Source organism: Camponotus floridanus, unplaced genomic scaffold (genome assembly GCF_003227725.1).
Source record: "Camponotus floridanus strain SB8 unplaced genomic scaffold, Cflo_v7.5 scaffold18, whole genome shotgun sequence".
NCBI lineage: Eukaryota > Metazoa > Arthropoda > Insecta > Hymenoptera > Formicidae > Camponotus > Camponotus floridanus.
Window position 1 is genome coordinate 1923332 of NW_020229303.1, and position 72089 is coordinate 1995420.

General features: G+C 30.9%; 8 protein-coding genes and 1 long non-coding RNA gene across 24 annotated transcripts; 4 read left to right on the top strand and 5 right to left on the bottom strand.

The window, feature by feature from the left end:
- Positions 1 to 6844: 6844 nt before the first annotated feature.
- On the bottom strand, positions 6845 to 12457 carry LOC112637561. Its single transcript, XR_003122611.1, has 5 exons — positions 12270 to 12457; positions 9925 to 10127; positions 9163 to 9361; positions 7804 to 7954; positions 6845 to 7033 (listed from the first exon to the last, which is right to left on the bottom strand). It is a non-coding gene; the product is annotated as an uncharacterized LOC112637561 (long non-coding RNA).
- Positions 12458 to 16346: 3889 nt separating this feature from the next.
- On the bottom strand, positions 16347 to 21683 carry LOC105253331 (protein cereblon). 7 transcript variants are annotated; one of them, XM_011261288.3, is made up of 8 exons: positions 21516 to 21677; positions 21146 to 21315; positions 20924 to 21021; positions 19433 to 19777; positions 17407 to 17659; positions 17186 to 17331; positions 16865 to 17061; positions 16347 to 16774 (listed from the first exon to the last, which is right to left on the bottom strand). In XM_011261288.3, the coding sequence occupies exons 2-8, from the start codon at positions 21279 to 21281 to the stop codon at positions 16636 to 16638; spliced, it is 1314 nt and encodes a 437-aa protein (XP_011259590.1). In that variant the 5' UTR covers positions 21282 to 21315; positions 21516 to 21677; the 3' UTR covers positions 16347 to 16635. The 7 variants fall into 7 exon arrangements, with proteins under 7 accessions (XP_011259590.1, XP_011259592.1, XP_011259591.1 ...); XM_011261290.3 differs by having other exon boundaries at positions 16586 to 16774; positions 21146 to 21214; positions 21516 to 21678; XM_011261289.3 differs by having other exon boundaries at positions 16586 to 16774; positions 21520 to 21677.
- Positions 21684 to 24776: 3093 nt separating this feature from the next.
- On the bottom strand, positions 24777 to 26125 carry LOC105253333 (28S ribosomal protein S18c, mitochondrial). The gene is made up of 3 exons (XM_011261294.3): positions 25845 to 26125; positions 25438 to 25645; positions 24777 to 25344 (listed from the first exon to the last, which is right to left on the bottom strand). The coding sequence occupies exons 1-3, from the start codon at positions 25983 to 25985 to the stop codon at positions 25253 to 25255; spliced, it is 441 nt and encodes a 146-aa protein (XP_011259596.1). The 5' UTR covers positions 25986 to 26125; the 3' UTR covers positions 24777 to 25252.
- Positions 26126 to 27984: 1859 nt separating this feature from the next.
- Positions 27985 to 31160, top strand: LOC105253334 (THAP domain-containing protein 6). Of its 2 annotated transcripts, XM_011261295.3 has the most exons (6): positions 27985 to 28240; positions 28429 to 28594; positions 28857 to 28961; positions 29042 to 29152; positions 29359 to 29662; positions 30775 to 31160. In XM_011261295.3, exons 1-6 carry the CDS (start codon positions 28143 to 28145, stop codon positions 31047 to 31049), a joined length of 1059 nt encoding a protein of 352 aa, XP_011259597.2. In that variant the 5' UTR covers positions 27985 to 28142; the 3' UTR covers positions 31050 to 31160. The 2 variants fall into 2 exon arrangements, with proteins under 2 accessions (XP_011259597.2, XP_011259598.2); XM_011261296.3 differs by lacking the exon at positions 29042 to 29152 and having other exon boundaries at positions 27986 to 28240.
- A 2651-nt stretch (positions 31161 to 33811) lies between these two features.
- Positions 33812 to 39443, top strand: LOC105253336 (phosphate carrier protein, mitochondrial). The gene is made up of 6 exons (XM_011261298.3): positions 33812 to 33933; positions 34027 to 34194; positions 37516 to 37676; positions 38119 to 38355; positions 38478 to 38774; positions 38854 to 39443. The coding sequence occupies exons 2-6, from the start codon at positions 34050 to 34052 to the stop codon at positions 39079 to 39081; spliced, it is 1068 nt and encodes a 355-aa protein (XP_011259600.1). The 5' UTR covers positions 33812 to 33933; positions 34027 to 34049; the 3' UTR covers positions 39082 to 39443.
- A 159-nt stretch (positions 39444 to 39602) lies between these two features.
- LOC105253338 (solute carrier family 26 member 10) lies at positions 39603 to 47475 on the bottom strand. 3 transcript variants are annotated; one of them, XM_025407501.1, is made up of 11 exons: positions 47382 to 47475; positions 46740 to 46963; positions 46377 to 46649; positions 45060 to 45241; positions 44786 to 44950; positions 43280 to 43384; positions 43068 to 43201; positions 41911 to 42073; positions 41636 to 41836; positions 41312 to 41560; positions 39603 to 40328 (listed from the first exon to the last, which is right to left on the bottom strand). In XM_025407501.1, exons 2-11 carry the CDS (start codon positions 46840 to 46842, stop codon positions 39897 to 39899), a joined length of 2007 nt encoding a protein of 668 aa, XP_025263286.1. In that variant the 5' UTR covers positions 46843 to 46963; positions 47382 to 47475; the 3' UTR covers positions 39603 to 39896. The 3 variants fall into 3 exon arrangements, with proteins under 3 accessions (XP_025263286.1, XP_025263288.1, XP_025263287.1); XM_025407503.1 differs by lacking the exons at positions 46740 to 46963; positions 47382 to 47475 and having other exon boundaries at positions 39604 to 40328; positions 45060 to 45251; positions 46377 to 46564; XM_025407502.1 differs by lacking the exons at positions 46740 to 46963; positions 47382 to 47475 and having other exon boundaries at positions 39604 to 40328; positions 45060 to 45312; positions 46377 to 46560.
- A 29-nt stretch (positions 47476 to 47504) lies between these two features.
- LOC105253337 (jmjC domain-containing protein 7) lies at positions 47505 to 51001 on the top strand. Its single transcript, XM_011261299.3, has 4 exons — positions 47505 to 47733; positions 49524 to 50006; positions 50394 to 50640; positions 50719 to 51001. Exons 1-4 carry the CDS (start codon positions 47673 to 47675, stop codon positions 50906 to 50908), a joined length of 981 nt encoding a protein of 326 aa, XP_011259601.1. The 5' UTR covers positions 47505 to 47672; the 3' UTR covers positions 50909 to 51001.
- Positions 51002 to 51267: 266 nt separating this feature from the next.
- LOC105253339 (zinc finger protein 652-like) lies at positions 51268 to 56148 on the bottom strand. Of its 7 annotated transcripts, none has more exons than XM_011261303.3 (7): positions 55855 to 56148; positions 53627 to 54426; positions 53077 to 53283; positions 52755 to 53003; positions 52392 to 52657; positions 51867 to 52266; positions 51268 to 51682 (listed from the first exon to the last, which is right to left on the bottom strand). In XM_011261303.3, the coding sequence occupies exons 2-7, from the start codon at positions 54401 to 54403 to the stop codon at positions 51419 to 51421; spliced, it is 2163 nt and encodes a 720-aa protein (XP_011259605.1). In that variant the 5' UTR covers positions 54404 to 54426; positions 55855 to 56148; the 3' UTR covers positions 51268 to 51418. The 7 variants fall into 7 exon arrangements, with proteins under 7 accessions (XP_011259605.1, XP_011259613.1, XP_025263343.1 ...); XM_011261311.3 differs by having other exon boundaries at positions 51873 to 52266; positions 55855 to 56146; XM_025407558.1 differs by lacking the exon at positions 55855 to 56148 and adding an exon at positions 55404 to 55796.
- A 9438-nt stretch (positions 56149 to 65586) lies between these two features.
- Positions 65587 to 68483, top strand: LOC105253340 (transcription factor AP-1). Its single transcript, XM_011261312.3, has one exon. It carries the CDS (start codon positions 66297 to 66299, stop codon positions 67110 to 67112), a length of 816 nt encoding a protein of 271 aa, XP_011259614.1. The 5' UTR covers positions 65587 to 66296; the 3' UTR covers positions 67113 to 68483.
- The last annotated feature ends 3606 nt before the right edge of the window (positions 68484 to 72089 follow it).

Consider the following 72089-nt stretch of genomic DNA (forward strand, 5'->3'; position numbering starts at 1 on the left):
TTCATATCAAATCTTATTGGATTTTTAATCTATTCTTATTGAATGTGCTTATTGAATGCACTTGAAACGTATTTTATATACATACTTTACATTTATTTTCGGGCGAACATTTTTCATAAATTTCAGGATCACGAAAATAATTTAACAATCTTAATTATCATCAGAATTTACTTTAAAAAATATTTGTCAAATGAAAGAATTCGAAATATCAACTTGAGAATGAATAACTAGAAGTATATGATCACGTTCGTGCATTATGCGACATAATGAACCGAAACATCTCTTTGATCTCCTTCGGAGAACTAAACCGATGAGAAAATCCTTGGCGCGCAATTTTAAGTCAGAAAAGACATGCCTCCTTCGAGGATGCATATCAAATATCTGGTATTTCTTCTTCAATGATTATTTATGAACAATACCTTAACGTAGAGCTTCCTCGTAGTTATCACGATCGATCTAAGCACCTGTCAATGTTGAGATAGAAGAAGTTTCTGCACAAGACGACGCAGCAAAGGTGACGACGATAATGAAAACGAAGTGTCTACAGTGGTCACATGCGTTCGAAAGTTAAAAGCGCTATGAATATTGTATCGACTTCATCAAATTACACATTATCACACCGAGGTCACAACATGTTTATTTTGCTTTCCTCTTTCTCTCCTTTTCTCGAATATCCTCTTCCGGTTTACTTCATTTCTCGGGGATCCGCGAGAAAATTAAAAACGTTTTCATATTATATGCAAATTATTACGAGAATTTTAATGATTTTTTATACATAATAAAAGATCAATTTTATCACTTTAACGTAAGAAGCATGAGAAATAATGGAGTAAGAACTGTTATCAATTGCTTTATTTTCACTTTAGCAACATATAAATATGTTACATCGATTCAAGATTTGTGTAATTGTGTAAAAATGTATTCTGTCCATTTTATTTTTCAAGAGGAAACATTTTTTCTCCTTGTTTTTCTTTTTTTCTGCAGATATTAATATGTTCGTAATGCATAAAACCAATGACAGTCCGGATGAAATAACAAATATTGTTACGAACTATTCGTAAACTGGCACAAAATACACAATCGCATGTACAGATATTTAAAATTAAAATATAATAATATATCTTTTCGGTTTCTTTCGGTCGCCTTCGTTTTTCTGTTTTTCTCATTCTTATATCCTTTCGACACTAGACTCGATAATTTATAACAGTTTTTTTTCTCCTTTTCTCTTATATCATATAAACAATCTATACCAACGTAATATTATATCTTTCCGTTCTTTTTTTATTTCTCGCACCCATACATTTCCTTTTTATACATTAATTGCATCTTCAACAAGTTTTCAACTTTAAGATATTTATAAAATTCATATAAGGATTCGCAATATACAAAATAATAAAATTATATATAAATATATAAATCTAAGATTTTCTATTCAATTGTATCGGTATGTATAAATCTAAGATTTTATATACAATTGTAATTATCGTTGTCATATATTTGTTAGATAATTTTCCTAGAATCATTGAAATTATTCCATATTCGATAGGAGAATAGCATCTCTGTAAATTTATTTATGTTTATCCTCTGGAAATAAAAAAGTAATTAATAATAAATATAAACAAATTAGAAAATTTATTTTAGAAATTTTAAGAAGGAACAAATAAGATAATAAATATAATACATATCATTTGTAAATATAGTACAACTGATAAAATTATTATTTCTTCAAAGTTCACTTTAATATTTATTGAAATTTATAATGAAATGTCCGAAACAAAATCCTTATAGGAATTTTATACTGCTAGTTTTCTTTTTTACTCTTCTATTTATGACACAGTATATTCACACTAATAATAACAAAAAATATCGATCTTTCTCATCAAGACCTGTTCATATTTATTTAAACAACGGAATTGCTTTAAACGCGAACGATATTTGGGATGATGACATGTCGCAAAATCTACGAATCAAAAAAGAAATATATATATATATATATATATATATATATATATATATATATGATGAACTTTTGTACAAATAAAGATTGGGCCAAGCGAGTTTTAATTATCCGCAGGAATAACAATTTTAACTAATGACTGTAGAAAGGGGAATCCTTATCATGGTTATGCTTGCTTTGTTGTATTATACCTTTTTGGGCAAATAAAGCACTTCGGATACTTTGATTTCTTCCAACTGCATGGATTAAATAAAAATTTTACATTATAGAAATACTTTAGATCCTTTAACAGCTGAAAATGAAAAATACAAATTTATTATAGTGAAAATATTTTCGCTATTTTAAGCTTTTATAATTTATTCATATTTCAGAGAGCGATTAATACATACTTTGGTTCTTTTAAATTTTTGACTAAAATTAATTTTTGTAAGAAAATTAATTATTTCTTTTGGCACAAAAAAGCTTACCTGTTCGTTGTTCTTCCCGTGTTCTTTTAGTTTATCTTGTACTTTTTTAATAAACGAAACAGGAACTCGACTTTTATAATAGTCGCCTGTGGTGTATGTAACTTCAGAATTCTTACTATTTGATTAGCCATCAGTTTGTTGTACATCTCGCAGATGAAATTAACATTCTCATCCGTTTTACGTGCCTGCAGAAGTTGTGATGCTTCTATGACGGGTTACAGCTCTTCGAACATTTTCTAGTCGTTCATCTCTACCCCATTGTTCTATTCGGTACCTCAATAAAAAACACATTATATTAATGTAACAAATATATATATATATATATATATATATATATATATATATATGCAATATATTCTATTGCAATATATGCAAATAACAAAACTAAGAAGGTAAGGTAACTAAGTAGAGGATTAAGATTATATAATTTTTATTCTTTTCAATTTAAATCTTAAACGAATTAGTATTGTTATCAGAATATAAAATAATTTTATTAAAAATAAAAACAATTTTTGAAAGTAAAAATTATTCATTAATATTTGATTTCATCTTCAATCATTATCATTTTTGAAAACGCATGAAAATATTGTAATAATAAAAGAATAGGCAAAAGAATAAATAATTTTTAATTTAAACGATAATTTAATTTTTAGACTACACAAACGAATGACTATAATATGATCAGAATATTTTAAAGTAATTAAATTGATTAATAAATTTCGAAATAAATAAGTGTTTGTAACAGTATTTACAGAATTCTACCTTTTTAAGATTTTTAAGCAAGTCTTTATTTTTCCACTGCTTTCTTTGTTGTATATGGAACATTTTATTCAATAATTATAAACTTCGTTTTTTCAATTTAAAATCCCAAAGTTTTTTGGATGAATTTTATGGCAACGAAAGGTTTGAACTTATAGAGTCTCTCTTTCATATATATATATATATATATATATATATATATATATATATATATATATATACGAGGGTAGTTCGAAAAGTTCTCGGCCTGGCAAAAAAAACACATGATTTCCAGCAAAAATCTTTTTTACTTTTCAACATAGTCCCCTTTCAACTCAATACATTTAGACCAACGATGTTCTAATTTTTTTATACCCTCAGTATAATACGATTTGCTTAAGCCTCCAAAATAAGCATCCGTCTCAGCGATGACCTCCGCATTTGACGTGAATTTTTTTCCAGCAAGCCATTTTTTCATATTCGGAAACAAAAAGAAGTCACTGGGAGTTAAATCTGGCGAGTACGGTGCGTGTGGTAACAATTCGAAACGCAATTCATGGAGCTTTGCAACTGCAATTGAAGACGTGTGAGCGGGTGCATTGTCGTGATGGAAAAGCACTTTTTTCTTTGCCAAATGAGGACGTTTGGTTTTAATAGCATCGTTCAATTGCTCCAGCAATGCTGCATAATATTCCCCATTGATGGTTTTGCCTTTTTCTAGATAATCTATGAACACCACACCTTGCGAATCCCAAAAAACAGTCGCCATGACTTTTCCGGCTGATGGAACTGTTTTTGCCTTCTTTGGAGCACTTCCACCCGCTTCCACCCATTGTTTTGATTGTTGTTTCGTCTCTGGCGTGTAATGGTGAATCCATGTTTCATCGACAGTGATAAATCGTCGCAGAAATTCGGTTGAATTGCGTTTAAACAAGTCCAAGCACTCTTGAGAAATGTTCGTTCGAATGCGTTTCTGATCGACCGTTAACAAACGCGGCACCCATCGCGCTGAGAGCTTTCTCATATGCAAATGTTCATGTAAGATATTGTGAACACGATCTATTGAGATGTTTGCAATGTTAGAAAGCTCACGCACTTTTACTCGTCGATCATTTAACACGCTATCGTGGATTTTTTGAATGATTTCCTCATTCGTGGCGGTTTTCGGGCGACCCGAACGTTCATCGTCAAAGATGGATGAACGGCCACGTTTAAATTCAGCAGCCCATTTCTTCACTGTTGAAAATGATGGAGAAGAGTCTCCCAAAGTGGAATCCAGCTCGTTTTTTATTTCTGTTGCCGTTAATCCTTTTAAAACGAAATATTTTATGACTGCGCGATATTCAATTTTATCCATTTTTGGAGAAGTATCAAATCTTGTCTGTTTTACTCGAGCACAGTAAACAAACTAGCGAACGAATCTGTCTGAAACTGTGCGGTATGCCCTCTGAGGGATTAAACTTGAGAAAAATCATAGCCATTTGATATTCTTAGCGACATTTCTATATTAGGCCGAGAACTTTTCGAACTACCCTCGTATATATATATAATATTTTTGATATTTGTATAAATAAAATATTTAAAAATTATACAAGACAGACGATTAAAATATAAACAAATATTAATTAATGCTTTTAAACCCAATCAAAAACAACGTCACAAATGTATCTATTTATATGATTAATTATCTTATATTTGGATATAAAATTATATATTTGTAATATATATACGACCTATAATATTGTTACGCACGCGCCCGAGTCGTTATGGCCTTGCCGTTGTCCGGATTCCGTTGGAAGAAGAATGTTTATCAACAACGAAAGTCAGCTGACTCTGGAGCTAGCTGTCAAGCTGTGCGGGCACGTTCTACATTCGAGCCGATCTGTGGTGTTATTATTCTGTATTATCGTTCAGTGTTACCGTTTGTGTTGTTAAGTTGCCTATTAAAGTTCTCGTTACCTTTGAAAATGCCTATTTATTTCCCGCGTCTCGCGAGCGGCCGATTTCTTAATGCGCATCTTCGATATATATCGAAGTTCTCGCCCCGGGCGTAATAATATTATAGATTATTTTATATTCTTTAATCCGTAAGAAAAGAAATGAGAATTTGTTTCTATCGATTAACACACAAGTTATCGAGACATGAATAATAAACTTCCCTTTTCTTAAGCAATAGCAATCTAATAGCAATACCTAACTTCAACATTATTTCAAAAAATATGTAAATATCATTGAACATATAGAATAAAATTATTTTTCGATATTACATAAATTCTACGTTACAACAGAAATAATATAATTTTTAAATTACAAATAATTAGTAATCGAATTATTAGACGAATTATTCTTTGCGGATAATCGATAATTAATTCTGCAATATTAAATTCGGTGACAGATATTTTTTGGTAAGAAACACATATATGTATTAATAATTTGTCAAGATTTTAAATTTATATATTTTTAAGTGGATTCTTACAATTTATTACAAAAGATATAATCATCAATAAACATATAAGTAACGATATAATGTAATACATACATAAATGTAAATTATCTGACACAAGAAATTAATAAAATAAAATTTTATTTATCAAATGTAAAAGTCTTGCTAAAAATCGGATAATGTGCGATAATTAATATTCATGTATATTAATTAATACAAAATGTATATTAATTAATGTATATTAATTAATACAAAATACGGAACATTTACAATACGACAATTACATACGTTTTTACGAATCATATATTTTTAAATATATTTTCAAAATTACTAAATATAGTGTTCGATAAAATCGTACATTTTAATTATATTAATATAAAATTTTATATTATATAATATTATTAGTAAAATAATATTATATTAATAAAAATATGTAATACTGTAAAAAATATTTTTGCAGAAATTTTTTTACAAAAATTACTTAATAACTAATTATTATTAAACAGCCCTTTAAATATTATGTCTATAAATTTATGTAATAATTAGTTAAATATATTGTATAAATTAAATTAATTGAGTTAATAATATATATATATATATATATATATATATATATATATATGTATGTATGTATGTATATATATGTGTATACATATATATATATATATATATATATATATGTATATGTATATATATATATAATATATATATATGTAATATATATTATATAGAATTATATTATATATAGAATTGTATTAATTATATATATATATATATATATATATACATATATATATATAAAATTATATTAAATTAATTATACATATATATTTTTTAATAATTAATTTATATTAATAATTAATTATTTATACAATTTTTATAATTTCCAAAATTGATGTTAAATTTAAATTTAAAAGAATAATGATGTTCTTTGTCAGATAAAAATTGAGAATTATTTTATTATTATTTTTTATATTTCGAGAAAAATAAAATTGTGTTATAATAATATTACAAAAATAAATGTGTATAATAAATCGGAAAAATAAATTACCACGTCGTTTGATGTAATTTATTATTCTATTGATTTATTAAAATTATTCGAAATATTTTTATTTATTAAAATCATACAATTTTGCAAATCTCAAAATTTACAAATGTGAAAAAAATGATCTAAACAAATTATATACTTACATTATTACACACGTATTATATATATTTATCGTACTTTATTTCATTTATAAAAATATATAAAAACTAATCATGTATAAGAACATATGTGTTGTCTAAATGATTTGGAGTTGAGAATAAGGATTTAACGTAAGAAACGTTAAAAAACTTTATCATTTATTACAGATATGTGACTCTTTGCACTAATGCGCAAAACATCAATGTTAACTTTCCGAATTAAAGTTTAGCCTCACGTGACAACTGCAAAATTAATAATATATATTATTAATATTGTTAAAATAATAAACTAATTGTTGATATATGTATATATATATATATATATATATATATATATGTATATAATAATAATAAAAAGGCGAGACAAGTTTAGAAACATATTCTGCTTATGATATGGTTCAAAATAAAATCACCTTAACATAGCTTTAGAAACGCTGTCTTTCCAAACTATAACAATTTGCATACAAAATAGATTACTAGAAATAATATTTTTCCGCTTATTCATTTACATCGATTTAAAGCTTATACATTTTTATTTATAAGGCTCAATCTCAAAGTTTTTGCTAATGTTCTTATTGTTATTCGGAAAGCTTTTATATTAATACTTTATGTCACAAAATTCGAAATATTTTACGAATTTTAATATCTTTGATGTAATTATGAAATGTTGATAATATATGAAGAAATGTTTGCCGAAAAAAATTTTCAGCATCATTTTTAACGAATTATTTATTAATGTTATTAACGCCAAATTCTATAACAAAACATGTTAAAAAAGAAAACGTTTCTAGATTTACGTTTCATAATTATATAAATTTCTTTAAATCTGTGTGCGCCATGTTAGAATATACTTTTATATTTCAATTATTTATTTCTAAAACATTATATGTTTTTAATGATATTCATATTTATTTGGTTACATTATTCTTATTTTTATGTCTCAAAAAATGGTGTACAGATTTAAGATTACTTTTCAGTTTATAATTTACTTATTATTAATTTATTTTATTTACGTATTATATTGAAGTATTTTTCCAATCCAAGTAATTCTATTGTCCCGATGTATAATTGACAGCTTGTTCATTATCTTGATTGCGGCGAAACAACCAGTTGTACAAATTTCGGAAAGATAGTGTACAACTTGCAAACTTACTACCGAACTTCCTACATTTGTAATCAAAATTCGTATATAGTTAAAAAAAATGTTTTTAATAATATGAAAATTTATAATAAATTAATCAATACTTGTAACATAACAATTAATAATTATTAGAATAAAATTGTTGGAATCATATACTGACTGCAATAAAATAATTATAAATTTAGTGATATTATATTTATCTGAATTTTATTCATAACCTTTATAATATAGAATTTTTCGAAAAATTAGCATAGCATTTTTCGAAAAATTAAAATATTTATTTTAATATTATACTTATTTTAATATAAAAAATATTTTAATATAAATAAATATTTATTTTAATATTATATTGATAATATCACACTTATATTGATTTTAATATCTACTAGACAACGCAAAGCGCGCGCTTCGCGCGCGCCCTTTATTTCCTTTTATTATATATACATTTCTCACTGTCACACAAGCTGTCAAAATTTGTAATAATCGCAAATGACAGCTGCTCACAACATGAATTGAGCGCAATAAAAAAACCAATCGGCATCGCGGAAAAACGGCAACAATTCAAGTGTCACATGCTTTTTTCATACAGGGTGTCCCAAAACTCATAATCAATCTTTCAAAGACAGATTCCTGGGATCATCTGAAGACGATTTTTCCTCAACGAAAATATCGAGGAACTAATAATTTTCGAATTATAAGTGATTGGAAATAAGGGGTTTTTCGTAAACTAAGCTTTGCAGAAATAAAATATTAACAAAACCACATTCTTCGATTAATTTTAAATAGAGTTTACTTTAGTTGAGTTTTAATTTAAGGCTTAATTGCAAAGATATATGATGACAAAAATCGGGAGCATGCAAAAAATGATGGCCTTCATCGACATTTTCGCTGAGGAAAAATCGTCTCCAAATGATCCCAGAAATCTGTTTTTGAAAGATTGATTATGAGTTTTGGGACACCCTGTATAGGACTATAGGATATAATTATTACATGACTATTGCACCTTAAATTCGTATTAATATTATGAATTTAAATCAAAATTTTCTTTTCTTATACTGCATTAATATATACATATGTATGTAAGACACCTACTTACGTCCTCCTCGCTTTCCACACACATACACATATATTACACAATCATCCATACATGTGTATACACAGAGATGCATACACATAATAACACATTTATTATAATTCCGTTAATTAAATCAAGTATAAAAATAAAATTTACCTCCAAATATAATATAAAAGTAAGAAGGATAGGAAAAAATTGTAAAAGTATATGATTCCTTTTAAAACCTCAGGCGATAAATTATTTGATACTTCTTTTTTCATGTTATCCTCATTATGAGTCGATATGTTATTGGTTTTGTTATTTGTTTCATTGAAATTAGTATATTTATTATTATGAGTTAGGTTATGTACGCAAACTAAAAAATAAATCATATTATTAATTTAATTTATAAATTGAGATGACTCTTGTTATCAACATTGTTTCCTTCATCTCACAAAAGAATACAAATTTAATAACATTATTCATAAAACGAAATTCATAATTGGTACATTAATCTTCTTACAAAAAATAATATATAGTTCTAATATATAGTCATTATTAATTTAGCTTATTAACAGTTAACGTATACTCATATATACGTATATATATATTAGTAAAAGTGTAACCATGTGTGCAATAAGTCTGTATTATGCGTGCTCGTGCACGTTACTTTTTCTCTATATAGATTTAGAATATATATTTTTCTATAGCTATTCTTTAATCAATTGTTTTATATTCTTTATACATATGTACTTTTGGAAAAATATTGAAAGAAAGAGAGAAAGAGAAAACTAAAAATCACAAAATCATCAAGTTCTATCATTTAAATAAGTGCTTTCGATTATAAGTATGAACTAAATAAATCTAATTCATTTTATACAAATATTATTATACCAATTATTATACAAGTTATAATTATTATACAAATGATTATTTTACTTGGTATGCATGAGATAAAGATCATAATAATCATTAGTGAGAATATTGAGCTTAAAAATTTCCTTATGATTTCCTTTATTCTAGCAACAGGCATGACGGATACTCGTTTAGCGCTTTTCTTCTTAAATTTCAATAATAATCGAGATTGCAATCTTATCGAACCTTTTTTATTCCGTTAGTAATATTACGATGCTATATCAATTCTAGAAAACAAAATTATTTAATATATATTTTTTGCCATGCTTATCGGAAAACACAGATTTGAAACGAAACAGAAAATAAATTTTTTAATCGAAATCACATTAAAAGAGACTTTTAGGATAAAATGGAAAAAAAATTAATATATAATATATTTTTTTATTAGTATATAAAAATAATAAAAAATAGTTGTGATTACAAATATTTAAAAAAATGCAATTTGGTATTATTACTTAAAATATGTTTCCCAATATTTCTATCATAAATATTTTGACTGATAATATAAATAAGTTTAAAATATTTGTAATCAGATAGTGTAATAATGGTGTTAAAATATATAAAAAAGAACGAGTCTGTATTGCCTGTATCTTTTGAGAATTTTGATTGACGTTACATAATGGTTCGAATAAATTTGTAATAGTTTGAACGGTACAACAAATTATAACGATCACATGGTAATTTTATTCTAATAATACTTAACAACAAAAATAGTGTAAAAAAATAATATATATATTTCTTGGTATTTCTTAAATCTTATAAATTTCATTTAATTTAAAAAAATTATATGAATCATTAACATTAAAAAGAATTCAATTTAAATGGTGTTATAACTTCATAATGTATCTTAATAATAATTGAATAAATTTCAAAAATTAACAATTGTATCAATTGTAAATTATTTCTTTTTTATAAGAAGTACAACTGAATCAATCGGATTGTATAATCATAATCATCAGTGTCCGAGAAACATTATCATGACAAATAAACTGCTGTTTCTATGCATGATCGTATCACCTAGCATAAACCAGAATTTAGGTTTCTCGGCAATTGCTTTCCCGTCCTGGTAGTTATTAATTTTAGTTTTGAAAAGAAATTACGTGCGCGAAAGCTCGAAAATTACATCCTCTTTATGTAATTCTTATGTTGATCTTAATAATTAAAAGAAAAAAATAAAATATAAAATCTTAGTGTTCAAATAACGGGTTCTGCAAATCGAGTTTATAAAAATATATATAAGCCGTCCACAAGCTAAAGATTAACTCCATTTGTTGATTTTTTTCAAATTTTAGTGCCGAAGCACTTAATTGATCATGCAATGCTAGATTAAGATAAATGATGATTCTCATAGTATGTAAAGCAAGTAATAGAGATATAAAAACTTGTTTGCTTCAATCAAAACGTTTAAAATCGCAGAAGAGCAAAATTCTATAACTGAAGGGCAAATACAATGTATACAAAAAATAAAATTACATTACAGTTTCGCACACGCGCACAACTATAAATTCATAATATTCAACATCGTTCCTGTAATTTCTATTGATTGTATAACCAAGACATTCTCATTGTCAGTTTCATGAATTTTCTGATGATTAATTAAATCTAATATATCATCTCACATGTATCCAGAGAATCTTTAAGTTTATATTATATTCTGTTGATTAGAATATAATTTATAATAATAGGATTTAAATAGCGATAAAAATTGTTAAATAGTTTGATATCAAATCTTATTAGATTTTTAATCAATTCTTTTGCTGACTGAATGCATTTGGAACATATTTTACATACATACTTTACATTTATTTTCACGCTAATATTTTTCATAAATTTCAGAATCACGAAAATAATTTAACAATCTTAATTATCTGAATTTACGTTAAGAAATATTTGTCAAATGAAAGAATTCGAACACTGAGAAAAATAATCGGTGGAAAGGTAACGAACGGATATTATCCGATTATTAATCGATCACTTTAATCGGATATCTGATCGGAAAGTTCCAAATTTTGAACTTTCTGATCAGATATCCGATCGATTGATATTTTCTGATTGGATATCTGATCGGTTTCTTTTTTTTTCCGATTAAAGTGATCGGTTAATAATCGGATAATATCCGTTCGTTACCTTTTCACCGGTTATTTTTCTCAGTGAAATATCGACTCAAGAATGAATAACTAGAAGTATATGATCACGTTCGTGCATTATGCGACATATTGAACCGAAACGTCTCTTTGATCTCCCTCGGGGAACTAAAACGATGAGGAAATCCTTGGCGCGCAATTTCACGTCAGAAAAGACATGCCTCCTTCGAGGATGCGTATGAAATATCTGGTATCTCCTCCTCAACGATTATTTATGAACAATACCTTAACTTAGAGCTCTCTCGTAATTATCACAATCGGTCGAAGCACCTGTGGTCAAAGCTGGGATAAAAGAAGCCTCTGCACAAGACGACGCAGCAAAGGTGACGACGAGGACGACGATGAAAACGAAGTGTCAACGGTTTTGGTCACATGCGTTCGAAAGTTAAAAGCGCTATGAATATTCTCGACTTCATCGGGTTGTACATATTATCACACCGAGGTCACAACATGTTTATTTTGCTTTCTTCTTCCTTTCCTTCTCTCGAATCTTCTCTTCCGGCTCGCTTCGTTTCTCGGGGATCCGCGGGAAAATTAAAAATGTTTTCATATTATATGCAAATTATTATGAGAACTTTAATGATTATTTATACATAAAAAACGATCAGTTTTACCACTTTAACGTAAGAAGCATGAGAAATAATGGGGTAAGAACTGTCAATGGCTTCCCATACAGCACAGAAGCTTGCTGCAACGTTGCTGCAATGTTACAATATTGCTCACTGCAATGCAATGTTGCAGCAATAATGCAGAGACATTATTTTGTTAATATTAGTTTGGCAATGTTGCAGTAACGTTTTAACATAGCGAAAATGTATAACACGTGTTTCTTTATTTGCCGCTACACGACGACACCCAATTTAACTAACTCGTATTCGAATTCATCTAACAAGGATATAAGGTCTACAAAGGATTAATGTAGTAATTATATTTCTTGTATTGTGTCAGTTTAATTTCTGGCGATAAACTGACTTGATTTACTTAATATTCTGAATCCTAATGAGAGATCTAGATTATTAAACAAATAATTTGTTGTCTTTCATTGGGTTTCAGAATATTAAACAGATTTTTCTTAATTTAATGGGTAAATAGGAAATAATTCATTTATTGCACGTATTAAAATATTCTGGGGTCGAATGTATGTAAAATAATTGTATGTAATATTATTGAGATAAATATTTAAGAAACATCTAGTAAAAACGCTAATAGATGTTTTTTAAAGGCATTTTTTCCTATCTTTCTTAAACATTTTTTTATATTTTCAAAGTTTATTTATTAAATTTAAAACGGTGTCTGCATTTGTTGCAAAACACATTTTAATATTACAAATACGTTGCATCGTAACATTGCTGCAATATTGCATTGCAATATTTCTACAAGCGGACATTTTACCGTTGCTGCAATATTGGAGCAACGTTGCAGCAACATTTTGCAACATTTCTGTAATGTTGCAATCTTGCAAAGAAAGATTTCTGCAATGTTGCTGCAATATTTCTGTGCCGTATGGGAATTTATTTTCACTTTAGCAACAAATAAATCGTGCCACATCGGTTCGAGGTATAATTGTGTAAGCGGTGATTGGGGAGAAAAGGAGCAATGTGTGTGTAGGCACGCGGCGAAGGCTCCTCCCCTCCTTTATCACCCCCAGGTAGATGACGTCTAAAGACGTCTTTAGACGTCATCTTGCTACCTGGGCCGTTTCACCGCGCGCCGCCATTATGTTACAGTGAGATCAACTTCGCGCGTTTCTATTCACGCAGATTGGCCGATTTTCTTTATTTTTCATTAATTATTGCGAATATTGCATAACTGTACAAGACTTTTCTTCTAACTTTGAGCCAATCTACCTTAATTTTTTAAAGTGATGCTCACTTTCATGACACCCTGTACACATATAATATATACACATAATTATATATATAAATATAATAACATAATTCCTTTAATTAATGGAGATATACAAAATAAAAAAGTTATCTTATTTAAATAGACATATATAATGAATAAAGTATAAATATTTTAAATTTATTTCTCGAGCAAATAATTGAGGAAACATTTTGATGCTATAATAATGCGAATAATTAATTTCTTTAATGTGATTTATTCTAAAGCGCCGCATTTTGTTCCTAGTATTTTTTTTTAAACTGGAGTAAAAAAATATTCATAGAAATATAAAGCAACAAAAAAATAACAAATAATTTTAGTATTGTTAATTTTTTGCTTTGATTTATATGTCATTTTTTGCAATGGCATGATATAATCTCATACTAGCCCTTTATAACTTTTTAATGAGTGCAGCAAAAACATTACTTTTGAAAGCAAAAAAGTGGCAAATTAATTTCATGTATAAACCCATACAGCACGGATTGTTGTTACACATTGCCGCAATATTGCAGCAATATCTCACATAGCATGCATATCCAAAAGATGTCCAGAAGGTATTCAGAAGATATCTTTGGGCGATTAGACATCTTCAGGATGTCCTGTTAATGTCTTTTGGACATAGGATGCTATATGGGATTACATTATGTCACAATATTACACAATATTACTGCAATATAACAATGGTCTGTGCTATATGGGAATTATATTCTGATAATTTGGCTTAGATAGCTTAATATACTTCATCAAATCGTCGAAAAGTGGTTCTTCTCCATGACAACATTCGGCTCCATGTTGTTATAGCCATGAAACAAACACTGATGGAGCTTGAATGGGAGATTCTCTCGCGCCCAGCGTATTCTTCGGACCTGGCCCCAACCGATTATCATCTGTTCTGATCGATGCAACACTAGCACTGATGCAACATGCTTTGGAAGATACCTTTTCATAATTACGAAGAAGTCGAAAATTGAGTTGCTGAATAAATTGGCTCAAAAGATAGACCGTCGTGGAATTCAACTTTCTACCAGAAAAGTATGAAAAAGTAATAGCTTCCGAAGACGAATACTTTGATTGACGTATTCACACATTTTGTTATTGAAAATAATGCTCAAAAAATACAGCAGCTTTCAAACCTCCTTAAGGTAAGATAATCGAAAAATGAATATTTTATAGTTTATGTAAAATAAAAAAATTATTTCATGCTTCATAACTTGAAAAGTACTCAATGAAAAAATATTTTATTATAGTGTTTTAAAAATCTTTCAAAATAAACTATAAAAATATACAATAAATAATATTCTATTTAAAAAATTGGAAATGACCCTCAAATGACTATCCAATATCAAATCAATGGCATCATTATGTCCCCCTTTGTATCAAACTTTGAAACATTTTTTTTTTAATATTTTCCTGAGCAGATATTCCAGAGTATTCTTTAAAATGGGGCACCCTGTACAAGGTGTATACACTTTGGAAAAATCACTAAAGGTCAAGTCCATATTTTCATCATATAGTCCTCTTGAAGTCATGCAACTTTTGTCTGAAACATTTTTAACTATCGAGTTCAGTTTTTAAGATATTCGGTTCGACTGTTTAAAATAAGATACTTCTTGTATACATAATGTATGCAATTTTCATGTATAATTCTTTATAATACACATACAAACATTAAATATAATTTGCATCTCTCTCTGTTATTGCAATTGCACAAAGAAAAATTTGAATACTTATATGTAGAATAACAAAATTTCAATAGATACAACAGATAACCAAAAAGAGTAAAACTACTATAAAGATGGAAAACATAACTTTTCTTATACAAAACACTAAAAATAAAATTATATAAAAGAATTAATGGCAATGAAAGATATTTCTTTTCTATTTAGAGGGTCTCTATAATATCTGCATATTAAAAAAACAATATTTTATAATAATGTTTTATATTATAATGTTTAATTAATATAAATAAAAAATAAACTAACCAACTCTCTTGCAACAGCCTAATCTCTTCAAAATGTACATAAAATTGTTTGTATAATAACTCATAATTGTTATTGATATAACAATTATCCTCTGCATATATAACTTTTATAAATCACTATTGTCCAAGCATATATAGTTAAATTAGAGACAGAACAAAACTTATACTGGGGATGTCAAAAATATTTTAATAATTTATTCATATATATATTTTTGGGAAGATATATGTTTTTAAATATATTTTGGAAAGAATGTGCATTATATCATGATTATTTATAAACAAAAATAATATAAGTTAATATTTAATACAATCATGCTTTATCTATCTTCATTTTTATAAAATATATCAAATTTGCTGGCTGTAATTTTTAAATTTCTTTTTTAATCACATATCAGTCATGATATATAAAATTAATTTTTTTATTTCAACATCTTCCATTTTAGATTTTTCTCTATTCTAAATAAGATTTTCTCAATTTTCACTTTTGCATTGCTCTTCTATTAATCGTATTTGTCACATGGTTACGATACATTAGAATAAAAAAAATGAAACAAAATAGTCATTCTCATTCTGTTTATGTGCTATTAAAATAAAATTATAAATTGAGAAGAAATCTTAAAATAACGGAAATTGATTGAGAATTATTGTACATTTTTCAAAAGTACACGTTCATCTAATAAATTATAAAAACATTTATGACACCCAACATACATTAAACATATATCTTTATTTCTTCTTTTTATTCTTCAAACTCCTGCGTGTCAGGCCCCAAAATGTTTTGGGTCTTAAACTATTATTCACTGCTGTAAATTTCCAACCGACGTGATGATGACAACCTTTACAAATAGCTATTGTCCAAGCGTATCTAAAATCATATGCGCAATTATCAGCAATGAAAAATAAACGTTACACATTTTGAATGTGTTTCCGATGAACGTAAACATTGCAACTTTACCCCGGAAACCAACTGTATTCCGTGGAAGGGGCTGCATCACTGAGCATAACTCCTTGAACATGATAAAAAGTTATAGTTTCGTGTATAACGCCACCGGGATTGACATAAGTACCCTGCGGACCTTCCTTATTCATCGGAAACATGTGCGATTGTCTTCCGATAAAGGATTCACAATTAACGCACACGTAGATTTTATCCTTTAAATAATAGTTCAAATTTTAAAAAAAGACAATATATCACAAAAACAACAACGCAAACGTTATCTCACATGTATTTATATATTTATATAAATATATAGCGTTTTGTTTCATACGTAAATACCTCCATAAGATACTTTAATTCTCTTTGTAATCGAGAAATCGCGCAATCGTAACTTAATAACATGAGTCTCTCTTCATGATCCATTAGAATATTTTGTGCAACCCAGAAGGATAAATCTATAGGGTCTTTAGGTATACTACCACCTCCTATAAAATACAATTTTTATACAATAAAAGGCTTGAATCTGTTTACATATTTTTATTTATATAATTGTAACCTACTAGTTTCAAGAAACTGTAAATGCTGACGTATTCTAAAGGAGAGTCTTATGGGATCGTACTGTCTATAAACCCAAGCTGGCCAAGCAGTCACCGCAGCATCCAAGTTCTCTACTCTCTCTTGTTTTTTCATATCTTCTTCAGAATTAGAAAAAATTCTCAAGCGATCTAATGAGGCCAAACGTTGGTTTAAAAATGGTGGCCCAAGTGTTATCTCTGGTAGCACTTTAACATTGGCCGAAATTTTATTGTGATCCTGATTACAATATCAAAATCTTGTAAACAAATTATAATGAACATAGTAAATTATAAATATATGATATAATATCTATATAACTATAATATACAGTGCCTACCAAAAGTTCCGAGACGGTCGAATATTTCATAAACTATGTACTTTAGAAAGAAATGTTTCAGACAAAAGTTGTATGGCTTGAAGGGGGCCATAAGATGGTGTCATTGGTTTGACTTTGAAAAGTCGTTTGAAGGTCACGTGAAGGTCACTTTCAATTTTTTAAATGAAACTACGTATTTTTTATTACATATCCGTATAGCTTATCCGAGAGCTTTCCAAAACATTATAATAAAGTATTTCTTCATTGAGTACTTTTCATTGAGTACTTGATTGAGTTATGAGGTTTGAAATAATTTCTTAATTTTACATAAACCATAAAATATCTAGTAAAATATTCATTTTTCGATTATCTTACCTTAATACTTTTATGTACAATATAATAAGAGGAATCAATTGGTGTAAAGAAAAAATATAGTTGTTTTTTTTTTAAAATATGTAATTTGCAATTAACAATTATATTTTTTTTTCAAACTATGCGTTTTCTTTACACCAATTGATTCCTCATTATTTTGTACATACAAGTATTAAAGTGAGGATCGAAAAATCGAAAAATGAATATTTTACAAGATATTTTACGGTTTATGTAAAATTAAGAAATAATTTCAAGCCTCATAACTCGGAAAATACTTAATAAAAACTAACTTAATTGTAGTGTTTTGGAAAGCACTCGATGTGAGCTACCAGAATATTCAATAAAAAGGTGGTTCCATTTAAAAAATTGAAGGTGACCTTCATGAGACCTTCAAACGACTTTTCAAGGTCAAACAAATGACACTATCTTATTGCCCTCTTCAAGCCATACAACTTTTGTCTGAAACATTTCTTTCTAAAGTGCTATAGTTTATGAAATATTCAACCATTCCGGAACTTTTAGTAGGCACTGTATATATCTAAAATTGAGAATTATAATATCTATATCCTGATCTCTCATTGCAATTGCATTAAATTATAGTGTTAGATAAAATAAATAATATAAATTCTTTAGTTGTGAAAATTATTTTATAATTCTGCATTACTCACAAATTTTAATAATAAAATTAATTATACAAATTCAGGATTCATGGAATTAATAAATCTTAAAATATGATTACAAGATCTAGTTTTACTATAAAAGTGAAACACATTCAGATTGAATTGTGTATACATTCATCCATGCAACATAATAAAAAAGAGAATTTTCAGGATGTTTCACAAATTCATATTATTGAACAAAGGTAATGTATATGAAAAATCTAAATATTTCGAAAATATAATTCAATATGACTACAGTGAAATAACGGGAATCTTAAAGCTAAACTATAGAATATTTTACCTCCTTATACAAGTACCAAAATTATTAAATTGTTATTTTAAGAAACATAAATACAATAAACAGCCTGATACGAGCTAAACTGTGGATGGTAGGTCAGTTAAAAAAACAAAAGATTAAAAAAGAATGTCAATAAGTCGCATTTATTAAGAGAGCGACAAAAAAGTGAATTAACTATTAGCGACAAAAAAGTGAATTAACATTATCTATTGTTATTTTAATTCTATATAACATATATCTCTAATTCTCTATAAAATATATCTCAAATTCTCTATAAAATATATCTTTAATTTCTTTACAGGATATAACTTATATTTTTCCACAATTACTGTTGCAAATTTGTATGTTTCTTATATAAAACTGACCTGTGTAATAATACGTAATATCTTAAAGCGCTGTCTGCCTTTAGCTTTCAAGCGAAATTCTCGTCGGCCGTGATCCATCCATATACCTCCATCTGTGTATTCATAGATCTCAGCAGTTGTTCCTATTTGCTCCATCTCAGGATGACCATAACACACAACACCAAAAGTACGATCGTTTTGTATACAATTTTGCAACATATCTATAGTCTGTGCGCCAAAAACTGTCATAGGTAATGTTTGACCAGGAAATAATACAGATTGTTTTATCAATAATGGTAGATTCATATAAATGCCATCATCCAATATTGTTCTTCCTCTTACTTCTTCTAAGTTTTGTCCTAAATACTAAATGAAAAATACATATACATATATAAATACATACACACATATACAGAGTATCCCAAAAATCCCAGACCGGTCGAATATTTCATAAACTATGCACTTTAGAAAAAAATGTTTCAGACAAAAGTTGTATGGCTTGAAGGGGGCCATCAGATAGTGACAATGATTTGACTTGGGAGAATCATTTGAAAGTCACGTGAAGATCACCGTCAATTTCTTAAATAGAACAAAACACTATAATAAAGTATTTCTTCATTGAGTACTTTTCGAGTTATGAGGCTTGAAATCATTTCTTAATTTTGCATAAACCATAAAATATAGTAAAATATTATATTAATATTATTATATAAATATAGTAATATATTATTTATCTAGTAAAATATTTATTTTTCGATTATCTTACCTTAATACTTTTATGTAGAAAATAATGAGAGGAATCAATTGGTGTAAAGAAAAAACATAGTTGTTTTTAAAAAAAATATGTAATTTGCAATTGACAATTACATATTTTTTTTTAAAACAACTATGTGTTTTCTTTACACCAATTGATTCCTCTCATTATTTTCTACATAAAAGTATTAAGGTAAGATAATCGAAAAATAAATATTTTATTAGATATTTTATGGTTTATGCAAAATTAAGAAATGATTTCAAGCCTTGTAACTCAATGAAAAGTACTCAATGAAGAAATACTTTATTATAGTGTTTTGGAAAGCTCTCGAGATAAGCTACACGAATATGTAATAAAAAATAGGGGGTTCCATTTAAGAAATTGACGGTGATCTTCACGTGACTTTAAAATGACTCTCGCATGTTAAATCATTGCCACTATCTGATGACCCCTTTCAAGCCATACAACTTTTGTCTGAAACATTTCTTTCTAAAGTGCATAGTTTATGAAATATTCGACCGGTCCGGGACTTTTGGGACACTCTGTGTATATATATATATATATATATATATATATATATATATATATATATATACAATTTTCTACAAGATAATTACACACGCGCGCGCGCGCGCGCGTGTGTGTGTGTGTGTGTAATTATCTTGTAGAAAATTGTATCAATTGTAAAATTAATTAAATATTTTTTAAAATATTTTTATTAATTCTTTCATATTTTTAATCAGAAGGCACACACTTACAGAATGTGTCGCTGGTAATGTTACATCGAATGTGTTTTCCGTAGGCACCGGTATATCCTCCATATTGGGCTCTACGTATCGTCTGTGACCTGGTAGATCTACAAATATATATCATATGCCATACTTTTAATAAAATATATATGTGTATTTGTTTATTTGTTTGTTTATGAGTCAGGGAAAGAAGTGAATCCATTAAGATACGAAAAATACTAGAGAATATACCTAGTTCGAGCGTGCTTACATCTGACGAACTTTCAAAATCCTCGTCTGGACTACTATGTGGATAAACTTCTGCAAAGCAGTTTAACTTCAATATTGGGCACTTGAACAGTCTTACGCACAGTTGCGTCAATGTCATTTTTGTATCTATATGTCATAGATTAAGCTATAATCTAAAAAGTGACAGCAAATTACTATAAACGAGGATTTTACTACAACCGACCCTTGTACTACTATTTCACGCGTTTATTTAAAATTGCAAATATAAATACGCGATATAAATACATATATATATATATATATGCATCTCTGTGTAACCTTACACGACATATTTTATGGTGTATCGCGATTCAAGTAATCTCGAAAAACATACCTACTGTAGAACGCTCGTCGAAATCACTCTCCTCACTGTCATAATCCTCGTCAATATCCATTATTACTTATTAAATTATCCGTTCGATTCGAATATAAGCAAATTGTACATGTATCCTTCTTTGACGTCAGGGAAGAGGCAGGTGTGTATTGGAGAAATATAAGGTCTGTTCTTTTCAGCTGCACTGCTGTACTAGTGCAATAAGTTAGAAAGAGACAAAGGGTGTTTACGACAATTAATCGGATCTCTGATCGGACTGAGCAGTGGTACTCAGCGATAGACTTCCTAAATTTCCCTAGACTAATCCGGATCAATGATGTGTCTCTGAAGTAATCGAATTAGATTAACAACTTATTCGTATTTTATAGAAAACATCTTATTCCAGTAAAATACGTTTGTTTATTAATATATATTTGATAAATAAAGATATATTAATTAAAAGAATAATAAAGTATCTTCTATAATTTGTTATGATGTTTTTCACAATTTTTTCGATCAGCTCGATCGCAATTTCTTTCGATGACTGTTAATCTAATTCGATTACTTCAGAGACACATCATTGATCCGGATTAGTCTAGGGAAATTTAAAAAGTCTATCGCTGAGTACCACTGTTCAGTCCGATTAAAGATCCGATTAATTGTCGTAAACACCCAAACATACTTTCTTTCACTCTAACTAATTGCACAAGTGCAGCAGTGCAGCTGAAGAGAACGGACCCATAGAATGACACAGAGTGACAAATTACATGACATAAAATGCTCCGTATAAATATCTTTATTTTATGAAGATTCGTTATTACTTATCTCTCATTATCATTTATCGTTCCTCTCATTACAAATCAAATAAAAATCGTTGCCATATGATTGATAATTAGTCGATAATAAGTACAGAATAATTGTGTTTGGATTTCCCACTCGAGTGCTCCCAATGTCCCAATTAGTGTCTCTAGAAGATAGAGCCATTAGTTCTAACAGCCGGATGGTTAAATGGATCAGGATCCGATAGCCCCAATTGGCCAATTCAAAATAGGCCTCTCTGATTGGTTAATCGTTGCTGGTTATCCTAGGCACAGGTCGATATGATTGGCAGTGGGCAATCGGGTTCGTGAGCAAACGGTACCAGAGAGAAGACTAAGGCCCGGTTTCACCAACGTGATTTAATCTAATCGGTCGATTAACTGTCAGAGTTGCCAACTGCTGAACATAATAAAACTGATCGTAACCTATTTTCTTTCTGTGAAGAAAAGGTCCGTTCGTTTTTAAAGTCTTGTTATTGGCAATTCTGGTGACCAATTTAATCGACCGATTAGATTAAATCACGTTGGTGAAACCGGGCCTAAAGGCCGCAGCACACACTTTTGCATAAGCGCATAACCATAAGCATAAGAAAATTGATTGGTTCATTTTCTTATGCATATACTTGGGGACCAATCAATTTCCTTATGCTTATGGTTATGCGCTTATGCAAAAGTGTGTGCTGCGGCCTTAAGAGGTGTCATAGCCCGCTTTTAGGTGATCCCTGAAAATTATATGCTCTTTATTAATCTAAAAAACGTGAATATGAACTACAAAACTAATGTCCACGAAAGTTCTCAGAGGGTAACATATAATGCACAATTTTTGGTTCTGTTCCGTGCTATGTGCACAAAATGGCGGTAGCACCAGTGCCGTATAGCAAGGTGCTTACGTATATCAAACAAATTTTAATATAAATAAGAAATGACGAATTTGAATATATATATATATATATATATATATATATATATATATAGAATGGATATATATATATATATAGAGAGAGAGAGAGAGAGAGAGAGGGAGAGAGAGAGAAAGAGAGAGAGAGATAATAAAATTTATTTATTATAGAAATATATTTAATATACATAAACACTTTACAGAATTCGTGTTACGGATATTTATTCTCTCTCTCTCTCTCTCTCTCTCTCCCTCCCCCCCTCTATATATATATCCATTCTATATTTATATATATATATATATATATATATTTAAATTCGACATTTCTCATTTATATTAAAATTTATTTGATATACGTAAGCACTTTGCTATACAGCACTGGTGCTACCGCCATTTTGTGCACATTGCACGGAACAGAACCAGAAATTGTGCACATAATATGTTACCCTCTGAGAACTTTCGTGGACATTGGCTTTGTAATTCACGTCCACGTTTTTTAGATTAACAGAGGGCGTATCGCTTTCAGGGATCACCTAAAAGCGGGCCTATGGCCTAGAGCCAATGCCTTGCTTTTGCTCAATAAAAGAAAAAATAAATAAATAAATAAATAAAAGCGGGCCATGACACCTCTCACTCTTCTTCTTCTTCTTCCTTTAATTTGAGTAGTCCCTAATTCCCAAGAGGAATATAAGATACTGGCCAAATACTGGTATACGGTGCTACTGTCGAAGCCCTCCGAGAGAGGGAGAAACTAAAAAATTAATTAAAACAAAAATCATGCGAAGGATGCACAGGAACACGTCCGCTCCCGTCCAAAGGCGATAACGGACTCCTTAGTCTTCTCTCTGTTCCAACTCTCGGTTGAAACTTATTAGGTCCATATTCTGAATCCTCTTTTATCGATAAAAGTGTCTCTAAAAGTGGCATATAAACCTTTTGATTGGCTACAGGTCACTTTTAAAAACCCTTTTATCAATAAAAGAACTCCAAATATGGACCTTAGTCATTTTTTAACGTCAAAAGATATCATGTGATCAAAAAATGACGAATTGGTATCTTTATTTTTAGTCACGTGATGTTTTTTGACGCTAGAAAATGAGCGTCAACCCATATTTGAAAGTGCTATCTACACCATTAATTTTAGCTGCTACATCAAAATTTAACTTTTAATAAAAAATTTATTTTAAATATAATTTTATTTTATTTACGGAGATGATAAAGCATAAAATTATATTTTGTTTAATATTAAACAATTTATGAAAATATTGAGACACGTTTATATGCTTGCAATATTATATCACAGTTGGAACACCATAAACTTTGTGAAAACAGTATATATTGTGTAGCTTGTTCGAAAATATTGTATTACGAATGTAATTACAGATCCACATAAATTATGTAAAATATTCTATAATTCTGTTTTGGCAATGATAAATATAATTTAAATTATAAATTATGATTATATGATAATTTATTATTAAATTATGATAATTAAATTATTAATTATAATTATAATTATAAATCTTTATTTAGATAGAGTCAAAGTTCATTGTAACAATTCATAACATTTTAGTTGTTACATTTATTCAAGTAGTTACAAAAGATTAAGGTTGATTTTTGAAGAAGGAATCGTATCTTGATGGAATTTCGATCATGAATGAACAAATATGACTTATATATCTATATGCAAGAGCAATCCAAGCAAAAATAATATCGAGGGATTAATGTATATTTGTTGACCTAAACTATTGTATGCAAAACAAAGAAAAGATTAAAAATTAAATTTATTACATTTGACACTTCCCATGATTCTTGATTGAATCTGATTTTTCCAACCCCTTTTACATCCTACATGCATACGAGGACAAGATTCATTGTCAAATGTATTTATAATAATTAATTTAAACTTAGATGGAGAATCTTTAGAATTTCTTGCAATGGTAATCAATTAATACATTCAACAAATGTACAATAGCCTTTTTAATTCCATAATAACGTTAATTTTTTTAATATATATATATAATGTATATGATTCTATTAATCTAATATTTATGCGGCCTAAATGATCTATTTGGATCAAATAGTTGTGGATCTCTAACATATTTTGGTTCTTTGGTCCAAAAACCCATCAAACCTATAATGTAACAAATATATACTTATAGTTTCTTATAAGTTTCTCTCTCTCTTTTAATTTTATTAAATACAAAGTACATGTATATTTGAGTACCTGCAGATCTAGCTTTATTAATTTCTTCTTCTAACTTCTTCTGTTTATATTTGCATAATCCAGTTATATGACTTTCGTATATTCTGCCTGTGTGTTGACTTTGAAATTGAGAAAGCAATCTTACATTTTTGTAATCTGGTTCAATATTCAATCTGCACAAGATACATTTACGTTTCTCCTTTACATAAGGATTTTGAATTTTTATAGGCTACAAATATAAGAAAAACAAGCATGTAGCAATGTAATAATTATATATATTCATGAATTAAAAATAAGCTAATATCAGATAATTAATATAAAAATCAAATGTGAAAACTGGAATAAATAATTTTACGTAATGTAGCTGTGTTGTATTTTTGTTTATAAGCAACACATACAAAATAGATTATATATTCACTTCGAGTTACCATCTCATTTTTCATCGTTTTTACGTCGGTTTGTACAGTGCTATCGGTGGAGCTTTTACTTATATTTCGAAGACACGATTTGTAAAACTTGCTAATGACCCTTGTCATCGTAATTCTTTGTAAAGCAGAAGTAGAAATCATTTTGCATAAGTGTCTATAAAACTACACACAACTTGTATATATAACCTGTAAAATATCACTAATCTACCTTATGACCAGAAACCAAGCATGGATCAAGCCTGGATCCAACCAAGCATGGATGGAGCCCAGGATCAAGGTTATAAGCGTCGTCTACAATGGCAGTAGGATTAATGGATTAAAGTAACTCAAGAAATTGACCAATCACAGTCGAGTATTCTTTTGATGCTTGACTGTGATTGGTCAATTTCTTAAGTTACTGCTTTAATTCATTAATCCTACTGCTATTAGAGAACCTCTAGGAGAGAGAATGGACAACTGATCAAGCTTTTTCATGATTGGCTGGCAGAAAATGTATCAATTTTAGCTATTGCGACGCCAATGCAAAATATGATGACACACAAATAGGACACACATGACACACATATATTAACCTATTTGTGTGTGTATCATATTTTGCATTGGCGTCGCAATAGCTAAAATTGATACATTTTCTGCCAGCCAATCATGAAAAAGCTTGATCACATGTCACATGATCAGTTGTCCATTCTCTCTCCTAGAGGTTCTCTAACTGCTATTGTAGACGACATGATACACGTAATCTGATTGGTGTATGCTCTTAGATTCAGTCAAAATTAAGAGCATACGCCAATTAGGCTCATGAATTTTACAACAGTTGCAAATAGTGCGTTCGAAAATATGTTTGGTTGGGAAAAAAGATAAAGTTGGCAGTATTGAAAACTCCCAGTGCTGCATTTCGTTTCTCCCACTAGGATCATTAGAATTGTATTGTACTGTATGTATGTATGTACAACATATGAAAGTGTTGCAATTACATTGGGTGCTTTCCAATTGTTTAACACATCTTAACACAAACATACACAGGAAGGCACAAAGTGTAGCGATGTGCACGACTCAATTGGAACAAAGTTAATGTGCGACTTTCGAGTGGAGGGTTAGGATAGGTTATTAACATACATAGATGTATATATATGCATAATATTATATAATATATAAATAATATATAAATAAAATATATAAATGCATATTATATTAATATATAAATATGAATGAAAATTTAATCAGTAATATATCTAACCTGCAAATATGCAAAAGAGACAATTTTATTTTATTTATTAAATATAATAAAAAAATTAATTGTACAAAAACTCATTAATTTGAATTACTTACTTCAATGATACTTTTAATATTTTTATTGTCCATTTTTGTATTTGTATGGTGTACTTTAATGGTTGTCTTTTAATTAAAAAGGATAAAACGAAAAGAAAATTGCCAACATAATCGCCGTCAGTCTGTAACCGCATATTTCATTTGTCCCTAGAAAACAGAAGGTTACACAAGTTGACTAGTAGCCCTCGAGCTGAGTACGGATGTGTAAAGTTGTGTCGGCAGTTACGGCAATTGGAACGCGACTTGTGTCGCCGTGTGCATAAAAGTGTCTAGGGATATCTCAATTGGAAAGCACCCATTAATTATTATTATGGAACAATATATTTTACTCGAAAACATCATTTTTGAATCTTCGAGTAGTTCTTCTTCAGATAGTGATGATAATAATGAAGAATTACAAAATATTTTATTCGAAAATAGAGGTAATAACAATAGAGGTGAAAGGAAAATAGTATCAAAAATAACAGATTATTTGGAAAATGTTGTTATCAGATATACAAATATTGAATTTAAATCACATTTTAGGTAAATCATGTCACTTTATTATAATTATAGCATTATTAATATAAAACACATTTTCGTATTAATAATAATATATGTGATGTTATTAAATATATTATTATAAAATATATTTAACTTATTTACCTCTTTTAATATCTCAAGTAGCAAATTTTTTTAATCTCAGTGATCCCAGTGGGAGAAACGAAACGCAGCACTGGGAGTTTTCAATACTGCCAACTTTATCTTTTTTCCCAACACCAACCAAACATATTTTCGAACGCACTAAAAGCAACTTTTTCGCTGAACGCAGCCACTGTCTGGTGATATTAGTGCTGCTTCATAATGACAGAATAATGAATTAATAATAGAATTACAGTGACATCAAGTTTTGTCGAATTATTTTATATTGTGTAAAATTAATTTATTTATAAAATATCAAAAATTAATTTATTTATAAAATATCAAAAAATGCCGCTTTGTGTTGCAATCGGCTGTTACAATAAAAGTTACCGCAAAGCTAAAGGTCAAAAAAATGTGGAGCAAGATGTTGAAATCACATTCCATCGGTAAGTATTGTATTCATAACCTAATTATAAACTAAAATTTACTTTTATTCTATATATTAATGAAATAAGATTCAATGTAAAAGTTTTTACTGTTTCAATAAATTTTTGTTAAATACTATAAGATATATAATTCTAATACGTAAGAGTACATAATCTTATAATTATTTTTTATTAATTTGTTTTACTAGATTTCCAAAAGATGAAGCAAGAAAATTAACTCGGATAAAAAATATGGGTCTTCGTGATGAATGCTTACCGAAATCTCCACATTTATGCTCATTGCATTTTTCAGAAAGTAGCTTTGATCGTAGCTTCTTAATGCGACCAAGGTTAAAAGAAAATGCCATTCCAATCGTAAGTATAATTTTATTTACAATTAAATATTATTGTTCACAATCTTAAATTTTAATAAATGCTACTCAGCAAACCAAAATATTGCAGCTACATTGCCGCAACATTGCTGCAATGTTGTAATATTGCCGTAATATTGCTGCAATATTCTGTGTTTGCTGGGTATAAATCTAAATATTTTTTTTTAATATTAGATTATCATTATATAACATATTATGATAGCATAGATAAATACATATATTAAAAATTACTTTTATATTTATAGCTAAATATATCAGAGATTGAAAGTACAGAAAAAGAAATTGAGATTCCATCTGTGTCAAATACATCAATTAAAACTTCATTAACAGTAAACAATAATGATTTGACTGTAAATATTTCTCTTAACTATAAGATTAATTGCATTCACTAATTATATATTTGTATCAACATAACATTAAATATTAACAGACTTCACAAGATAAAAATGAAACGGAGTTAATAGAAACTTTCCATCATGTATTCAATAAAATACCAATGAAAACCTCATTAAAAGTATTTGGTTTCAATGATGAATTAACAGCAAGTATTTCAAGTTACATTCCGTATTAAACATGTAAAAACAAAGAAAAATATACTTGTTTTACAATATTTTGTGATTGTTTATGGAATAATTAATTGTAATTAATTTTTTTTAATTTTTTATGGAATAATTTTTTTTATAAAATACTTTTGTTTTTTATGCATATGGCAGTAAGTGAAATTCAAAATTTTATTTACAATTACAGTTTAAGTCGGAAATAACAAAGCAACAAACATCCAAACGTTACAGAGAAGATGATAATTACAGTGACAATGAAATTATGTCAAAAAGATATTCTATCGGTCAGCGATTAGAGGATTCACCCAGAAAAAAATTGTTGCGCAAAGCTTTATCTTACCAAAAGGAACATTTTCAACGGCAGATACGAACATGGAAGCAGAGAAACAAGCGTCAAGAAAAACAAATCGCAACATTGAATGCAATATTAAAAGATCTGAAACAGAAAAGTTTATTAGCTGATGAACATGCGGATATATTAGAAACAATTGGTAAATGTAATGTATACTTGTTCAACCGTTTGACAGCAAAAAACAGTAACAAATCAAAAGTTTTGAAAGAATATTCTCCTGAGCTTCGCAAATTCGCTTTAACATTGCACTATTATTCACCTAAAGCTTATACCTATCTTTAACGCTTCGTTTATGCTTCGGCGTTTCAATTTACGCTTTTTAGGAGCTTCGTTTACGCTTCTATTACACTTCCTTACATTCGACTTACGCTCCGAATATTTATTTTCACTAGGGGAGTTGCATTAACTTTTGATGGTGCAAAACAATTGCAGTGCAATTTAACACTAAATTCTTTACAGACATGGTTTTCTCATCCATATGTCATATGTTATATCGTAATATATGTTAATGTAATATATATATATATATATATATATATATATATATATATATTATATCGTAGTTATATCTCATATAGCGAAGGACTAATTCAATTTAATTAAATTAATAATAAAGTAAATAATAAAAGTAAATATAACTTGTAAAACTGGAGATGTAATTTATTTAGAATTAAATTCTTGCTTTATGCCTCAAATAGGCAGTATATGAATAATTTTCCATTTTTCATATTGATTCCAATCAGTTTAATATTCTGAATCTCATCTGTTTGTATCAGATATCAGAAATTAAAGTGATAGAAATTAAAATGAAAATTATTATGTTTTTAGTATTATTCATATTCGCGACTTTATATATATTTCTGACAGAAATTAGATTACGAAAAAGTACAGCTCACGGTAGCGGTAAGTGAAGGAACTATTGAATCATGCAAACCCTGTTCCGTTTCTGCTGTCAATCTGCTATCAGAGATTGTGTGCGTAGATCCTGCTCGGTTTTTGTTACCAATCTGCTGTCAAAATTGCGCCGTACAGATCCTGCTCGGTTTCTGTCATCAATGTGCTGTCAATTATATCAATAAGTTCTGTTCGGTTTCTATTGACGATCTGTTGTCCAGTTATGTGAACAGATTTTGTTGTATGTCTGCTGACATGCTAGCAACATGATCGAACATATCAATTCCTCTATGCAAACTGTAGTCTTTCTGCCTTTAAAATTTGTAATAGGTGTTTGACGAAAATCTGTTCTAACAGATTTGGCTATCTGGGCAAGGGCAGCTGCACCGGATGGGGTTCGGAGAATCGCTCGAACGATTGCTCGCACGACACGTCAGCTAGAAGACGTCTTTAAAAGACCGACCAAGAGATGGACCGTTGGAGAAGCGTGTGGTCGACGTGGACAGGGCATAAACGACGTGCTTGGATCTTCTATTACTATTTCGGACTGTTCACGTATTGAAGACATAATAATAAGACACAACGACCTTAGACATTATACAAAAACTAACAAGAAACACAACAATATATAAAAATTAAATTTTATCATATTGGTAAAGAAGCTATGGAAGATGTACAAAGTCAAAGACATTTTTGCAATAAGTTAACGTTATTCGAAGGACAATAATATTTTCATTTTTGGAATTATGTAATAAAATAATTTTATAAGAAGTATATATTTACAATATAATATTTTATTTTAAAATAATTTTATAATATGACAGTTGTATAAATATTGTAATAAATCATTATTTTATCCTATAAAATTATATTTTGAATAGTAAAAATTTAATCTTTCTTTTTCCGAATCCAATAACACAATTCTTTTAATCAACCAACTGATGTAATGATATTTTCTGTTATATATATATATATATATATATATATATATATATATATATATATATAGGTATAAAATTATTTTCAATAATTTTTCAAAAATTTTAATAAATTATATTTTATATAATTATAACTTTATAACTTAAAATGTTTTAATATGTTTCAAAAAAACAAAACATGAGGATTATTGTCCTCCATATAAACAATAAAAATATATCATTTTATAATTTATATGAAAAGATATAAACTTTTAATATAAACAGAAAATTATTTTCAATTGCGCACAACTGTTGCATTAATGTTGTCTTTTATAAAAGTCTGTTTTCGTGCAATAAAAGTAGAAAAAAAATCATGTTATATTTTAAACAAAACGCCAAAATGTCACCAGACAAGATGGCCGATTCGCCCTGCGCCAGTATCGGTCCCCTCTTCCTAAAACTAACTTTATGGCCGGTATTCATAGTCCGATCTTAAGGTGCCTTTACATGGGAGCGTTTTAGCGTCAAGCGTTAAAGCGTCAAAAAGTGTGACATGCGCAGTGTGCCTAGTGATTTGTTGAAACGCTGGAGCAGTCAGTAAATCATCTAAATTGCGGAATATTATCAAATATTATCATTATTATCAATATTATCAATATTATCATTATTATCAAATATTATCAATAAAATGTCAGTTAATTATCGTTATCATCAATGGTTATTAGAATGCAGCAGCATTATTAATCATGAATATAAGAAACAAAAAAAAGTTACGTGCACACTCCACACGTTATATCCTATACAAAGAATACATTGTAATAAATAATATTCATGTTGTATTTAGAAAACATATATTTATGCCAATTATTCCTTCTGTTTGGTTATGTTGTAATACGCTACTAATCGCGCAATTCTATAATATATATTGTATAATGATATCTATTATATCTATTATATCTATTATATTTATTATATATTATATATATTAATACATTTTCTATTAAGAATATACAATCTACTTACCTCTACCGTATTTATTAAAATTTTGTTACTAGACATTGTTTTAGCGGTTTTAGCGTCAAGATGCTGGAATCTGCCTGTTCAGAATTATGCGCAAGGGTGCTGCGCACGTGTTTTTGACGCTCGACGCTTGACGCTAAACGCTTCCATCTAAAGACGCCTTTATATTTGAGATCGTCTTAAGGTGCCTTTACATAGGAGCGTTTTAGCGTCGAGCGTTAAAGCGTCAAAAAGTATGACATGCGCAGTGTGCCTAGTGATTTGTTGAAACGCTGGAGCAGTCAGTAAATCATCTAAATTGCGGAATATTATCAAATATTATCATTATTATCAATATTATCAATATTATCATTATTATCAAATATTATCAATAAAATGTCAGTTAATTATCGTTATCATCAATGGTTATTAGAATGCAGCAGCATTATTAATCATGAATATAAGAAACAAAAAAAAGTTACGTGCACACTCCACACGTTATATCCTATACAAAGAATACATTGTAATAAATAATATTCATGTTGTATTTAGAAAACATATATTTATGCCAATTATTCCTTCTGTTTGGTTATGTTGTAATACGCTACTAATCGCGCAATTCTATAATATATATTGTATAATGATATCTATTATATCTATTATATCTATTATATTTATTATATATTATATATATTAATACATTTTCTATTAAGAATATACAATCTACTTACCTCTACCGTATTTATTAAAATTTTGTTACTAGACATTGTTTTAGCGGTTTTAGCGTCAAGATGCTGGAATCTGCCTGTTCAGAATTATGCGCAAGGGTGCTGCGCACGTGTTTTTGACGCTCGACGCTTGACGCTAAACGCTTCCATCTAAAGACGCCTTTAAGTTTGAGCTTGAAATGCTACGCAGCTATTTGATTGGTTGAATGAGGTCTTAAGCAGACTTAAGACGATCTTAAATATAAGATCGGACTATGCATACCGGCCTATGCTCCGTCCAGATATAATTCTCAAGCCAGTAACATACACAAAAATTAAATTTCCTAGGCACCAAAAAATTCAGCTTAATTTGTTCTTTCATAATATTTCAGAATTTGCTCCATTTTACTTTTTTTAGAAATAAATAATAAAGTTAATAACAATATAAACATCAAAACAAACGAAAATCATTAGAATTTATAGGTTCTCAAGGCACAGACAGGATTCAAGAAATTGACCAATCACAGTCAAGTATTAAGAGAATACTCGACTGTGATTGGTCAATTTCTTGAGTCTTACGCCTTACAACCTTATGCTACGGCCATTGTAGAATGGCCTTCAACAGTTGGCCTTCAACATTACTAGATTTTCCAATGTAATTCAACGCTGATTGGTCGGACCTGAAAGTAAAAACCAATCATGTTCGATTGCTACTTAGCGGTTAATCCGCTGAATGCGGCCATTGATAGCGGAGACCTAAAACTGAAATCCATAACTTGCTTCTCATCTACGTTACAAATAGTTTTATGTTAAACGGGCTGCGCTGCCGCATCCCTTGCCTCTGCCACTCTTTCGCGGATTTCTCGGCGGCGAGAGTCATTCCTTTGGAACAGGTACTGTCTTTTTTGACATAGTACCCCTACTAAATGTAAATATCTGATACGATCTAATTCAAACTGTCATTAATTTTGAATGCTTGTATTTAGGTGCAAACGCGAGTCACGTGACGATGTTATCTTGGGTACAGGAGGCAGCGAAAATGAATCCATTCTCGTCACCGTTCACGCAAGCCAAGTGTCAGGCATTAAAGGATGAGGGAACACGACCGCTCGTTCCGAACCGCAACATTGCTGCTGCCTCCGTCGAGGAAGGTGGTCAGTAACTATTTCCTCTCCGATTCTTTGCAAATTAAACAATCGTGAGAAATTCTCCTCTTGATCAGTTAATCGGTGGAGGTTATATCACTTTCATACAATTTTTCTATTTAATATTATTTATATTTTATTTAATATTAATTAAAAAAATATATCATGTTCATAACGTTTGTTTATCCCGAGATTTTTATCTTCGATACTTAAATATTGGGATATAAATTTACATGATAATGTAATAAGACTGCCTGCCATTTCTTATCTCATATTCTAACCGGAGATCACGAGAACTGTTGAAGATCATTACATAACCCGAAATATGATTGTAAATGTTCGGATTCAATTGTCAGAATTCGATTTTTCAAAGATGACTTATCGATTGTATTCACATAACGTTTTCTTAGATATCGTAAATTTAAAAATAGCAAGATTTAATATTTTCGTCACGAGTAACATATTTTGTCTTTCAAATCTTTCGGTTATGATACATCAATTATATAACTGCATATCTCTTTTTGTGCACTTACAGAACCGATAATTTCACGTGTGAATTTCATGTTTATTTTTATTTAATTTTATTGACGAAAGAAATTACAAGATTATATAATTTACGAATAACGAATTCCCGAGAGAAGACATAAGAGTTTAAATGGATACATACCGAGGGTTGCATAAGGCGCGGCCATCTTGTCATATATCAGCACGTTATAAAACGTGCTTCCCTTGACCTTGGACGTGGTGACGACTACGTAAAAATAAATTCGATTCGTTGTACATTAACCGTGACCGAGAAACATGTCAAGAGGAAGATGTTTTTTTTTCTAAGGTCAAGAGTACATACAAGGGGGGTCAGTTCGCTTGAATTTTGGATTCACGCCAAACTACTATTCGATCAGTCGATTGATACTTTTGAAACATTTGTGTATATTCTGAATATTTACATTACTAATATTAAAAAAAATTTTCCGAAGCTCGCCTTAAAATATTAAAAAAAATTAAAATATTAAAAATAAAATATTTAAAAAATTTTTTCAAACTCGTCTTAAAATATTAAAATCTAAATCTTTAGACGCGTCGATATTTGATTGATACGCAATGAAGGATATCGTGATCAAAAATCATCATATCGAGAGGAGGATATTTTTTTCTCAGATCAAGAATAAGAGACGAATCGGAGCGGCGAGTGACTGAGGCGGCAAAGAGTATTTGTCTACCATGAAGAACCCCAGGTTCAAATCTTGATACATGACAAATTTTTCTACGATAATCACCTACTTCCTCTTTCTCTCCTTTCCTCATCTTCCTGCTCTTTTTATCCACTTCTTCTGAACTTGTTATACTCTATTAAAGTGAGAAACTCTATTGATAATGATATACAGGGTGTCCCAAAAGTCTCGAACCGGTCGAATATTTCATAAACTATGCACTTTAGAAAGAAATGTTTCAGACAAAAGTTGTATGGCTTGAAGGGGACCATCAGATAGTGGCAATGATTTGACATGGGAGAGTCATTTGAAAGTAACGTGGAGATCACCGTCAATTTCTTAAATGGAACCCCCTATTTTTTATTACATATTCGTGTAGCTTATCTCGAGAGCTTTCCAAAACACTATAATAAAGTATTTCTTCATTGAGTACTCTTCATTGAGTTATGAGGCTTGAAATCATTTCTTAATTTTGCATAAACATAAAATATCTAGTAAAATATTCATTTTTCGATTATCTTACCTTAATACTTTTATGTACAAAATAATGAGAGGAATTAATTGTAAAGAAAATACATAGTTATTTTTAAGAAAAAATATGTAATTTGCAATTAACAATTACATTTTTTTTTTTAAAACAACTATGTGTTTTCTTTACACCAATTGATTCCTCCCATTATTTTGTACATAAAAGTATTAAGGTAAGATAATCGAAAAATGAATATTTTACTAGATATTTTATGATTTATGCAAAATTAAGAAATGATTTCAAACCTCATAACTCGCAAAGTACTCAATGAAGAAATACTTTATTATAGTGTTTTGGAAAGCTCTCGAGATAAGCTACACGAATATGTAATAAAAAATAGGGGGTTCCATTTAAGAAATTGAAAGTGACCTTTTATGTCACCTTCAAATGACTCTCCAAGGTCAAATCATTGCCACTATCTGATGGCCCCCTTCAAGCCATACAACTTTTGTCTGAAACATTTCTTTCTAAAGTGCATAGTTTATGAAATATTCAACCGGTCCGGTACTTTTAGGACATCCTGCATACCAATGATGATATATTACCTGCCGATGGCCAGAATGTATAGATCCTTCTGTATAGGATCTGTGTTGGCCAATAAATTGAAAACATACACATAAAAAAAATTTTAAATCCACGCCAGAATGTATTTTATAATCGATCAATCTGACCGATTAATACCTTTGAAATATTTATATATTCTGAACATTTGCATTTCTATTCAGAAATTTTCTGATAGAAAGAAAGAGAGAGAAACGCGTGTTAGAATATTAAAATCTTAAATCTTTTTAAACACCTCCATATTTCTTATTGATACATAATGAAGAGTATGTTGTTGAAAATAATGTCGCTTTGTGAAAATGTAACTGAGAAAAATCGTTTGATTGTACCAGCAAGACGTATATGATTGAAGGCATTTTGGTTAAATCAAACAAGAATTTCTAGTTATCGTGATAAGACTCAATTTTTTATAACTAGAACGTTTAATAGATTTTACTATAAGGATTTGGTTAGTATTTTCTGGTTGAATCTATCAAATTTCTTGTTGCATTAATTTCTTTGCTTGCTTCTTAACTTAACTCGTATTCAATATTTGCCATGAAATGTATATAAAGAACTAGTATTAACATTAAATCCAAAGTATATTTTTTTCTCTTACGAGCAATAGTGCCAGAAAGAGGACGCTAGCTCTCTGATTGAGTGTGTTTGAGCTACATCCTCTTCTTGCATCACTATTTATCAGTTTAATTTCTAACAAACTGAATTTAAAATAATTTATTCAATAATCTGGATTGAATTTATCCAATAATCTTGTTGGAATTCAGAATATTAAACAGACTTTTGAGATTAGATGGAAAAAATTTTAGATGACTTGGTGCTGACGAGTTTAGTATTATTAACCAGAAAATTTGGTAAATTTAACAGGAAGAAATTAATCAGATTCATCTGGTAATTTCTATTAGAATTCTGATTCGTCCATTTCCCAACAGACATATTGGTTGAATCTATCAGAATTCTAATTAATACAACCAGATTTTTTTCTCAGTGTAAAAAGTAAAAATTAATATGATGTATTTTGTATATTTACAGATAGTTGCGAATTTGGATCGAACCATTATTTCTTGTTATGCGGCCTCGGGGGCATTTTGTCTTGCGGTATCACTCATACCGGTATCACGCCTTTAGATTTAGTCAAATGCCGAATTCAAGTGGACCCTGCAAAATATAAATCAGTGTTCAATGGATTTCGGGTAATTCTTATTCCTTATTACATTTTTTTTTATACAGGGTGTATCTGAAATTATGCACTAAACTTTAGGAGCGTATTCTAGAGGTCAAAATAAGACTTTTTCCTGAACGTGGGTCCGTAAATGAACTCCCCTCCGAGCTAGAGGCCCCTAAAGTTTGGAGAAAAAATTAAAAATTGGCTGTATTTAAAAAAAAAAAGTTTTGACATTACCTATCACCCTCTCTTGAGAGATAAATAAATTTGCGTTGCTTGGTCAATTTCACACATTTTCGAATTTTAGTTCGGAGGGGGGTTCATTTGCGGACCCATGTTCATAAGAAAAAAAAAGTCTTATTTTGACCTCTAGAATACGCTCCTAAAGTTTAGTGTATCATTTCAGATACACCCTGTATATTTCTCTAAATGTAATATTTTTTATCACACACAGATCCTATTGATTGTAGGTAACATATGCCGAAGACGGTACCCGAGGATTAGTGAGAGGCTGGGCGCCCACTTTTTACGGCTATTCTATTCAGGGAATGTTTAAGTTTGGTCTCTATGAAGTTTTCAAAGTTCAGTACGCAGCATTGGCCGGTGAAGAACTCTCTTATGAATACAGAACCACATTGTATTTGATATCGTCAGCTTCTGCAGAATTCTTCGCGGACATTGGATTAGCGCCATTTGAAGCTGCCAAGGTAAAACAAATTGTTCAATGTTTTTTTTCTGAAATAAAAACTGTTGTTAAAAATCTGTTAAAAATAATTCTATATCTTCTTATCATTTATTCAATTTTATGCAATGGATTTTTAAATTCTAGGTCAGAATACAAACTATGCCCGGATATGCTAACACTTTGCGACAAGCATTGCCGAAGATGTACGCGGACGAAGGTCTTACCAGTTTCTATAAGGGTTTAGTGCCACTATGGTTGCGTCAAATTCCTTATACGATGATGAAATTTGCCTGTTTCGAGCGCACCGTCGAACTTCTGTATAAATATATAGTACCCAAACCTAGGGCGGAGTGCAGTAAAGGTGAACAACTGGTAGTAACTTTCGCAGCTGGATATATTGCTGGTGTATTTTGCGCCATTGTATCTCACCCTGCTGATACGGTAAATTTTACTTACATAATTGCAAATTTCTCCTTCATATTTTGAATTTATCAAATATATAAATGTCTGTGTTTTTAAGGTGGTGTCTAAATTGAATCAAGAAAAGGGAGCGACTGCGGGTGATGTTCTGAGAAAACTCGGCTTTGGCGGCGTATGGAAGGGCCTGGGACCGAGGATTGTGATGATTGGTACCCTGACTGCAGCGCAATGGTTCATCTACGATGCCGTCAAGGTCTGGCTACGCATGCCCCGCCCGCCACCACCCGAGATGCCAGAGTCCCTCAAGAAAAAGTACGGGATAGCATAAACGCCAGAAGGCAACACGTTCCGATTGGATCGTCAAATTTAGAAAAGGAGACATAAAGCAATTTCAATTTGATCCTCGTGCCGTACACATTGTTGAACAATGTGTTCCGCTACTTATTTTCGAATATTTATTATGATTATACAGCAGCATCAACAGGCAACACTGCCGCAGATTATTAGAAAAATAATTGTGTCTTACAAATAGGAAATATATATAGAATGCTAATTATCGACTCTATAATTATAAAAGGCACATTAAATCTAATTTTTGCGACAGTTATAACAAGTTACCCAAAGTAACTTAAAACTGTCACATTGTACATAGGGTGATCGTTGTAAATAAACAGGACGATTGCTCAATTATATGTTATATTATTTAATATTTCTCTTTCCAATACATAACAATATTTATGACGTATATTACCAAATCTGATTTACAAAAATATATATGTATTAATGTTTTAGATCTGCAAAAAAATTAAGTATTACTGTAAGTACAAACAAATTAGATATAGAATATTTGTGAAGTACATTTGTATCACTTTGTGTTTTTATGCAACTTACATAATGCTGTTTTACACATTTTGTTGCATATTTTTTTTATTAAAAATTGGCACTGAGTAAAAAAAGATTTCTTTTTTTGTTACAATATTGTTTTGCAGGAAATATGTCACAAAGATACACAACATAAGACAGACAACGTAAAAAGCAATACTGCATGCATAATATAGCTGTACACTCCTCCATTATGTAGTTACATTGTTATCAAAAATATGTCCATATATTACATATGTATGACTGAAAAACCATTTTCCATTATCTTGAGGAAATCTCATTTCGAAAATAAGCAACGGCATCTTGTATAGTCGCGAAGATTTTCAGCGACATCTCGCCATATATGTATAAATCACATTTCTTTATTATTTCAAAGATGGGACTTGGACAATTGACAAAGTAAAATTTGATGTTCACTTGCGTAAATTCTTTGACAATCAAGTGCAACATCTGAACGCTACTGGGATCGATGTAACTCAACGCACTCATGTCCATGATTATGCATTGCAATTCAAGTCTACCTTCGGAATCATCCAGAAATTGATTTTCTTCAGTTAATTTTTTTCTATGCTTGATAATCTTTTGCGGACATACTCCTACGAGTTTATATATGATAGACCTAAAGTAATTGTTATTTGCAAAGTTTAGTGTACCGCAATAATGAAATATTTTTATTCCATGTATCTCCACCGCCTAAAATCAATATGTAAAATTCAGGGTTGGCATGTTTTAAACAATGTGTTTAAAACTGTTTGATTAAAACTTGTTTGTTTAAAACAGTGTCCATTCTTTTAAACATTTTTGTTTTAAAGTGTTTTAAACTGTTTAGAACCGTTTAAAATATCGCAAATAAAATATATGATTATTTGGAAAAGAAATTGTAAAAAAAAAATCAAAAACAAAAACTAACAGATGTGTATATTGCAAAAAAATTTTTGTTTTAGTGTTTTTAGTTTTTTATCTATATTTATATAACATATAAAGTATATAGTATATAATAAACATATTTATGTAAGATATAAAAATATAAATAATAAAATAAAAATGATAAGATGGGTATTATTTTAGCAGAATATTTATTTTTGGATATTAAATAACAATCAATACAATAAAGATTACTTAGAAGATATTGACTGATTTTACATTTTACATTTTAGCATTTTAAATTAATAGTACATAACTCATAGCAGGTCAGTAGTTCTAAAAAAAAGTTCTTTCAAAAAGAAGAATTGAGGTTTTTTTTTATTTTTATTTTATTTATAATTTATGTTGAGAGTTAAGCATGAGGTTACTTAATACGAATAGGAAAGGAACCAAAGTATTATATATTAAATATTATTAACTAGAACTTTTTTTCTCCAAAAATAAATATTCTGCTAAAATAATACCCTTCTTATCATTTTTATTTTATTATTTATATTTTTAATAGCGTTGTCAATTTTGGCAACGTTATTTACAGTTTAACGCTAGCAAAAAATTTAAATATTTACACAGATCAAAGCTATTAAGTGTTTTTTGCTTGTTGCATGTAAAACATGTTTTTTTTTACTTTACTTAAAAACACAAATAAAACAAAACATTGTTCTAAACAAAAAAAAAACAATGTTTTTGACAACCCTGGTAAAATTGATTAATATCTTATTTTTGTTGCGTTTATCTGTCTGATGAAAACTTACTGCTTTGTATCTATCCAAATCCAAATATAAATCCGTATGTGGTATGTGACCTAGCAAACATGCATAGGGTCGAATAGCTTGAAGCAGAATAATGACCAGTGACACGAGCAAACCCGCAAACAATCCAATGTCAATATTTATCAACGTCACAATTAGGAATGTTACGATCCAAATGATGGCATCAGTCTTGCTCAGTTTCCAAAATTTAACGAATTGATTAGCTTGTTGGAACATTCCCTTCAATGCTACCTGCATGAAGAAAGATCTTCAGATTATTTTTTTTTTTCTTAACGAGACATTATGATTTTGCGATTTTATACGTACAATTATTATGGAAGCCAACACGCATCTTGGTAATAATTCGAAAAACGGTCCAACCCACAAGAGTATAATAAGCAACAATAAGCAAGACACGATACTCGCTATTTGCGTACGTCCTCCGACAGTTTGTTGAATGAGAGATCTGCTTAAGGAGGCTGCTATTGGCATGCATGAGAAAAAAGAACCCATTACATTACTAAAGCCCTGAAATTGAAATTTGCTATTGATAATAAATACAAGTAATAAATATTATATTATTAAAATATAATAGGTCGCACCATTGCAAGAAGTTCCTGATTAGAATCTATTTCATAGTTAAGTTTCTGCGCGAATATCAATGCCATTGACATGGTAATAGTGTACGAAACCATGGTTATTGCGATGCTATCGATTGCTACCAAAGGCAATAATTCAAGACTCGGCACTTCTGGTTTAGGAAGCCTATTAAAAAATATTTATATACATATATAAATAATATACAGGGTGCGCTAAAAGTCTGGATACACCTAAGTATCTCACAAACGGTGCATTTTAGAAAAAAATGTTTCAGGCAAAAGTTGTTTGATTTCGAGGGAGCCATTAAGATGGTACCATTGGTTTTACCTTGAAGAGTCATTTGAAGATCACACGAAGGTCACTTCAATTTTTTAAAATGGAACACCCTATATATTTTTATATATTCTTGTAGCTCATCTCGAGATCTTTCCAAAACACTATAATAAGGTATTTCTTCATTGAATATTTTTCGAGTTATGAGGCTTGAAATAATTTCTTAATTTTACATAAACCATAAAATATCTAGTAAAATATTCATTTTTCAATTATCTTACCTTAATATTTTTATGTACAAAATAATGAGAGGAATCAATTGGTGTAAAGAAAACATACAGTTGTTTTTAAGAAAAAATATGGAATTTGCTATTAACAATTCCATATTTTTTCTTAAAAACAACTGTATGTTTTCCTTACACCAATTGATTCCTCTCATTATTTTGTACATAAAAGTATTAAGGTAAGATAATCGAAAAACGAATATTTTACTAGATATTTTATGGTTCATGTAAAATTAAGAAATTATTTCAAGCCTCATAACTCGAAAAGTATTCAATGAGGAAATATTTTATTATAGTGTTTTGGAAAGATCTCGAGATGAGCTATAAGAATATATAAAAATATATAGTGTTCCATTTAAAAAAATTGAAGTGACCTTCGTGTGATCTTCAAATGACTCTTCAAGGTAAAACCAATGGTACCATCTTATGGCTCCCTCGAAATCAAACAACTTTTGCCTGAAACATTTTTTTCTAAAATGCACCGTTTGTGAGATATTTAGGTATATCCAGACTTTTGGCGCACCCTGTATATGTATAATATAATTTTATATAGTATATCAGAATTTTAGTAAATAAATTTCAGTGATGAATTCATTCAGTACCCTATAGGAATATGTCCAACGGTTTCAATATTATAAGTCTTTGGTAAATCGCAATATCGAGAAACTAATGTCCCACCAATGACTGCAATGAGTTCAATAGGTATTGGCATACTGCATATTTTGCTCATCCTTGGCTAATTAAAAGTTATATCATTATATTGTCAATATTTTCAAATTAAAGTATCAAATTGATACACATAATACATATTTACCTTCAAGAACTCATTATTAAAAATAAGAATAACAATTGATACAATTGATACTATGGCTGCAGTTATATTGGTATTTTCTATTTCCTTAAATACATCTACAACGGTCTGAAATTTAAAGAAAATTTTTGTTCAAATGTTTTAATCTCAATAAATGAACCGTTTATTTTGAAAGTGATCTAAGTCCATTTATATTTAAATTAAGATATTTAAATTTGCGTTTCAATAAAATTAAAAATAATTGACAAATGGACTTAGGCCACTTTCAAAATAAACGGCTCAAATATACATTAATATAATTTATGTGTTCATTTATACACAAATATGACACACACACACACACATACACACACACACACACACACACACACACACACAGGGTGATTCATTTTAATGTTAACAGGCAAATATTTTAAAAAATATGCAAAATACGAAAAAATGTTTTAGACAAATTTGTATGATTTTAAGAGAGACATAAAATGGTATCATTAATTTGACCTTAAATAGTTACTTGAAAGTCATGTGAAGGTCACCCTCAATTTTTTTAAATGGAACTGCCTATTTTTTATTACATATATAATATTCTTGCTTATCTCGAAAGCTTTCCAAAACATTATAATTTAGTTAGTTTGCATTAAGTACTTTCCGAGTGAACATGTAATTTGCAAGTAACAATTACATATTTTTTCTTAAAAATAACTATTTTCTTTACAATTAATTCCTCTCATTATTTTGTACATAAAAGTATTAAGGTAAGATAATCGAAAAATGAATATTTCACAAGATATTTTACGGTTTATGTAAAATTATGAAACGATTTCTCATAACTCGGAAAGTACTTAATGAAAACTAACTTAATTATAGTGTTTTGGAAAGCTCCCGAGATAAGCCACAAGAATATGAAATAAAAAATAGGCAGTTCCATTTAAAAAATTGAGGGTGACCTTCAAGTAACCATTTAAGATCAAATTAATAACACACACACACATATATATACATACATACATACATACACACATACAGGGTGATTCATTTTAATCTTAACAGCCAAATATTTAGAAAAATATGCGAGATACGAAAAAATGTTTTAGACAAAAGTTGTATGGTTTTAAGAGAGACATAAGATGGTGACAATGATTTGACCTTGGATAGTCGTTTTGAAGGTCGCGAAAGTTACCTTTAATTTTTCAAATGAAATCCCTTATTTTTCACTACACAATCTTGTAGCTTATCTCGAGAGCTTTCCAAAACATTATAATTAAATGTTTTTTCGTACTTTTCGAATTATGAAGCTTGAAATTCTTAATTTTACATAAACCGTAAAATATATCTAATAAAATATTCATTTTTCGACTATCTCATCTTAATATTTTTATGCACAAAATAATGTGAGGAATCAATTGGTGTAAAAAAAACAGTTAAAGTTTAAAAAAAAAAAATGTAATTGTTAATTGTAAATTACATATTTTTTTCTTAAAAACTGTATATATAATTTTTATATCTACTTACAAAAATTAGCTTAAAATATCCTTTTTGCTTTGGTAGTTTTAAACCAAGAAGATCCTTGATTTGAGAGATAAAAACGTAAACGGCAGCTGCTGTCGTAAAGCTATTTACTAAAGTTTCACTCAGCAAAGTTGTTACAATGCCTAATCGGAATGTACACATTATTATCTACAACATAAGAGAAATCTACATTATTATCTACAACATAAGAGAAATCTTCATTTTTCATTATCTATTTGATTAAATTATATTTTGAAAAATAATATGTAATATTTACCTGATATATTCCAACCATTAATGTCACAGCTGTTGCCACTTGCATGGATGTATACGTATATGTAACATCTTCGAGATTTTCAGAAAGAGAGTCCGAAAAATTCGCTGATGTATAATCCATGACTGGATGTGAGTAATATGTTACTACCTTACCGGTCATTAGACAAACCACGGCAAAAGTTCCTGATGAATGCTAAGAATGTTTGATTGTTCAAGGTTGTTGAATAAGTTAAAGTGTATTATTTCTAATTGTTCTGTAATGGAAGTAACCAGATATGCAATAACGCTCGAAAGTTAATGCATATAAAAGCATCATATCGTAAACTATAAAAGCATCATATCTATGCAATTCTGTTGCATGTTAATATATTTTAATAAAATTTTTAAAATTATGAATTTTATATCTTAATTATACAGAGTGTCCCAAAAGTCCCGGACCGGTTGAATATTTCATAAACTATGCACTTTAGAAAGAAATGTTTCAGACAAAAGTTGTATGACTTGAAGAGGGCCATCAGATAGTGGCAATGATTTGACCTTGGAGAGTCATTTGAAGGTGACGTAAAGGTAACCTTCAATTTCTTAAATGGAACTCCCAATTTTTTATTACATATTCGTGTAGCTTATCTCGAGAGCTTTCCAAAACACTATAATAAAGTATTTCTTCATTGAGTACTTTTCGAGTTATGAGGCTTGAAATCATTTCATAATTTTGCATAAACCGTAAAATATCTAGTAAAATATTCATTTTTCGATTATCTTACCTTAATACTTTTATGTACAAAATAATGAGAGGAATTAATTGTAAAGAAAATACATAGTTATTTTTAAGAAAAAATATGTAATTTGCAATTAACAATTACATATTTTTTTTTTTAAACAACTATGTGTTTTCTTTACACCAATTGATTCCTCCCATTATTTTGTACATAAAAGTATTAAGGTAAGATAATCGAAAAATGAATATTTTACTAGATATTTTACGGTTTATGCAAAATTATGAAATGATTTCAAGCCTCATAACTCGAAAAGTACTCAATGAAGAAATACTTTATTATAGTGTTTTGGATAGCTCTCGAGATAAGCTACACGAATATGTAATAAAAAATAGGGAGTACCATTTAAGAAATTGACGGTGATCTTCACGTGACTTTCAAATGACTCTCCCATGTCAAATCATTGCTACTATCTGATGGCCCCCTTCAAGCCATACAACTTTTGTCTGAAACATTTCTTTCTAAAGTGCATAGTTTATGAAATATTCGATCGGTCCAGGACTTTTGGGACACTCTGTATAGTTTATCTATACTTTTCTTACCTATAGATACATGTTTGGATGTACCAAAAAGAAAATATATTAAGACAGGAAAGAAGGCCATGTATATGCCAACCACTGGTGGTAGGTTTCCCAAAAGTGCATATGCCATACCTTGCGGTATATGCATAATTGCCACTGTTAGACCAGAAATAATATCAGACAATATGTTTTCTCTCCAATTATACTTGCTAAGCCATTTCACTGCTGGTACTGTCGACATTATACAAGCTCGCCAATCTTTCGATCTGATGATATTTATCGCATTTTGCATCACTACAGAGAAATAAAACTTGTACTTCAAGATTTATTAAGCAGTATAGAAAATATTACTTTTTGTTAGTTTATTAAGTTATAAATACTTACAAAATGATTTTGGCTTCTCATAATTGTAATTTTGATTCAATGCCTCGTGTTCATAAAGAGGTCTCTCTAAATTTATTTGTAACAATGCATCACGCTTGTCCATGATTGCAGTCCGTAACTATTAAGTACTCTCACTCTTAAGAATTGTTTATATAAGAATTTTTAGTATAAAGAATGATGATGAAACTTGTTAGAATTCTTATTTTATCTAGACATCTATATATCTGTAATCATAAAAGATTATATCTATACGTAACTGATATTATATCTTAGCTGTTAAATAGTTAAAACATCATAATTATGTAACATCTTGACTATAATTTTTTTCCATTGTCATGTATTAAACTTGCAATAAATCAGTTAACATACACATTTATACAATATTTAGAAATAAACTTTATTAAAAAATTTATTATACATATGCAACTGCAAAAAAATGTCGTATATTAATGTAACGTGAGTGACAAAAATATATTCGACTTTTTCTCTAGTTATAATTAAAAAAAAAACTTGTATAATTAATAATTATGAAAACTTATATTAATAATTATAAGTCTTCTCTCATTATTATAAACTTTTTTATAATTTTATCTCATTACTGTTACATATATATTAAAAGTGAAAGAGAAAGAATAAACTTACCTAATAAAATATATTCAGTCTCTCTCATGTCATTGGCAGATAGATACTGAGATTCTTCGGATAGCACGTGATTAATAATCACCAGGCCATGTTCATTAGTCATATGTATGTACAATTGATTGGTTATACGTATATATAGATATAAAAATTTAAATCTCTTAATCTGTTCCGTAACGAACATCTGTTCCGTATCTGTGCCTGCGTCTGTTGATTTGACTGATGATACCAACGTGACGTGATGTGACGTGTGACATTTACTATATATACGTTTTTTTTTTAACTTGACGAAGAATGTCAGATGCTGAAGCCAGAATCCAAAGGGCATATCATGTCTTGTCACAAGAGGCGAGAGGTTTGTTACCCATTTTTGAAATCTATATATCAGTTAACCTCACATGCAATTGCTTACAGAAAATAAATAATTGACGTCCTGTTAGAAAGCCGTATCAACAAATGAATAGGAAATGTACTACTAATCCACACATAGTTTTGTAATTTTTATTTTGTTTATATATTACATAAAAAATATAAAATATTATATAGTATGTAAAAATGTCAAAATATAATTATTAATTATTGATATACTTACATGTGGAATTAATGTGCAATTAATATTAACGCAATTAAATACTCCTTTTTTATTCAATTGAAAAAAAATATTTTAAATAATATATATGTGAAAAAACAGCTATGTATAAAATGGTTTGTAATATGTATATGTGCATAAATTATATTTTATATATATATATATATATATATATATATATATATATATATATACAGGGTGGACTAAAAGTCTGGATACAGTCGAATATCTCGTATAGAATGCATTTTAGAACAAAATGCTTTAGACAAAAGTTGTAAGGATTAAAAAGATGTATTTAACTGTAATATCCATTTGACATTGAGATATTTTTTCTTCAAAGTAACTATATGTTTTCTTTACACCAACTGATTCTTCTCATTATTTTGTACATAAAAGTATTAAGGTAAAATAATCGAAATGAATATTTTACAAGATATTTCACGGTTTATGTAAAATTAAGAAATTACTTCAAGCCTCATAACTCAAAAAGTGCTCGAGGGAAAAATATTTTATTATAGTGTTTTGGAAAGCTTTCGAGGTAAGCTACAAGAATATGCAATGAAAAATAGGGGGTTCCATTTAAAAAATTCAAGTTGAATTTGCTCTGACCTTGGCGACGCCACTCAATGTCAAATGGATATTACAGTTAAATACATCTTTTTAATCCTTACAACTTTTGTTTAAAGCATTTTGTTCTAAAATACATAATATCCATTTGACATTGAGTGGCGTCGCCAAGGTCAGGGCAAGTTCAACTTGAATTTTTTAAATTATATATATATATATATATATATATATATATATATATATACAAGGTGGGCCATTTAAATGATCCACTCAAATATCTCTTAGGGAAAGCCTGCAATCAAAAAATGACGTCAGGAAAAGTTGTATGACTTGAAGAGGGCCATCAGATAGTGGCAATGATTTGACCTTGGAGAGTCATTTGAAGATGACGTAATAACTATAGTTATTTTTAAGAAAAAATATGTAATTTGCAATTAACAATTACATATTTTTTCTTTGAAACAACTATGTGTTTTTTTTACACCAATTGATTTCTCTCATTATTTTGTACATAAAAGTATTAAAACAAGATAATCGAAAAATGAATATTTTACTAAATATTTTACGGTTTATACAAAATTAAGAAATTATTTCAAGCCTCATAACTCGAAAAGTACTCAATGAAGAAATACTTTATTATAGTGTTTTGGAAAGCTCTCGAGATAAGCTACACGAATATGTAATAAAAAATTGGGAGTTCCATTTAAGAAATTGAAGGTTACCTTTACGTCATCTTCAAATGACTCTCCAAGGTCAAATCATTGCCACTATCTGATGGCCCCCTTCAAGCCATACAACTTTTACTGAGGTCATTTTTTGATTGCAGGCTTTCCCTAAGAGATATTTGAGTGGATCACTTAAAATGGCCCACCCTGTATATATATATATATATATATATATATATATATATATATATATATAAAATATTATTTAAAATGTACATTTAATCCTATAATATTAATAATCTGTGTGGTTTTATTTTTTTCTAGAATTGTATTTGCAAAATAAAGTTGCAGAAATAAATTGCACAAAAATTACACCTCTTACTTTCTACCGAGAATATGTCTCAAAAAATATACCATTGATAATAAAAGGAGCAATAAAACACTGGCCTGCTATAAGCAAATGGTCCATACCATACCTTCATAAAGTATTTGGCGATGAAAATGTTTCAGTCGCTGTAACGCCAAATGGTTACGCAGATGCAATAGCTAGAAAAGATGACACTAAGGAGGAGTTTTTTGTAATGCCTGAAGAACGTTTACTCACAATGTCCGAGTTTCTCAATACATTAGAAAATGCAAAGAAAGACAGTGTATTTTATATACAGAAACAAAATTCAAATTTTATAAATAGTTTTCATAAATTATGGTCAGATGCAGAAATTGAAATATCATGGGCCACCCAAGCATTTGGAAAGCAACCTGATGCTGTAAACTTTTGGATGGGAGATGAAAGAGCTGTAACTTCCAGTAAAGTTTTATTTGACTTGATAACATTTTGGAAAAGTATCTTAATATCTCAAATTTAAAAAAAAATTGTTACAAGATTGTTAGTTGCATTTTATTTTTATAACATTTTATGTTAATATCTTAATATCTCAAATTTAAAAAAAAATTGTTACAAGATTGTTAGTTGCATTTTATTTTTATAACATTTTATGTTATAACAATAAAATGCATCTAACAATCTTGTAACAATTTTTTTTTAAATTTGAGATATTAAGATATTATGACAAATTTTATATACTATCCACATCATATTTTTTACAAGTCTATATATATTTATTATCTATATGTTTAATTCTAAAAGAACTGAAAAAATTCACATACTAAAGTACTTTATTAATTTATATATAGTGCATAAGGATCCTTATGAAAATATATATTGCGTTGTATCTGGTGAAAAGAATTTTATTTTACATCCTCCCACGGATTTACCATGGATTCCATATAGAGATTATCCATCCGCTGTTTACAAAGAATATGAACGTGGAAGATGGATTATTGAACCGATAGCTAATGAAATGTCTAATTTAGGACAAACTGCCAATTCGACATCGATACCATGGATATGTATAGATCCTTTAAATCCAGATTATAAAAAGTTTAGTATGAATACAGCATACAATTTTCCTTTTTAGACATTTATTTATGAGAATAAGACTAAAACATTTATTTTTAGATATCCAGAATATCATAATACACATACTTTGAAAGTAACACTGAAAGCTGGAGATGTACTATATTTACCATCTTTATGGTTTCATCATGTGAGACAATCACATGCTTGTATATCCATCAATTATTGGTACGATATGGAATTCGATATTAAATATGCATATTTTAAAACACTTGAGACGTTGTGCAAATAAACAAGTTTGTAGTTAAGGCACACTTTAAACATTTGTATATAAACTGTGCTATTTTATTTTAAAATCAGCAGTGCATGCAAGAGACTAAAGAAAAATTATATATATATATATATATATATATATATATATATGTGTGTGTGTGTGTGTGTGTGTGTGTGTATCCACTGTACACATACTATTTCATACTAATTATGTACTGATCGTGACATCATGTATATTTTTTAATTAATATGTGTGTATATATTATATATATATATATATTTAAATATATATATATATATATATATATATATATTTAATATATATATAATATATATTTAATATATATATATATATACATGTATGAATTTATGTATATGTCAATAATATTTATTAAATTAAATGCACATCTGTATCACTTGTGCCATGATACAAAGAAATTGCTAATTCTTATGAAGAGTTATTACATTTATAGAATAATATTATGACTGCTCTTTATGAAACTCTCAAGAGACTACGAGAAAATTTAAGTCAGGCCGTTTCATCATTATTTTCGGAAATTAAATGATATTTACGTCTTGTACCATATGTAGAGTGCTGAGTTTCATACATCTTTCGATTTTCTAAATATTTTCGATAATTATTCTCACGCTTCCTTCTTTGCTCTTCTGCTTGCTGTCTCAATTTTTCAGGATTCATATGAGTAGTCACCATATGTCTCGTCAATGAACTCATGAATTTATATGTGATACCACATACGTCGCAAGAGAGTATTTCCTCATTTCCTCCTTGTTGCTGTACATAAGAGAAAGATAATTCTTATAATTCTTTAATTTGTGACAAAAATAATTTGCAAAAATGGAAATAAGTACAAAATGTCAAAATAAATCAAATTACAACAATCAAATTATATTTGTAATTTTTTTCTATATATTAAAGAGAATATTATAAAAAGTATAATATATTAAAATAATCTTACACGTACTTGCTGATGTACCATCATGTGTCTTTGCAAGTTATTCAATCTGTTAAACTCACGACCGCATACTTCACAATCGAATTTCTTATCAGGATCGTGATATTTTTTGTGCATACTCAAGTCAGTTGCATGATTAAAGGTTTTTTGACATATGTCACACGTATATTTGCGCTGTTCATTAGGCATGTGTGATTCTTCGTGTTTCGCTAAACTAGTCTTGTCCATGAACCGGCGACCGCAGTAGATGCAAGGAAGCGGTCGCGATTGCGAATTGTGTAGCGTCAAATGACGACGTAATGCTGTAGAAGTAGGAAAGTTTTTATGACATTCTAGGCATTGAAACGGTCGATCGCCGGTGTGCGTCTTTCTATGGCGAGCTAAAGAAGTCTGATCTGGATACCTGGCAGAAAAATAAAAAATTTAATATAAATAAAATTTTTTTTGCACATTAAAAATTGTTTGTTAAAAAAAATTAAATTTTTTATTCAACTTGTATTTAAAATGTAAGTTTTAAAATTCGCTTACCTCTTAGGACACAAATCGCAAGGAAAGTTTCTTGTAGTTATATCTTCCTCGCGAGCATGTTTTAATCTATTATGTCTGAGTAATTGACAGGATGTTTTAAAACTTTTGTTACAGATGTCACATTTTAAATTATCCGTTGTCGGTATAATGACTTGAGTTCTCTTTTGTCCATTTTCATCCTCCGATATTATCAAGGAAATGGTTACGGTATTGTCTTCATTATCAAAATCTTGAAGCGATGTCGGTGATACGGTATTACTGGTTGTCTAGTAAATTTTGTAAATGTAATTAAATTTGTAAGCATAAAGTGAAATGAAAATTTCTCCTTAATATGAAATCTATCAACATATATTAGATCCATACCTGTTTATTAGAAACAGGTTTAGATTCTGACTCAGGCAAACTTATGTAACTATCATCTTCAATTGTCTCATTGTTTTGTTGAGATTTCGATTGCAATGATTGCAATGATTCTTTATTATTAGTATGATCGTCACTGGTTTCAGCAATCGCATAATTTCCGTCCTCGGTCAAATACACTGGCTGCAAAACTCCGCTAGCATCTTTAAAGTACAATTGACCATCCTCGTCCTCATGTAAAAATATCTGATCCTATGCAAAAATAAAAATATTTATGATACATTTGTTCATAACATTTGGTTCACTTTTTAACAAGAGATGTTACTTGAGAATTGTCTTCTTCCTGATTTTGATTAGATTCGGGATTTGCTGGTTCCCAAGACATTTGTTCGTCTTGCTCTATTGTTGCATTATCATACTGATATTGCTCATTGTCGTCAATAGCTTGTGCTACATATAATGTTTCCATATTATCCCCTTCATAGTAAATGGTACCCTCGACCGGTATAGTGTTCTCTTCGAGTCGTTCCATCTAAGATAACACAATCATTACAACAATATTAAAAGATTATATTTCTTTGTATTCTTATATTTTTTTTCTCGTCTACATCTCTTCAGAGGGATAAAGAGGGGTTTATAGAATTTTCAAAAATGAAAATCTATATCTTGGTAAATGCACTAAGTAAAATATATATTGTGCACGTTTAAATTTTCGCGAATAATTTAAAAAAAATTTATGCACTATCAGTGATTATGCACCGCAGTGACTCTTAATTGCTAGTTCAGTTTAGTTATCATGTTGTTAAAATACATAAAGAGCTTTATTCTTTAATTTATTATATTTCTTTGTATTAATATTTCAAAAATATACTTACTTTGACATAATGTGCATCATTGAGCTTTTCTTGTTGTTGCTTAGACGAGTCTTGTTTCTTTGTACCAAGCACAGTGTACAATAAATTATTCTCTACATTTTTCACTATCTCATGAGTTGTCTCGCTATCATCATTAATATTATTTATATCATTTCCGATACCGTTGTCTGTTCGAGATTTATCCGATCTTTTCATGGGATCCGCATGAATTCTTAAATCTATTTTGTTTGATTGTAATGAAACAGTTTGATTATTTACGTGTTTGTTATCAACCTGTAAAGGATCTGTACTATTGCCCACTAATTCAGAAGTATTATCCAATTCATCAATACGTTCCAGTTCTTCATCTTGCCAGTCTTCATCGACATCATAATTAATAACTTGTTTATTAATAGTCTTCCGTGTACTATTAATATCTTTGGCAGAGTCCTTCTTATCTTGTAAAGCAAACACTGAATTCTCCTCGTCAAAGCTATAAAGTTCTAGATGTTTCTTAGATTCTTCATCATTTTTCTCTGTTTTCTCAACTATACTATCCTTTGTATCCACTGACTTATCTTTATCCTCCGACAAAGATACATCACCATCTGGAGTAGTCTCATCACATTCTTCAATTTCCTCAATTATTTCTATAATTTCCTCTATTTCTGCCTCTTCAGAATCCTCAGTTGCTTCAAAAATAATATCTTCCTCTGTGACGCTTCCAGCTTTCAGCACCTCCATAACATCTCTATTATCCATAACTAAGCTCTCCAATATTTCTGATGATACCTCCATTCTTAGATCATTTATACAGATATCTAAAAAATAAACATTATATATGTATATGTGTGTGTGTGTGTATATATATATATACACATGGTGTCCCGAAACTCATAATCAATCTTTCAAAGACAGATTCCTGAGATCATCTGAAGACGATTTTTCCTCAACAAAAATGTCGAGGCACTAATAATTTTCGAATTATAAGTGATTGGAAATAAGGGGTTTTTCGTAAACTAAGCTTTGTAGAAATAAAATATTAACAAAACCACATTTTTCAATTAATTTTAAATACAGTTTACTTTAGTTAAGTTTTAATTTAAGACTTAATTGTCTAATCGTAATTGTAATCTTAAAGATATATGATGACAAAAATCAGGAACATGCAAAAAATGATGATCTTCATCGACATTTTCGCTGAGGAAAAATCGTCTCCAAATGATCCCAGGAATCTGTTTTTAAAAGATTGATTATGATTGAGTTTTGGGACATCCTATATATATATATATATACACACACATAAATATATATATATATATATATATACACATAAATATATATATATGAATAAGTATATAACAATGAGTGAAAATTAATAGGTACAAATTTTAGTATTAATGAATTATTATATATATATATATATATATATATATATATAAAATAATTATATATATAATAATAATTATATATATAATTATTATATATATATATATATATATATATATATATATAATAATTCATTAATACTGAAATTTGTACCTATTAATTTTCACTGTTATATACTTATCCATATTAAGTTTTTATTTTATCAAAATGTGTATATATATATATATATATATATATATATATATATATAATATATTTTGATAAAATAAAAATTTAATATGGATAAGTATATAAACAGTGGGTGAAAATTAATAGGTGCAAATTTCAGTATGAATGAATTATTATACTGGCTAAGGAATAGCGTAGGTACGTCTTTACAACGGATACTTGTACGGAAATGTTCACTTGCGGCCAAATTCAAGGCGTCGTGAAAGGAGCGCGGACGCGAAATATTCCAAAATATTCAAAGAAAACGACACGTCGCAACACGACGAAGGTCGGGTTTTCGCGGCTTGCGCATCATGTCGAGATATGTCGGCCAGTAGAAGACTGGCAGAAAGCAAGTCCTCGCGAAACGTTCGGCTTCCCCTTGTTGTCAGAGCGCGTCGAAAAAAGCATTCACGATGGACTTATATTTTGACACTTTGCACGACGCGATCGTCCCCGCGCGAGGCCTCGCTCACCAGTCGGTACGGTAAAATTCCGTAAATTTATCAACGGATAGCAATATGGCCAACAGCACAGAGGGGAGAGCGTTTATCGTCACGCGGAATGCGAAGCGAGCTACGAGTGAAAGCACGCGCGCGCGCGCGCGATCCGATATCCAATTATTCTCGCTCGTCATCGATCAGCGTACCTACCGTAATTTCGCGAGATTGCAGCGGCGCGCGTGTAAATACGCGAAATAAGATTTGGCCAAGTGCTCGGTCGATACGCCAATTGCTCGGAGTCCCCTGTTCTGTCTTCTCCACCAGGCGAGCGACGCCAAGCCCGCGCTCGAGTGGCCCTTGTGCGCACGCGCAACCGGAAAAGCTTAGCTATATAGGTTCCGAATTTATTGTCGGTACTGAAAATCTATAGTTCATCTCACGTATACTATAGATTTTCAGCACTGACAGTAAATTCGGAACACGACCATACTGTGGACTCTTGATCCACAATCTTGGCTGCGTTCGGAAACATCACCCGAATGATGGCCCCGGGTATCATTTTATCCTTGTTGTTCATCGAATGTTAAACAAGGATAAAATGATATTCCTAGTACACTCGGATGATGTTTCCGAACGCAGCCCTTGGGGTACTTTCCGATTCACGCATGATGCGCATGAAGCGACAGAAAATATATAATTCATGTCACGCATATTAAGGCCATTCTACAATGACCGTAGCATAAGATTGTAAGGCGTAAGACTCAAGAAATTGACCAATCACAGTCGAATATTCTCTTAATACTTGACTGTGATTGGTCAATTTCTTGAATCTTACGCCTTACAATCTTATGCTACGGCCATTGTAGAATGGTCTTTAAGCGGCCTTTTCATTGACACTAGAAACCAGCGGCTATTGTAGCGCTACATAAGCGTGTTTTACATTATTAAAGTACGTTATAGTACCCAAACAGCACACATGTCCAAGAACCATCTAAAAAACGACTTAAAAACATCTTAAAGTCCTCTAGACATCTTTAAGACATCTTTTAGCCTTTTTGTGTTGTCTGGATAGCGCTATAAAAGTACGTTTCAGGACTTTCTGCTACAATTGTAGCGGTCGCCATTTTTTTCTGCTACAATTGTAGCAAAAAAGCTGTAGCGCTATTGTAGTGATGCGACCCCGAAACACACTCATTGCACCTTTACACGTCGTCTACAATGGCAATAAGATTAATGGATTAAAGCTGTAACTTAAGGAATTGACCAATCACAATCAAGCATTAAGAAAATACTCGACTGTGATTGGTCAATTTATTGAGTTACTCGGATTAACTGGATTGTGGAACTGGGCCTGAGTCCTGATTGGTCCATTCACTACTTAAACTCGGATTAACTGGATTGTAGAACTGGGCCTTAATAGATTAAAGATGTAACTTAAGGAATTGACCAATCACAGTCAAGCATTAAGAGAATACTCGATTGTGATTGGTCAATTTATAGAGTTACAGCTTTAATTCATTAATCCTACTGTCATTGTAGACGCTAAAGATCATTCTACAATGGCCGTAGCATAAGATTGTAAGGCGTAAGACTCAAGAAATTGACCAATCACAATCAAGTATTAAGAGAATACTCGACTATGATTGGTCAATTTCTTGAGTCTTATGCCTTACAATCTTATGCTACAGCCATTGTAGAATGGCCTTAAAGCAAGATAATGGACCAAGGGTAAAGCAGGATCTACATTGATCGTATCGTAACGTCGTAAGTCGTAGGCAAATTGACCAATCATGGTTGATCATTTTTGAAATAATCGACTATGGTTGGTCAATTTGCTTACGACTTGCGACGTCACGATACGACCAATGTAGATCCGGCTTAATAGATTCGCATGATATCGCAATGAATAGGGAAATTAATCGATGAAAAATATTAAAATTAAACTCATGTATTTTAGTCATTATGTATTATATATTCGAATTTTTATATACGTATATATGTATGTATATGAGGGAGGATCCCAGTTGCGCATAAAATGAAACGGACACAACCAATCACATTGACCGATGCTTAGAAGCCTAGCACGGTTGACCAATAGAGAGTCCGAGAGAGTCCTGTGTCCGATTTATTCTGTGCGCAACTGGGCCTCACTCGTATATAACTATTAAATGGAAGGACATGATCACATTAGCTGCGTTCAGCAGGAAAGCTGCTTTGCAACTGTTGTAAAATTCGTGAATCTGATTGGTGCATGCTTTTAGATTCAGTTAAAAATAAGAGCATACATCAATCAGGCTCACGAATTTTACAACAGTTGCAAAGCAACTTTTTCTGCTGAACGCAGCCATTCAGCAGAACTCAACCGTTAAGTAGCAATCGAACGTAATTGGTTTCTACTTTCAGATTCGACCAATCAGCTTCGAATTACGGAAAATCTAGTAATGTTGCCCAACTTGAGTCCATAGACTTTTATATAATACACTAGATTGCGAACTCCTTATATATTAAATGTACTCAATTTTTATGTATAAAACTAGCGCATGCGCCAAATAAGCTGACATGGAATGTGTTTTTTTGCTAACATGACGTATTTTATGACGTCATAAGATTTACTGTGAGCTGCGTTCCAAAATTAACTGCCAATATTAAAAATCTATCTAGTTTACGTGACATATAGGGTGCTTTCCAATTGTTTAAAGCCTTAAAGGCTATAGGCCGCAGCACATACTTTTGCATAAGCGCATAACCATAAGTATAAGGAAATTGATTGGTCCCCAAGTATATGCATAAGCATGGACGTAAGAAATACTTACTGGACAGAGTGTATTGCTGCGGGGGTGAAGCTTAAAGGATGAAGGGAAAGAAATGTCTACTGCAACGGAATATGAGGCATGTAAGACAGAGACATGGCGACGGATATTAATTTCACGGAGTGTGATATTTTTGAATTTCTTAATATTCAAAAATGATTCGGAATAACACAGCAATTTCAGTTGATAGATGATTTCACGGAATCTCTCATATTTTATTCGATTTACGTCCGTGCGATGTGAAAATAGATGCTAAATATGATGCATCTAAGATGGCCGCGACAATAAACCCCTTACCCCTCAGATTTCACTCCCCTAGTCTAAAAGAGTACTTTATGCTCTGTCCAGTATTTCTTACGTCCATGTGCATAAGAAAATGAACCAATCAATTTTCTTATGCTTATGGTTATGCGTTTATGCAAAAGTGTGTGCTGCGGCCTTAGGGCCCATCCAGACAAACTTGCATAGGTGCATATGCATAACATAAGACCATATGGACCAATGAGCATCGAGTATTATGTTATGTAAGTCAATATAGCGATTTAATGCTCGATGCTCATTGGTCCATATGGTCTTATGTTATGCATATGCACCTATGCAAGTTTGTCTGGATGGGCCCTAAGGCCGCAGCACACACTTTTGCATAAACGCATAACCATAAGCATAAGAAAATTGATTGGTTCATTTTCTTATGCACATGGACGTAAGAAATACTGGACAGAGCATAAAGTACTCTTTTAGACTAGGGGAGTGAAATCTGAGGGGTAAGGGGTTTATTGTCGCGGCCATCTTAGATGCATCATATTTAGCATCTATTTTCACATCGCACGGACGTAAATCGAATAAAATATGAGAGATTCCGTGAAATCATCTATCATCTGAAATCGCTGTGTTATTCCGAATCATTTCTGAATATTAAGGAATTCAAAAATATCACACTCCGTGAAATTAATATCCGTCGCCATCTTACATGCCTCATATTCCGTCGCAGTAGACATTTCTTTCCCTTTGAGCTTCACCCCCGCAGCAATACACTTTGTCCTGTATTTCTTACGTCCATGGCTATAACCTTTATATAACATAATACTCGATGCTCATTGGTCCATATGGTTTTATGTTATGCATATGCAACTATGCAAGTTTGTCTGGATAGGCCCTAAAGTTAGCCGGACTTTAACTTTTTTATAATTTAACTTATCTAATTGTTTTTTATGGTCGTTTGGTGATGATTGGTAGTTTAATTAAAACGTTTGGTAGTTAATCGTTTTTTTTTAATTACAAAATTAAAATGTTGCTGTAAAGTTAACCGAACATTTCTTTATTTTTAGTCTAAATCGATTAAATCAGGGCTTTTTCGATGCAGAATCGTTTGGTGGTGATTGGTAGTCTAATTAAAATGTTTGGTGGTCCTGCTGCTTTATATATGCTGCAATATTGCAGCAACGGTAAAATGTCCGCTTGTAGAAATATTGCAATGCAATATTGCAGAAATGCAACGTATTTGTAATATTAAAACGCGTTTTGCTACAAATGCACACACCGTTTTAAATTTAATAAATAAACTTTAAAAATATAAAAAAATGTTTAAGAAAGATAGGAAAAAGTGCCTTTAAAAAACATCTATTAATGTTTTTATTAGATGTTTCGTAAATATTTATCTCAATAATATTACATACAATTATTTTACATACATTCGACACCAGAATATTTTAATACGTGCAATAAATGAATTATTTCCTATTTACCCATTCAATTAAGAAAAATCTGTTTAATATTCTGAAACCTAATGAAGGACCCAGATTATTAAACAAATTATTTGTTTAATAATCTAGAACCCTCATTAGGATTCAGAATATTAAGTAAATCAAGTCAGTTTATCGCCAGAAATTAAACTGACACAAGACAAGAAATATAATTACTACATTAATCCTTTGTAGATCTTATATCCATTTAGATGAATTCGAATACAAGTTAGTTAAATTGAGTGTCGCTGCGTAGCGGCAAGTAAAGAAACACATGTTATACATTTTCGTTATATTAAAACGTTGCTGCAACATTGCCAAAGTAATATTACAAAATAATGTCTCTGCATTATTGCTGCAACATTACACTGCAGTGAGGAATATTGTAACATTGCAGCAACGTTGCAGCTTCTGTGTTGTATGGATAGTATCGATTACGAATTAATATCACATAATTTATTGTACTTGGCTAATAGTATTGATCTCATATTAGTTTTTAAATATTTTATTTTTATCACTCTTTTAGATTTTTTTGATTTTATTAAAGATACTTTTCATATATTTTTTTACCTTTATAAGGTTTTTTTAAAGGTTATCATTTTCTTCAATTAATGACTCTAATAGTGCAATTAGAACTGTATTATTTCTACTTGAATAACTTGTAACTATATTGAGAGAATTTCGACATTTTAAGAGAGCAAAAATCGCGATATATCTTAAACACGATTCGATTTCCATTCATCATAGCATTGCGATATGGCGTTATGACGTCCGAATTTCTTACGATTATTGTTGTTGTTTAGGAATGAATTCGATCAATTCTAATCTTAATTCGCGATTAGTAATTCTAATCTTAATTCGCGATTTAGTAAAATTATTTACAAAATCTTACTAAAATTTTTAATTGTGATTTGTACGTTTCTTGTGTAATCTTTCTTTTTTATATGTCAGAAAACAAAAAATTGATAAAACTCTATATTAACACAATTTTGCAAATATTATTTAGTAAATCAATTATTGAGTAAATTAATTAATTAAAGTTTAATTATATATTTAAAGTGAATTTTAGACACGAAAGATTTGCGAAAGATTTTATTTATATTTATTTTTATCTTTTATGTGTTCGTTTTCTTTTATTTATTTCTCATTTCAAATAATATTTCAATCAATTATATTAATATGATATATTTTTTTCATATAATATCTGATTATGTGATCAAATCTGAATCGTTATACCTTTATTATTGTGATGTTATCGACGACCTCAACTATGCAGATATTTTTTATTACATGATAATACAGAAATATCGCATGTAGATAAAATTCTCGGGTTACAAGAGCTTACGCTAGATGACATTAGTGAACACTTTATAATATATCGCCAAGAGATGATTACGTAACAATAATATACATAGTATTTTAAAGTTGTTGTGAATAAAATTTTAATACATTAAAATCATAAAAATATTATGTACTTCATGACAATTATAATTTTCCGACAAATATATTTTTAACCCTTTTGGTTTGGTATGATACGTCACGCATTTATGTATGAAACTAGAGATGAAGTTCCAAATACTATTCTACATATGTATCATAGTATTTAACAATAGATTTAAAAATACAGTTCATTCTTCATCTCACATACAAAACTTTAATCAATCTGGATGGTATAATATTAATAATAATTACAATGCCGATTATTTCCTTTATGAATTATCGAAGCATTTACTTGACTTGGAATTTTAGGAAAGGCTTAATGTTGCAATGTTGTAATGTTGTATTCGGAAAAATATCGACAATACGAAATTAAGTGCTAGGTGAAACTTTCGGTTCCACTCAACTCGCGAAATGATTGATCGGTGTCGGAAACGACCACAGCAGCTTTTGTGCGCAAATAAAAAGGCTTGGCCTCCGCGTACTCGAGAGTAGTATTATATATATAATGGATTTAACCTTCCACCCTGCGCGTGCGTGCGCTTCCATGCAAGGGGGCGCGGGGACAGAAATTAATTATGTTTGTTTAATTTCGAGATGAAAAAAGCTACTGGCATTGCCTCGCCCATGCATGACTTTAATCCGAAAAAGAGATAAACGAAGACAGAGAGAAAGAAAGAGAGAGAGAGAGAGAGAGAGAGAGAGAGAGAGAGAGAGAGAGAGAGAGAGAGAGAGAGAGAGAAGTTACTGCTGAAATTTTTATATACGAAAACACAAAAAAAATTTGAACGATTTCAATTATAAATTTCAAAAAATATGCTATATATATATATATATATATATATATATATATATATATACAGATATTTTATGTTTTATTGTGCTATAAATTTCAATATAGCTTGTGATTTTAAGAAATATTTTTCTAAAAATACAATATGTGTATATATCTTCTTCAACTTTACAGTAATTTCAATTTATTAAATCATAGATTTGCTCTCTCCTTTTTCAAATCGTAAAATACTGTCGCGTTTTTCGGAAAGATTAATGTATTGCTTTAAGAATAAAAATGCAATTACATAATAATAATGTTTATAGAATTGCTCAGTAATTGGATGATTTTTATCTTCAAATCGCCGCATAGACTTTGAGATGCGATGATAATTTACGATTTAATTTTACGATTCAAAACAATTCAACGGAGCACAAATCTGAAAATGTGTGATTTTATAAAATGAAATTATTGTAAAGTCAAGAAGAAAAACCATATGTTATATTTATATATATATTATATATATATTATAAAACATGGAACATTTTTCCTAAAGCCGCACAAAATATATTAATATAATTAGTAGGTCGGTTCAATTCAAAAGACATGCTCGTTGATAAAAACGTAATACCACGGATATGTAGCGGTAGAATTATTCACAACATGATCAATCGTTACATCATAACGATGCAACGTGTACTGTGTGTCGTTATGCCTGCATTCGCATATATGTTGTTCGATATCGATGTGCCATCAGTCACGTTGCAACATAGTGTGTTTGTTGCTCTCGTCGATTACCGGATATCAACGCCTCACATTTCCCTATGCATGCCAGAAAATGGAACGAAACTCGAGATAAGCATCTTATTAACTATGCTGCGTATTGACAAAACTATACTTGTTGTCTATTTTATATCAATTGCGTCCATAATGCAATAAATAATTTTTGACCAAAACATTTCTCGTTATCATTCTTAATATCGTTAATCGATAAGCATATAAGCTTTATATACCGATTCTGTAATCGTATAATTATGTTCACTTCGAAAGACATGGGATTATTTTCATGTTTTAAAAGACATACGTGGAATTTTCTCAAAATACATCATTTATACACGCATCGAAATTTTTAGTAAAATTTCCTTTATTGTAAAATTAAATGAGAATAAAAAAACACTTTCATTGTCATGCAATTCTTGTGAAGTAACATATATAACTCTATTAAACTTTATTAAACTCTATTAAAAATAATTTCACAGCTACGCATAATTTATCTAATCTATTTACAAATAAAATTTAGGTTAATTATTGCGCAATTTGAATATACAGGAATGTTCTTGTGTAGTTTAATACAAAATAGAATAGAATATTTTGGCGATAACGACTAAATGGTTTGTTTTTTAAGATAAGAATATCGTAACAATAAAGGTTTCTAAGAGATAAATTTTTCCGTTAAATATCTCTTCCAGTTTGTAAGACTTTGGAACGCATTCCAAATCCAACGACAGAGCGCGATAATATTTACAACTTTCAGTATTGCTTTTCTGTAAATAAATGACCCGAATATAATGGTACAGTAAATAGCACGCGCGCAGTTTAAAACGCTCTTTTACAACAGAAACGCGAGTTTCCTGGAAAAGATTCGAGAAATAATCGCTACACGAAACGATCAAAAGATCTTTCCCGGAAAAATGCATGCAGCCGGAATGCAGTAACATGTGGATTTATTCGAGGACACATCCGACAATCGAATGCACTGCATTTTTTATTGCATTTAAATTTTTAATTTTATATTTTTCATATCATATTGTATTTTTCATATTATATTTTGATATGTTCCAATTTTCGCGAACAGCAGACATTATAAAACATCGAATGAAAAACATTAATTGATAAGCAAAAGTTAAAAATATTGTTCGTAAAGTTTTTACAAATTTTGATAAAATGTTAAAGAGTAAAATTGGTGAGAATTTAGGTGTATTATCATTTTAGAAAATAAAATATATTTTTAGATAAATCTCTCACTTTGATTATTCTCTAATGGCACACTTGCAGCAAGTGAATAAATTGAATTGTAAATTTATCTCGGAGTCAATGCATAAAGTTTGCACAGTTTGTGCAGAGTTTGTCGATTACACTAAAATTAAAATCGAAAATGATAATGACGAATGTTTTGATCGGCTTGAAAACCGTTTAATGCATCGCGAACGTAATTGCATAAGATACGGACAATCAAATATGGACATATGTAACAATCATATGATAGTATGGAACAATTGAGATTAGTGCTTATTATGATACATTTTACGCAATTAAAATGTTGGCATGTTAACATGACAAATAATCAAATAATAAATATCGTTATCTAAAGTTTATTAGGTAAAAAAATATTTCGTGAAAATATTCATTATTTCTTTTTCGAACAAAATTTCATTTAATAAACTTCAACATTTAATAAAAATGATATGATGAAACAAACATTTTATAGATTTAAAGATATAAATTTCGAAACTTTGAGTAGTCATATCATTATATTACCATTTTAGGCGAAGGATTTCATCTATTTTTAAAATCTTCCAAGATACACGAAACTCGATATAAAATATGTCATATCTTACATTTTGTATTTGCTTATTTTTTTATTATCGCCGTAACTTTTTGAAAACATCAACTTTGACAAACGCGAAACGTACATAAGCCCGTTTGCTCGTCCAAAGTTGTACACGACAAGGAGAGACGGCGATAGATCCGTAGATAGCCGCGTGGGAGCGGGACAGCGAATGTAAAACGTCGTTTCCACTTAATCACGCAAGATCTCTAAGCATCGCTGTCAAGAGAGCTTATCAAGTCTCGAGATTAATTTCACCGGTATCGCCCGCGCGAATCCATCAGAAACGACCTTCGATGTTTTTGACAGTTCACGACAGCTCGCGTCACGTGGCTGCTTCGAAATTTCAATCGGTGTAATCGCACCTTAATCTTGCGGTGCCGGCGTTCAAACGCTCCCTCCAGCGGCGCGGATGGCCGGCGGTGCGCATGCGCTTACCATTTCCTAGCAGCGCCGATCCACCGACCAATAGGACGCTCCGGGTAACGTCATCGGCGGCCACTCGGCGATGCGATCGGTGACGACGTCTCTATTTTCGGCCGACGTGACTCACGGGATATAAGCGAGTACGTTTAGTTGGGTGTTCACAAGTTGTCGAGCCATCGTCGTGCACGGGTAAATACGCCTTTGCTCGCGCAACGATCGTCGCGATCTCTGCATTCCGCAACAGAGAGACGGCACACGCGCACCGTTCGCGTCGCCGTGAGTCATTGTTGTGTTGACACCCGTAGCGTGTGGTAGTCGCTCCTCATGCACGGTGTTACCGCGCGGTAAACCGTATCAAACGTCGACGCGACGTGCCTTCTGCGACGTCGATTCGCGATCAGCAGTGCCGTCGGTAATTGTGCGCGATATACCGAGTGTCGCGAACCGTGCTACGTGAAGTACAGAGAGAGATATATATGTAATCAGCATTGGTGGATTTTTACAGTCGCGCGCGCAGTTATATAATCGCCGCAGCGGAGCAAAGCGCTTGCGAGAATTGACGTAGACGGAAAGAGAGATAGAGAAGGAAGAGGAGAAGCAAGAAAGAAGATAGATACATCGCCTACACATATACTACAGTATAAAATAACGTGTACATACCTACATGTATGCTGACGAGTAGGAACAAGTTGTTGAATGTTTGACGGAAATTGCAAGAAGATTCTTCGTTTGGTAGCTCTTCGGACCCGATAAGCGAGCCGCAGAGACTGCTCGCTCCGGAGGCGAAAAGCAACGGTGGTTCGCGAGGGAGAATCGGTATTCCATCGAGCGACGAGTTGATCAGCCCGGCGGTATCCATGGTGCGAAGCCTGACGATGGAACCGACGTTCTACGAGAACGCGAGCGTTTACGGAACGGTGAACGGTCGCGAGAACAGCATGGGCCAGCTTAAGCGGAACCTCACGCTCGATTTGAACGGTTGCCAGAGGCAGGGACCTCAGGTGAAGAGGCCGCGGTTGGGTCCGCTGCCACCTGCCCTCAACAACGTCACGCCGATCCTGAGCTCGCCGGACCTCAATATGCTGAAGCTAGCCTCGCCGGAGCTAGAAAAGTTCATCATGACACAGTCGGATAGCCTGGTCACCGGTCTCCCTACACCAACTACCCAAATTCTATTTCCCAAGACGGTCACTGAAGATCAGGAATTGTACGCGCGCGGCTTCATCGACGCGCTTAATGAACTACATCACTCCGATAGTTCGCAGGAACCCGGCAGCGTGCACGGTGCGACTTATACAACTCTCGAACCGCCCGGTAGCGTGCAGAGCACAGAATCTACTATGAGCAATCCGAACTTGGTGCACGTGAAGGACGAGCCGCAGACGGTACCGAGTGTATCGAGCACACCGCCGATGTCACCGATCGATATGGAGAACCAGGAGAAGATCAAGCTGGAGAGGAAGCGACAGAGGAACCGCGTGGCCGCCTCCAAGTGCCGACGGCGCAAACTCGAGCGCATCTCCAGGCTCGAGGACAAGGTCAAACTGCTCAAGGGCGAGAACACCGAGCTAAGCGGTATTGTGCACAAGCTCAAGGAACACGTGTGCCGGCTCAAGGAGCAGGTTATGGACCACGTGAATGCCGGCTGTCACATCGTGCCTGGCCAATTCTGAAGTTTCTCAAACGCCGCCTCCCCCCCAGAGATGAAACTGCGAATGTTAATGCTCGCTCCTTTTACAATTGTTCTCTCGTCGGGCCCGCTATCGTGCTCTTCATCATCTTGCCTTTCGTAGTTCCACGAAGGAGCTTTTGAACACTGAACTCTTGCAACAGTTGTTAATTAACAGTTGTCATTCGGTTTCGTTCTTCCGCGACTGTAACCAGGAAGAATCTTCATCGTGTGGATACAGGCTTATGTTTCGCATATGAAAAATGTTCTCTCTATTTCGACCTCAAGAAAATTTAGAAGCTTCCTTCCCTTTTATATGAGAAAGGAACCAAACAGCCCTAAAAAAGCAAAGCTCACTTCTGCCTACTGATACTGCTAATGGAAAAGTTCATGATACACAAAGGAAACGTTATCTTAAAAAAGGAAACAAAGTGTCTCCATGCCGGAAGAAAAAAGAAAGGTGAAGGGAGGAAGAGAAACAAGTCAGTCAATTGCCGCAACTAACTTATAATCCTAAACTAAATTCTAAACTAACAAAGGAGTCGGAATCGAAGGAGAAGGAAGTCTGAACTCCGCCTCGAACCGCCGTTCTCTCCCTAAAGCGATGGAGAACGAAGATCCCAAAATCGTCCGTGATCGGATTTTTCGATCCTTGTGATTGACTTGAAAAATGTTTACAGTTTTCTATCTTAATTCTTTTGTGACTTGACTGGAAGGAGACACCATCGCGCGACGGAACAGCAACAGCGGGCGGAGCAGGAGAAGGAGGTGACGGTCAAAGTGGAGAAGGAGGAAGGAGTGCCTTCGTAGAAACGTGAAACGTAAAGAATGCTTTTAGAAGAGTGGCGGGCGTGCGCGCGTGCGTGTTTTGCGCATGCGAGAGACTTTATGCGCACGAACACGCTCGACGAATGCGTGCGTGCATGTACGAGAGGGAGAAAGAGTATGAGAGAGCGAAAGAGAATATATACGCGTGCAAGAAGGAGGGAGAGGTAGCGCGAGGGGGAGAGCATCGCGACAGCCATTTTAGAGAACGCTCGGCGGGAGCTGAGGCGGGAGATACGAATCTTTCTACTGGAAGGTTCAAGCTCTTCTTTCATTCTTCCCGTTTTGTTATCGGAGAAGCCCCATTTTCACGACCTTCGAACGTCCCTTTGTATTTTAGAGCGCACAGAGAAAAATATCATTCTACTGCCAAGAAAAGCGATTACTCAGTTTCTTTTTCTTTTTTTAAGTAATAGATTTCTTCAACAAGGAATATATTCTCTTGATAATAATCTTAAAATATACTCATCACAAGTGTTAGAAGGTCTCATTATCGTGAACTCGAAAGAAGAATTTATTTTTCTTTTCAAGAATATTGTAAAGTATGTTGTATCAAAGAAAAATCAAACTTACTTTACATCAACTCTTGTAGTAAACAAACCAAATTTTTCTTTCAATTTAATATTTCTGACTAAAATACGGCGCTTACTAAAATTCAGAATGTATTCAATTAAATTTAATGCTTGTGATAAACTTATGATATATTTGCGGATATACAAATTTATGATATACTTAAAATAATAATTCACTTGAATACAGTATACATTTTTCTCTGTGCGCGATCGATTTCTCGATCGCATTGTGTAAATATCTATCTATCTTGGGAAATGATTTGTAAAGCGACTCTCTTCTTTCTATCCTGGCACTGAACGACAGCGCCGATTTTCTTCTTTTTGCAGATCTTTCGCGATCTCGCATCGATTTTGCATTGTAAATTCCGATACGAGGCGTTCGCTTTGCGAGTGACGTAAATCACGTTTCCAAATTTCCTCGGTACAGGAAGATGCGATCTCGGTTATTAAACGCGAAGTATTTTTCACACTGCGAAAGATTTTTCAAATCACTTAGGCCCAGTTTCACAACTCGAGTTAATCCGAGTTTAATACGTTAAACTGGATCCTGATTGGTCCATTCGCTATTTAAACTCGGATTAACTGGATTGTGGAACTGGGCCTTATTGGGAAAATAAATTACCATCGCGGGTAGAGGGGCGCTCGTGTCGCATAACAAATATATGGCTGTCGCAAAGGGCGATTTGACATTTAAGAATATTGTTTTAAAAATTGTTGAGAAAACGCAAATGTTGTCACTGCGTTTAGATACTTTGCGTAGCTATACCAATGCTACACCCTCTTCAAGAAATATGATTGAAGGCCAGAATGTAATAAATTCTGGCTTAATTATCACGTGCGGTAAAAAGTCGTGAACAAATTTATTTATTTTTCTTGTATCTTCATTTTTTTGTTTATTCTAATACTTCTCAATGTATTATTCACTTTTATTTCATAGAAACATACTGATTGCCGTATCTAAACAATATTAAGTCGCCCTTTGCGACGGCCATGTTTTTTAGTTTGCGTTCCACTAGTGTCGCATGGTAAATTTATATTCCCAATAAAAGTAAACGCCTCGTGCGAGCTGCGAGGATTGTACATTTTGTCGAATATCGACGATCTCGATCGCGTTTCTTATTCGCTCTTCTTTCGATTCGGACGATATATAACTTATGAATCAATCAGAAGGAGAGATTTTACCTTTTTTGGCGCGATTACGCTGAGAATCGTGCTACGGATTACTTGTGATAAACGCAATCAAATTGGGAGATCATGCCTTGTACCGAATGCACCTTCGAGAGACTCGAGCATTCCGCTAGTTTTGGAAACTTCTACATACTTTGGTGCATACAAATTGATAAATTAATTCTAAGGAGTACGGTGCTGTATTATAACTGAGCAAGAACGTGTATTAGGGCGGTATGTTATAATGACGCGTGTTCTAAACGTATCAGACGACAAAATCGATGGCAATTGAGCATTCATTCTATAAAAAATGAAAGAATTTAGTTTATAAATCAATACATGTTTCTTTTTTTTTTTTAATATTATATACGGTTTTACATTTTTTCACTATAATCATTTCTCTTACATGATTTTATATTATTGAATCTTGAATGATAAAATAAGGCATTACATTTTTTTTAGGATTAAAAAGAAGGAGGTTATATATAAAAGTGTATATATTAAAAGACAAGATTTTTGCATCAAGTATATACTAGTGTATATATATATATATATGTATACACATATATGTGTAAAAAATTTTGAATTGTTACAAACGTGTAAAAATATGTAAAAAGAATTGTTTTTGTATATTCTATAAATATTTTAAATTAATCGATTTAAAAGATCATCTATAAATATATATATTCAGTATATCTATATAACGTATTAACAAAAGTGTCGCCAGAAGACGCGTTCACTATAACCTCGCCCGTGCACCCGATTAACGTGGTCCGATTCTTCGATATTTTTCCGACGTGCCTCGTTGTCGTTTCGCCAACAACGCGTTGATTGGATTACATCGAAATGACTTCGTTTTTGAACCCCGCTTTTCAAAGAACTAGCGCTATTAAGGTTGTACAAATGGAACGGTATCGGGGAGCAGTCGTTTGTCGCCAGTCGTGCTGAAACTTGTCAAAGAATTGCCATCCTAAGAAGGATGAACACGATATAGACTCGTGGTAAACATTCTTTAGCTATATAACGTGCGTCTATTAATCGGATTATGCGCGATTAGTGACGTATATAGAGGGTTACGGTCGAGGCGATCATGTATATAAAAGTATACGATGAGGCGATCATGCTTATCTTGTCAATACAAGATATCCGAAGAACTGATTTTAATTAATCCAACGATTGTTTTATTAAAATATGAATCATTTTTTTATACGCAAAAATACATATTAGATACAAATTGTTACAGTTTTTGTCGCTGATAAAATTTAAAAATCTGTTATGATAAACTGTATACGAAAAAAATTGAAAAAAACAAAAAATTTAATTTCGCCTTATATACATGAAGCTCGTCCGTTGGTGCGCCTGCCTGAGGATGACGTAGGCCGTCCTTATCAGCGACTCTCCCGGGAAAATCCCTTAGCTCTTAAGCCAGCGAGTCACGTTCTCCTTGATTCTTCTACGCGACCACATCGCGTAGAACCCCATTTCGTCATATGTGCATCTAGTCTTGTCCAGTATGCCCTTATAACTTGCGCGCAGTGCGTATGCGCGTGGTCGCATACTAACACACTCATATACATACATGCACACACGATATATACAGGAGTACACACAATGATCGCCGGGACCGCGTTCGCCACGTGTCGCATGCCGTCGAGAGATCATCGCGACCGAGCGACGTCGGTTCTCTACGGCATTGGTCATCATACCGGGATGAAAGACGTCCGCATTGCTCGAATACACACACATTCGCCATCTTCGTACATTCATACATTAGCAACATAGGAGATCGTATATTTTAATATACCAAGATTGTAGGCTTAGTCCGAAGATGCTCGCAAGTTATCGTTATCGCGACGGTTCAATATCTGCAATAAAAAGAAACCAACTCCCCTTTGCGACTTTGAGAATTGTACACCGGATGTTCAATGTGTTTTTAATCTCTCCGTTCGAGCCTCGATAAAGTTATTTGCAATCTGAGAAAAGTTCTCAAGTAAAGAGACGGTTAACATATTCTCTCTTCGAAGAACTTGCATCGCGCAAGCTCGAAGAACTTTTTGGATCGTAGATATAGCAAACGGAAAGATTAAAGCGAGACACCTTATAGAGACAAGCGAGCAATAACAAAGCAATTTTACCTCCGTTTTGCGCATTATCTTATACGAGACCGATCGCGAAGAAAAATACTTGACGAGTGAATGAGGAAAAATTGCGATTACGCGCTATATCGGTCGGGCTGTTACGCAATTCTTCGTAAATAACGTTCATGTAACGAGAATTTTCGAATTTTTTCAATCATCTATTTCAGTCAGCGTAAAATCACTTTAATATATATAAGAAATTAAATATATATATATATATATATATATATATATATATATATATACAGGGTGTCACTTAATTAGCACCCACTATTTATA

Coding starts and splice junctions, on each gene's coding strand:
- LOC105253331 (XM_011261288.3), bottom strand. CDS start 21,281: ATGACATTGACGCAACTGTGCGTAAGACTGTTCAAGTGCCCAATATTG. Junction 21,022..21,145: donor TGTAAGCACGCTCGAACTAG/GTATATTCTCTA, acceptor ATATATTTGTAG/ATCTACCAGGTCACAGACGA. Junction 17,332..17,406: donor TTTACAGTTTCTTGAAACTA/GTAGGTTACAAT, acceptor TGTATTTTATAG/GAGGTGGTAGTATACCTAAA.
- LOC105253333 (XM_011261294.3), bottom strand. CDS start 25,985: ATGATTTCTACTTCTGCTTTACAAAGAATTACGATGACAAGGGTCATT. Junction 25,646..25,844: donor AAACGATGAAAAATGAGATG/GTAACTCGAAGT, acceptor TTATATTTGTAG/CCTATAAAAATTCAAAATCC. Junction 25,345..25,437: donor TAATAAAGCTAGATCTGCAG/GTACTCAAATAT, acceptor GTTACATTATAG/GTTTGATGGGTTTTTGGACC.
- LOC105253334 (XM_011261295.3), top strand. CDS start 28,143: ATGCCGCTTTGTGTTGCAATCGGCTGTTACAATAAAAGTTACCGCAAA. Junction 28,241..28,428: donor GTTGAAATCACATTCCATCG/GTAAGTATTGTA, acceptor TTGTTTTACTAG/ATTTCCAAAAGATGAAGCAA. Junction 28,595..28,856: donor AAGAAAATGCCATTCCAATC/GTAAGTATAATT, acceptor TTATATTTATAG/CTAAATATATCAGAGATTGA.
- LOC105253336 (XM_011261298.3), top strand. CDS start 34,050: ATGTTATCTTGGGTACAGGAGGCAGCGAAAATGAATCCATTCTCGTCA. Junction 37,677..38,118: donor CAGTGTTCAATGGATTTCGG/GTAATTCTTATT, acceptor TATTGATTGTAG/GTAACATATGCCGAAGACGG. Junction 38,356..38,477: donor CGCCATTTGAAGCTGCCAAG/GTAAAACAAATT, acceptor TTTAAATTCTAG/GTCAGAATACAAACTATGCC.
- LOC105253338 (XM_025407501.1), bottom strand. CDS start 46,842: ATGGACAAGCGTGATGCATTGTTACAAATAAATTTAGAGAGACCTCTT. Junction 41,837..41,910: donor ATCAGGAACTTCTTGCAATG/GTGCGACCTATT, acceptor TTTCAATTTCAG/GGCTTTAGTAATGTAATGGG. Junction 40,329..41,311: donor ATTTGGATAGATACAAAGCA/GTAAGTTTTCAT, acceptor TATTGATTTTAG/GCGGTGGAGATACATGGAAT.
- LOC105253337 (XM_011261299.3), top strand. CDS start 47,673: ATGTCAGATGCTGAAGCCAGAATCCAAAGGGCATATCATGTCTTGTCA. Junction 50,007..50,393: donor TGAAAGAGCTGTAACTTCCA/GTAAAGTTTTAT, acceptor ATTTATATATAG/TGCATAAGGATCCTTATGAA. Junction 50,641..50,718: donor TTAAATCCAGATTATAAAAA/GTTTAGTATGAA, acceptor ATTTATTTTTAG/ATATCCAGAATATCATAATA.
- LOC105253339 (XM_011261303.3), bottom strand. CDS start 54,403: ATGGAGGTATCATCAGAAATATTGGAGAGCTTAGTTATGGATAATAGA. Junction 53,284..53,626: donor ATGATGCACATTATGTCAAA/GTAAGTATATTT, acceptor GTGTTATCTTAG/ATGGAACGACTCGAAGAGAA. Junction 52,658..52,754: donor AACCTGTTTCTAATAAACAG/GTATGGATCTAA, acceptor AAAATTTACTAG/ACAACCAGTAATACCGTATC.
- LOC105253340 (XM_011261312.3), top strand. CDS start 66,297: ATGGTGCGAAGCCTGACGATGGAACCGACGTTCTACGAGAACGCGAGC.